The sequence below is a fragment of the Battus philenor genome, unplaced genomic scaffold, assembly GCF_028537555.1.
Source record: "Battus philenor isolate CCGP_79_NKW_IND1 unplaced genomic scaffold, ilBatPhil1.0.hap1 SCAF_10, whole genome shotgun sequence".
NCBI classification, from domain to species: Eukaryota; Metazoa; Arthropoda; class Insecta; order Lepidoptera; family Papilionidae; genus Battus; species Battus philenor.
The window spans coordinates 14,239,401-14,311,489 of record NW_027181662.1 but is presented as its reverse complement, the minus strand read 5'-3'; the positions used below and the strand labels follow the sequence as shown (position 1 = coordinate 14,311,489).

At 34.5% G+C, this 72,089-nt stretch overlaps 3 protein-coding genes across 3 annotated transcripts in view; 2 read left to right on the top strand and 1 right to left on the bottom strand.

The window, feature by feature from the left end:
* Window positions 1-5,592, top strand: part of LOC137925616 (carbonic anhydrase 2-like) — an 18,099-nt gene extending 12,507 nt beyond the window's left edge. Inside the window, exons 7-8 of the mRNA XM_068769088.1 lie at window positions 1,753-1,876; window positions 5,234-5,592. Coding sequence (XP_068625189.1) covers window positions 1,753-1,876; window positions 5,234-5,482 — 373 coding nt within the window. The 3' untranslated portion in view covers window positions 5,483-5,592. The remainder of the gene's footprint in view (window positions 1-1,752; window positions 1,877-5,233) is intronic.
* Window positions 5,593-18,018: 12,426 nt separating this feature from the next.
* On the top strand, window positions 18,019-27,955 carry LOC137927229 (carbonic anhydrase 1-like). The gene is made up of 8 exons (XM_068771012.1): window positions 18,019-18,091; window positions 19,329-19,505; window positions 20,946-21,072; window positions 22,170-22,272; window positions 22,629-22,738; window positions 25,606-25,729; window positions 26,797-26,969; window positions 27,925-27,955. Exons 1-8 carry the CDS (start codon window positions 18,019-18,021, stop codon window positions 27,953-27,955), a joined length of 918 nt encoding a protein of 305 aa, XP_068627113.1.
* A 3,856-nt stretch (window positions 27,956-31,811) lies between these two features.
* Window positions 31,812-43,020, bottom strand: LOC137924734 (FAST kinase domain-containing protein 4-like). Its single transcript, XM_068768155.1, has 11 exons — window positions 42,931-43,020; window positions 42,553-42,721; window positions 40,997-41,184; window positions 39,627-39,851; window positions 38,637-38,809; window positions 37,326-37,551; window positions 36,196-36,346; window positions 35,206-35,436; window positions 34,476-34,542; window positions 32,550-32,655; window positions 31,812-32,143 (listed from the first exon to the last, which is right to left on the bottom strand). Exons 2-11 carry the CDS (start codon window positions 42,719-42,721, stop codon window positions 32,027-32,029), a joined length of 1,653 nt encoding a protein of 550 aa, XP_068624256.1. The 5' UTR covers window positions 42,931-43,020; the 3' UTR covers window positions 31,812-32,026.
* Window positions 43,021-72,089: the final 29,069 nt, after the last annotated feature.

Here is a 72,089-nt window from a genome sequence, read left to right as displayed (position 1 = left end):
CTAAACATTATATATTTATTTTATTTTATTTAAATTTAATTATTGTTCCTTTTGCTCCCATATATATTTTTATATATAACTTGGTTTCAACGGCTGAGTAAACACGTCTTTATATAGACGACTAAATATTATTTTCTTATATGTAAGATTACATTGACGTTTTTGTTAAAAAAAATTATAGGTAGCTTCTGTTTAACAACTACGTGGTTCTCGTATAATTCTTCTATTACGTATTGTATTGGGATACATCGAATATATGGATACATAATCCAGTGTTTCTCAACCTTCGGATCACAGTTTTTAAAGGCTCAATTTAATTGTTAAGTATTATTATACATGTCCGGTTCGGTGATTATAAGCACACTAGACTGTGTTTGCAGTCGCAAGATTCCAACGTGTAATAGTACGTTCTTTAATATTCAATGGAATCAGACGTTACCTTGCGGAAGTCCATCCTAAGTAAGAAAAGGACCAATATATAGCTACTTCCGCTGTGCAGCAGGAGTCGTGCAATAAAGTGCACCGCCCACCAGCCTGCTGATAAATGCGCGTGCGGCAAACAATGCGAATTACACAACTACGAATGTATGGGTTCATAATCCAGTGTTTCTCAACCTTCGGATCACGGTTTTTAAAGGTTCAATTTAATTGTTAAGTATTAATATACATGTCCGATTTGGTGATTATAAACACACTAGATTGTGTTTGCAGTTGCAAGATTCAAACGTGTTATGGTGCGTTTTTAATTTCAGTCATTTGGCTATGTACAATGCAAACATACGACGATGCAGTAATACGACGATCGTCGTCATTCCAACCCATAGATGACTAAAGCATAGATCTCCCCCAGATATATCTATGTGGGGATATACCATAATCGCCGCGCTTGGTGGAATGGCGATCGCAGTCTGGTATTATGGTACGCAGAGAATGTTACTGTCCATCCTAATAATCCTGCACAATTAATGAACAAATTATGAATTATATAAGATTGTATCCCGGGTATCGAACCCACAATCTACAATCACAAGTCTCAATCCTCTACTGTTGGGCTACAACTACTCTATATTACCATAGAAGAGTTATTTTATTTTATTATTAAATATTAAGTTGTATATGTATCAAACAGGACAGCCATCTCCATTACGTACGTAATAAAGATATTCAAGCTTCAAGTCGTTGTCTTTGAACACAAAATTGACAACCTCTGTCATCGTTTATTTTATTATAATACTTTCGACATCTGCGTGGTATCCAGAATTTAGATCAAATTAGAAAAAAAACCTTCATTTTCTTCTAAGTTTGATCTGTTTTTGATAAAGTTACGATGTAATATGTTCCTATTTATTAATTGCTTTTTGAGTTAATAATAATACACAACATATATAATATTACGTCATATATAAGACAATGTCTGACAAGACAGCTAATCACATATATAAATAAGAATCGGTAAAAAAACTTTTAAGTTAAACGGTTTTTAAACGATTTTATTTGATACCCATATTGTGGTGGTTAAGGAGAAATATGTTATGTAATCCGCCATTTTGTATCGTCGGCCATCTTAGATTTATAATGTTATTGATTAAATTATATTGCATTGTCATCTAAATTAAATGTGTGTACCAAATTTCAGATAAATCTGACAACGGGAAGGTGCTTAAATTTCAATTTCTAATTTTGACCCAAATAAATTCCGTGCGGGTCGAACTAAATAAAACCGTTTAAAAAAACAATATTGTTTGCCAACAGTCGTCTTCTGAGTCCGGAACGACAGTCATACTACACATACCACGGCTCGCTGACCACACCCGACTGCCAAGAAGTGGTCACCTGGATTGTCCACGACCGAACAATACCCGTCTCGGACTCGCAGGTAATTATTCATTATTCGATCGAATCGTGAGGAACATATTTTGTTGACTCAATTGCAGTTGCACCAAAAAGAGCAACTGCTATGTTTTTGGCCGACGCATATCAGCAGATCTCCATTTAGAGCTGATGATAGCCTATTTAAATGTTTGCTTGTTTGGCAATTGTTGCAAGAACGCATGAAACAGCAGAATATATTTTGACTTGATATTGTCAAATAAAACACTCTCATTTAGACATATTTCAATCAATTTTAATAATTCTTTTCGTACGATTTTTTCTAACGATAGTTTCAAACAGTGATATGGTAAAGAATAAATTAAAACACATTATGGGTATAGCATTCGGAGGAGGCGCACATTATGGAACAGGGGCGGCTTAACCTATAGTGCAGGGTGTGCAATGCACACGGCAACAGACATGTGCTGCAGGCATAAAAACAAAGAGTGTTATTCTACCGTCATAAGAAAGGCTGTAACTAATACCATACTGTAAGCTATACTTATAAAATAGCTTGTTGGAATATGAAAAAACTTTGTTGTTACGACGGCAAAGTTAATAGTTATAGCCGTGCGGCGGGGTTCAGGCCGTGTGGGTGCCAGGGTTTCATTGCACACGGGCGCTACACGAGCTAGAGCCGCCCCTGCTATGGAACAACAAAGACCCTGAAACTCGCGAAGTCGCGATTTTAGAAATAAAATAATGAAGCGCTTTTGCAACGCGTAGCAATCTGAGTTAATGAAGTAGCAGTGAGAGAGGTACATCGCTGGTGCAACCGATGGCTTTTATTTCTTAAAGGTTCTCTGGCCAGTAAGGCGGCGACACGGCGTGGGCAAGCCTCCCACTAGGTGGACAAATGCACAGTTAAGGTCGCATGTACTCGTTGGATGCGGGCAGCGCAGTACAGGTCATTGTAACGATCTATAAAGGAATTTATGCCTTACATTGAAAAGAAGCAAAAAAAAATCTTGCGTAAATTTCTCGACTAATCCATTAAATAAATTGTGAAAGTAATAAAAAATCTGTCTGTCGTGAGCTCTTCTCAAATTAAGAAAAGGACCAATATTTAGCCACTTCCGCACATGCAGTGGTAGTCGTGCAATGAAATGCACCGCCCGCCAGCCCGCTGATAAATGCGTATGCGGCAAACAATGCGAATCACACAACCGCCACCTCCAAATTACTCAACACGTGTTTCACCCCTTCACGGGGCATCTTCAGGAGTTATGAGCGATATGAACACTCTATGTTTGGCACTAATCGGGTTAACATAGTAACTAAATATTGGTCCTTTTCTTGCTTAGGATGGACTTCCGCGAGGTAACGCCTAATTCCATTAAACTCTTCTCAAATATAACAATGCTACTTTGGAAGCATGTTCCAAAAATGATATTTTACATTATGATTATTTTATTAATTAAAGAAATTAAAGAAACACTCTTAGTATTAAGGTATTTATGTAATACCTTTTAAATATAAAATACCGCCTATGGTACCGACTTTACTTACTCCTTCGCAATACAACCTATTCTTCTCTGGAACGCGCCCCTCTCAATATTAGGATGTTAAGGAATCGTTGCGCATTTAAAACAAAGGTTTTAAAACTGTCGCTTTACAAGCTGACAGAGTATTCACGATAGTTTGATTTTATTATTTATTACATTTATATAATTAGTATATGTAGATATTTAAATATATATATTATGGTATATATATTTATAAATACAGTATATAGTAGCCATTTGTATATTTATAAATGGTATTTTTTGTCTTTATATTATCTTGTTTCACCTATCTTCATTTATCTGTACACCACATATCAGTTAGCTGGTAGAGAATGCGTTCGACATTAAGTTCGCCGTTATAAATAAGTTGTATTAAAAGTGTTAAATAAATAAATAATACGCTAAAGCAGTTACTAATTTACGTCACGTGTTACACATAAATTTTTTGCCACAAATCATATAATAAAAGACTATATTAAAAAATAACTAAACTAATCTATCTGTTGTCTGCTGTATTGTCATTATAAATGAATAAAAAAAATCTTTTCTACTTATTATCCTGATAGAAATATATATATATATATATATATATATATATATATATATATATATTTCTATCAGGATAATATATATATATATATATATATATATATATATATATATATAGGATAATATATATATATATATACATATGTATATATATACTAGCTGATCCCGCAAACGTTGTTTTGCAAAAAAAAATGATATTTTAATTTACAAATAAAAAATAAGGGTTGATCGTAGAGGGGTGAAAATTTATGGTTGTATGTATTCTTGTATGCTGTATCATTAAAAAATAAAAACAAAAAATTCAGAAAATAGATAGTAGCCGATTCTCAGACCTACTGAATACGCATATAAAATTTGGTAAAAATCGGTCAAGCCGTTTCAGAGGAGTTCAAGTTCGAACACCGTGACACGAGAATTTTATATATTAGATAAAACTGTTGCATTTATTAGCATGTTCAGGACATCGTCTGGATTCAGTTCACTTACATAATCAATAACAACGCGCATCGGATAACACTTGTACGACGTCTATAAAAATAGTTTTGAATGCAATAGTCTAGACTTCTTGCTTTTAATAGCCACAGATAATTAACGCATTATTTGTTATTAACTTTTTGAAATATACTCCTGTCTTTTGTTATTAGTTAATTGTTAATGAAACAACGTGTATTTATATATTTATTTAGGGATCTCTAATAAAATATACAGGAGGTACAATGGCCAATATTTTAAAATTCGCACAGCGGTCAGTTATATATATACATATATACATATATATGTGTATACTAGCTGACCCGGCGAACTTCGTACCGCATAACAGTCAATGAATGTCGTGTTACCTTTTATCTGAACTAATTTATAATGATGACCGTAACACAATGATACAAAATTATATTAATATAGATAGACATATAATATTTTACTCAGTACCAATGAAGCTGTAAAAGCCATAGGACTAACACCATTAACATCTTCAGAAACAATAGAATAGACAATAAAAAGTATTTTATTATGAATGATGATGAATACATACAGAATGACATTAAAAATAATAATAAAAGACTTCAAACACATGTCAGACAAAAATGTTTTATGAAACATAAAGGTATTATTTATAAAAAGTTTAAAAACTCAATTAATTTTTATGCTGATTTATTTATTTTATTATCTACATTGTTCATTATTCCTTTACGGATACCAAAATATCCTATTTGGTGAATAATAAAATTAAGTTTATCCATTCTATATAAGCTTAATGAATATGTACTTAAAATAAAGACCTATAATAGTCATATTTCCATCTGTAGTACAAGATGTTCCGGCAAGTCAACGTGGGCGGTGTGGACACCTACAGAAGTCTGCAGCCAACCAACCGCGTGGTGTACAGGAGTGCCGCTTCCTCTCTTACCGCGTCCTCTCCTGTGGGAATCCTGGCCGCACTCCTCGCCCTCACGTCCACACTGAAGACCGGCATGAGCTCCGGAATCTGTTTCATATCCAACTTGAAGCGGAAATTCTTTACTGAAGCCTCCAAGGTATGTCCAGCTGCGAAGTAGAAAGGTTTTTTTTAAAGACAAAGTTACCTTTTATGTGAGTTTTATGTTTAGAGCATCAGACAATATGACCTACTTTATTTTGATGAAATGTCACCTTAAATATAATATATCGTGATATAATTCTGTACCTGAATCGAATGGATTGTCCGTCATAAATTTTGACTTTCTATGACTATGTCTAAGAAAGTCATTTAAAAAGAACGGACGAGTCTTTTGACAGTTTCAAAAATGAAAACCTAACCTTTTGGTCAAGTGGCGTAAATCACAACGATCATTTGCTATTTTATTTACATTAATCCGTTATTAGTAACTCTTTTGTTAGAAATTGTATATTTCAGGGATTAGCAACACGCGGCCCGCAATCTGCATGCGGCATTTTAAACTTATATTTGCGGCCCGCTTAGCATTTTCAAAATTAAATTTATTTTATGGATTTTTTTCCATCAATATATTAATATAATATTTATTGTTATGTTGTACAAACTAAAACAAAACAATTTGCTAGTGACAAGTTACATATACACCTTGTTCGAACATGCAATACGAACGCGACAAGATTTTTGCTTATTATAAACAAATCTTAGTAGATTATTAATAATTGTAACATTACGTGCGGCTCGCCAAAAAAATTTCAAATTTAAATTGGAACGTTGTTTAAAAAGGTTGCTTAACCCTGATATATGGTGTCATTATATGCTCCCAGGTATTATTTTTAATTTTTCTAGATATAAATTTAAGAATTTCGTAATACAAAAACTTGTTAATAATCCTATTTTATGATTATAGAAGTTGGAAATGAATTGTTCTAACTACTATATTAAGAATATTGTAAAAGTGACCACCATAAATTACAAATTTATTGTGGGCTCTTTTAAGACCAGAACGTGTTAGAAAAACACTTAGCTTCTATAGCTATCTATATGCTATAATAGAAGAGTTCAATTTGAATCTAATGTTTCAAATTGGACTCTTATATCAATATTCGAAAAGTCTTTGCAATTGAACAGAAAGTGGAATAAACTGCAGAGAGGTAGAGGTTGAGTAAAAGAGGGCATATGCGCCGCTACCGCGTTGACGGCGAAAGAAGCAGCCGTTACTCCCTTCCCCCCGTCTGGCCGCACGCAGGCGCGGTACAGCTGTTTCGGTAGATCTGTAACTTATATAAATAGCATATATTTAGATTTCTTTTATTTACTGGCCATTTCTTTTATTTATTTAATATTCTTTATTGCACACGTTAGAAAACATATAAATAGTTTAATAATAATAAACAAAAAAGTACAATGGGCGGTCATATCACACAAGGCAATTTCTTTCAGACCACCATAGTATGGAAACAGTACATGTGTAAATAAAGTGTGTTAACGTGTATAAAACATATATATAAGTATAATACATAGCATGTATACTTATAATATATAAGGTATAATACATATTATAAATATAATAAAATAATAAATCAAAATATCAAACTGATTTGGATTGCACATGCCTCAGAAAGAATAAAGAAACAGAGAAAGAAAAAGATATGAATTAAAGGATAAATAATCATAGGTCTAGTAAATAGTTCTTAACCATTTTAGTTAACACGTCTTATATTCAGCGGTAAATCATTCCACAATCGAATGGACGAACGTAAAAGATTTGGCCGTAGACAAAAAATGCGCCGGCATTTTTAATTTCAGATTCTGTGATAATCTTTTTTGTCGTTATGTAATATTAATATATTTAAAATTTTCACATTAAAAACTCTTTGGTCTTTTATTTGACGGTATAAATATTTTTGTTTTCAAAACGTCAAATTAATAATAGAATAAAGCAACAGTCGTAGGATTTCAATCGCGCCCTGAATATTTCGTTATCTATGTCCATGTTCTTTTTATTAGTTGACGAGATAATATTTGTGCTAGCCGTTAAAAAACATTTGACATAAATAAACTGGAAGGAAACCAGTTTTATCTTGGAATATTTTGCGTTTGCGAAATGCGTGCTTTTTAAACAATTTACTTTAGTGAACCGAGTCGTTTGGACAGCAAACACATCGCAACTGTCAGATAGTATATGCGTAATGCCATCTCTTTTAAATGTATAGACTTAGACGATAAATAATTTTTGTGACGTTTTCCGACTCAGCTATATACAGGATGATTGGTTTTAGATGTAAAATTGCAGTAGAAAACTGTCTGCGGGTAGTAATAAATAATTAATTTTAAGTAGTCCGAAGAAAGCCTTTTATAAACGGTTTTATTTAGTTCGACCCGTACGGAATTTATTTGTTTATTTATTTGGGTCAAAATTAAAAATTGAAATTAAAGCACCTATTTAATTTATATGACAATACAATATAATAAAATCAATAACATTATAAATCTAAGATGGCCGCCGATACAAAATGGCGGATTACATATTTTTCCTTAACCCCCTCAATATGGGTATCAAATGAAAGGGCTGCACTAGTAAAACACGATGATTATGTCAAAATTTAAAATTCAAGATGGACGCCGTTCCAATATGGCGGACTAGGTACATATTTTTCCACAACCACCACAATATGGGTATCAAAAAACCGTTTAACTTAAAAGTTTTTAAATGTATTTATTAAACATTACGATATTAATTATTTTTGAAACAAAGCAAGGCAGCAACACCAATAACTAATCATCCTATATAATCTACTGATCTTATTATTGAAAGCTTATTTTGTAAAATCATTCGCGGTGAAATACATAATTTTTTATTTAACACAAGTCATATGTAATTTATATATTTAAATAGTAACCATAAAAATAATCCGTCGTATTTTGTTGAGGGTTCTAACACAACAGTGCGTTTGAACTGCGACATTGTTGCAAAACTAATAATAATACAAATAAAGAGATTAAAATAAAATGTCACTACATTTAAATATATCAAACATATAATTATAAATATCTGCGATATTGATAATATCTAACTATTAATAATTTCGTTCAATAATACCAGCGTATGATTTACATCATTGCTGATATTAAACCGATTCGTACCAGTTATCAATATCTATTGGCTTTATTTTATTGCAAAGATAATATTATTTTATGGATATCATATTAACGCTGATTAAATAAGCGAAGAATGTTCATACATCGAGATCTCATGCGCGGAAGCATTGATAAAATAATAAATTTAAATTTTTACGTTTCAAAATGGCTGCGAATACAGATTAAAAAACAGTACACGAAGCGTCGTACTTAAATATAGTTTGACGAAGTACATATTCGAAAAAAATCATAATTTATATATATATTTTTTGTTATTATTATTATTACAAATTGTTTTAATATATACTTTTATTAATGATAAAAAGAAATCGGTTATTCGGATGTGTAGATCGGATACACTACTGCCTGAGTGGCATTTTAAGCCGCAAGACAGACGTAAAGAGAGCTCAGTATAAAACCTTTTCTTTAAGACTCCTTGGAGAAGCTTGGCTCCGACGGCTACTATTGCTTCACCGATTTGGAAGGCCATAGAGTCCTTATCTCATTTATGTGGACGCTGTACAAAGTGAGTAGGTTAAAGACCCCCTCTAGAGGGGCTGTTAGTCATCGATAATACACATTTAGTCAAGACCGAAACATAGCTTGGTCAGTTACCTGACTAACATTACTTCTACTTTGAGAAGCATTAGCGCTTGGAGAAGTGGCAGAAGAAATTCTATCAATGATTCCATCTAGAATGATCGAAGGTTGACGACCCCTGTTATAGATTAGCCATCAGCCGTTCGACACCGACTGTCAACCACCCTAGTGTCCATGTGCGATGTAATACCACACTCGCCGGCAAATCAACCCTCTCCCTAGGCCGATATCAATTCAGCTATAATTGATATCTCTTCGGAAACCGAACCGATATCAATTATGTAAGAAAATGACCAATATTTAGCCACTTCCGCACATGCAGTGGTAGTCGTGCAACAAAGTGCACTGCCCGCCAGCCCGCTGATAAATGCGTATGCGACAAACAATGCTAATTATACAACTGCCACCGTTAAATCACTTAACGCGTGTTGGGGCACCTTCAGGAGTTATGTTACACCGATTAGTACCAAACACAGAGAAAGCAATATCAATTAGTTGCGGACTTTGTATCCCTTTGAGCCCGAAGAGGCTGTAAAAGCTAAAAAGACATACCATACATACCTGCAAACAGATGTAACTATTGGCCTTATTCTTATTGGACACGTTGCTTTCTTTACTTTTATGCATCCGAATATCCTTTCCCTGGTTGAAAAAAAGAGGCTATAATTACGTATAACGATTAAATTATTATGTTATTTCTCTTTAATTATAATAAGCTCTGTGAATGTAAGAATAATTTTAAAATTCATTACGATTAAAAATTTTATATTAATTAAGTCGTATTTTAGCGCGCTAGACTGTACAAATGTTGTGTTGTTTTTTTAATTAACATTAAATATTGTTTTTAATTGTAATAAAAAAAATATTTATATTTAAATGAATGAATAGGTTGTATGTTATTTAAATTATTCGATTGTAAGATTAAAAAAAAACTTTTTTTGTTTTTGTTGACTGCACATGTTTGACAGTTGTATTTATTTAATCTGTGGTTTGTATGGAATAAGAAAAATTGTTTTAAATATTTTAATAGCAATTTTACCTTGTATTTTAAGAATCTTGCTTTTAGCATCAGCTAAATAAAAAAATTGCCGAATTGGTCGTGCATTTATTTGATTATTTATTTACAAACGTTTACCAGAAGATGTACTAATACGGTACAATTATGCGATATAATAATTAAAGATTTAGAAAATCAGGTTAACATTTTATAATTAAACACATAATTCAGAGCAAATGTATTATCTCTCATCGACCATTCATCAATGCATAATATATAGTTTTAAATAGGAAATCTACATTATGTATATAAGCATATACATACTGAAATAACTGTGATCGGAATAAGTGTATCTATTTACGTAAATTAATGATAACGTATATGTTAATATGGACATGCCTCATGAATTTTTTTTAATATTTCAATATTTAATTTTCCTATATGCGTTGTCGAAATTAAATATATTTATACTTTAATTACTGAATCTCTTGTTAACATTTCAAGAATATAAACCGAAAATATTTTGGAAAAAAGCATGTCCTTGTTATGTTACGTTACAAATAAGATCATTTTTTTATTTATAAATTGGTTTATGGCTGTGATGTGTGATTGAAACCAGTGTTATTAAGAATAATTTTCTCTATTATTTTATATTATTAATTGTAACATCTCATGGTTGTTTAATATGTGTTCGCTATTATTAAATAATATTATAAATATGCATTTTGTTTAATTTACCTTTGACACTATTTTTCTCTTTCATAACAATGTAGCATTGTTATGAAAGAGAAACATAGCATTGATATGAAATATAATGTCTTACTATCTTATTTTTCAGACGGGTATTTATACTTTCTATAATATTTCTTTCAATTTATAATTTATTAGTGCCCTCTGTTTCTAAACCTTCACAATTTCTTTAATTTTTTTGACTTTCTTTCTTCACATATGTTCACATTAAATTTATGGTTGATCTTTCATCTTTCACCATACTTTCCGCAATTTTACGTTTTACATTTACATTTTTTTATGGTCGCCGTTATTTGGGACCTTTCATACACCCTATCTTATTATTGGGAATAGGACATTTTAGCCTTTAATAATTTTTTCACGTTTCTTTTTATTGTCATTCTCTTCTTTCTGTCTTCATATTCTTATTTATTCTTAATTTTCTTCTTTGCATCGCCTCTTATCTTCTCCCCGCGCCCCGTGAATATCTGGTCCAAGATCGTGTCAAGTTCGGCGCTATAGAGCGCGCAGTATGCCGTGGCGGTGTCCTGAAAAAATTTCCACTTTGTTGACGCCGTCGTTTCTTCCGACATTTACGTTATCAGACTTCTGGTTAAAAACAAGTAAATGGAATAAGAGAAAAATCTTTAACTTCTAAACTCTATCAATGATGACATACTAGACACCTGATAGATGTATTCTCAGCGTTAAAAAATATTATCAGTCTATTAATGCCAATCACGTATTCACAGCACTGATTACGTAAATGACATCTGGCCTGACTAAACACATGGATACTAAAAGCTCTTTCAACGGAAATAAGGAATTTAAGACCATAGTTAAATTACAGAACAATTCTTCAGACAACACAATCGACACCATCATGTCATCATCAGATAGATGCCCAATGCCTAACATAGACAAAACAAAGATCGCCACGATGTGATGATCTTACCCTGCCCGCATCTACTGACCTCTGTAAGAAAAGGACCAATATTTAGCCACTTCCGCACATGCAGTCGTAGTCGTGCAATAAAGTGCACCGCCCGCCAGCCCGCTGATAAATACGCATGCGGCAAACAATGCGAATCACACAACCGCCACCGCCAAACTACTCAACATGTGTTTCACTCCTCCACGGGGCATCTTCAGGAGTTATGTTACACCGATTAGTGCCAAACTCTGTGTTTATTGCGCGAATTGCACTTTATTGCCTGATTCCATTAAATATATACTGACCTCTATCTACCAATAACTATATCTTCAGTCTACCTAGTGGACTTTATTACTTCTCCTCAAAGTGATTATGCAATATTAGTGCGATAATTTATGTATACATTTCATTATATTTTGTATACACATCTAATATGCAGTTCAAATGCACATGCGTGCTTGACAATGGTCAATTAAGGTTATGATTTATTTAATGTTGTGACAATGATTTCGTTCCTTTGCTTCTAATTTTACCTAGTGAACTGTATTAAGCCTCGTTTTTTAAATTACATATGGTAAAGTTTTTTTAGACAGGACTGACACTGCTGCCCTGATGACATTTATAGTTTCCGCGGGTTTGTTATTATATGGCTTCAGTTTTTGAAGACCTCTGGTTCTCCATTACCTAACCAAAACAGGGACTATTTATGGAATTAATAGTTTTTACTGAATATCATTACTGTCATGCTGCTCTTTCATCATTCTTCATAACTTCCATTCATACCTTTATTTCCATTCACAATATTTTGCATTCCTTTTTTTACCATTCCTTTCGTACATCGCCTCACTTCCATGATCTTCTAATTCTGCAGGCTTGAGGTGGTAAGGCGTAGAGGGCGCCTAGCCTAAAACCTCTTTTAAGGTAGCAAAGCTCAATAGCTCCCGGGGTAGCCTTCATACAGGCCGCTATATACTACTATTTTACAGAACTGAGAGGCCGTTGACCTATTAGATCCCTTGTCCCCTTGAAGTGACTAAGCACCCCAACAAGGGCCCCCGAGAAGGGATCTCGGCTAGTGATATCGCACATCGATAATGTCCACTAAGCATTGCGGCACTTGGCCGCTCGAGAGGTCTGAAATTCGATCTGATTGCTTTTGCTTGACTAATATATAGTAGTGCCTATGAATATTAGTATTAAGTAAATACAATAGTTCTTATACCAATATACGTTTAGTCATAAAGTTAAAAAAATATATCGCATTGCCAGCACTAGTTTGTTTTATATTTATTATGTTATTTTATTATTACACAATCCGAGAGCACATAGTATGTAAGTCCACGCGCTGATATGCGAGTCAATAAATCACTCGGAATTCTTACCTAAATACGTTTTTTAAAAACTACAAACCTCTATCTGTAGATAACAAGACGCTTATTATTAGTTTTATAGCCAAATACGTGAGAATGTCATGACGTAATATGCTTAACAAGATGGCGGCAAAGGAAATTTTTACATACTAGGCCAGTGATTCCCAAAGTGGTCTATATCGACCCCTAGTGGTCAATGACAACCTGCAAGGGGTCTACATTTACATTATTTATAAAAGTACCTATGAAGTAAAAAAATTATTATATATGTTTATAAAATTGTGTAAGTTGTAGGATGTTGGTAATAGCTTTGTGGTCGCAATACATTTTGAACTTGTAAAAACCTGAGATTCGCAGTCTCAGAGCTTCGCTACCTTGCACTGACTTGTTCAATTCGTCACTCTATAAATACGAATGTGGGAAAAATAAATAAATTTACAGGAAATCAATATCAGGTAAGTAGGGGGTCTACCCAACACCGAAAAACATGATAAGGGGTCTACGACACAAAAAAGTTTGGGGGACTCTGTATTAGGCGATTGATTAAGAGAGGGGTTGAATACATTGCTCGCTTACTGTCAATCAATATATGGTTTATTTTATCCAAAAATCAATGGTTTCAAAAATAAATAACTTATCGATAATATAGTGAGAGAAAGCATTTTTAAAATTAGAATTGCTACGTATAAAAACTAATTATTATGCTGCCCCTGTACACTTTGTAATACCAGAAATAATTGACCTGTAATATTCCAAAACAAAAAAATTATTAGTTTAATATATTTAAGAGTAATCATTTACTTTATACGGGTGATTGAAAATAGATGTTAAAACTTTTAGCTGACAAATAAGCTATACATTCTTACCCCTTTAAAACCTTTAAACTTATAATCTATTACCTGTATATATTAATTGAAAACTGGTCTTAAAAAGTCCGTTTATCTAAGTAAAATTAAAACAATAGACTAAGTAAGCTAATATAGTTTTTATTATTAAATCAATCCACTACAATCCTTAAAAAAAACATCTGTCATTTTTGCGTCTTTGCTAGAATGAGGCAGCAACATATGTTCTGTTACACCTTATATATCAGAGATACTCAACCACAAACACGTGGTGTCGCGAACCGCAGATAAATAATAAGAATTTTTTTATTTATTTCTAAGGTTAATTAAAAAAATTAAAAACTTTTATAATCTTCTTGATTGTAAACCTAAATAATTAGAAAACATATTTACTTCTCAACTCTATAATTCACGAAATGTCCCAACAGGCTAAAAATATTAATACTGTGAAAAATAGATTAGCCTATTACAGTGCAATATAAAAATTATATTAATATAACGCATTTCAGAGTACGAGTATAAGCCGGTAGACGCGACGTGGATAGGTCCACTGGATATCCCCATGACATAATTAAGCTAAGAAAATAATATATAGCTACTTCCACTATGCAGCAGTAGTCGTGCAATGAAATGCACCGCCCGCCAGCCGAGATCTCGGTGTTTAGCACTGGTCGGTGTAACATCTCCGGATGCCCCGTGGAGGGATGAAACACTGTAGAGTGAATTAACGGTGGTAGTTGTGTTTCGCATTGTTTGCCGCGCGCATTTATGCAGCGAACTGGCGGGCGGTGCACTTCATTGCACGACTACTGCTGCATATCAGAAGTAGCTATATATTAGTCCCTTTCTTAGTTACGATGGACTTCCGCGAGGTAATGCCTGAATCTATTAGAGACATAATTAATGTCGCTGGATGCAAAGATCTTTGAGAGAGATATAAGCCGTACATTGGGGGTGCATCGGCTGAAAAAATAGAAGAATATTTAGGAGTACAAATTGTTTTAATGCGATAATAATAAACAACAATTATTAATAAAACGTAACTGATATAGAACAGCGGAATGAAAAGTAGAGCAGTAGTTTGAAGGTTGTTATATAAAGAAATTATTATATCGTATGACCTGAAACCAAGTCACGGCTCCTTCACGCTAAACTGAGTTATTGATTAATCTGTCGTTAATCTTTGTTTAGTATAATTCAGGTCTCTGGAAGTTGATTAACAAAACGAACAGAAAATTAAATTTCTAACTCCTCGTTGCAAAACTTAAATTAATGTCCTGTTTTTGACTTATAACTGTCAATTTTTTTTTTCCAAAAAGTAACTTTTTTCTGAAAAATTTACTTAGACCAACTAATATGTTATATTGCAAATCATTTTATAGCTAATTTTAGTTAATGTTGCATTTGAGTTGTGGTGCTAGAGGAAGATGCTGTAAATTTCAAGGTCTGCATTCCACACCAAGGAGTCCAATCTAGGAGATCTAAAATTAAAACCAGGGCATCTGCCATCTGTCTATGCCGAGTACTGGAAGGTTGTCAGAACACATAGTAATAATATTCACGATGATTATATTAAACACACATATATATAGGAGTGTTTGTTTGTAATATTGAAATAACCGCTTTTTACATATGTATATGGTACATATACCAAAATCACTTTTTTATTTTTAAACAAACAGACAACTCTCTATCTATTTGTTCCGGCTAATCTCTGAAATGGCTGGACCGTTTTTGACGGCACTTATACTGGGGCAAGTAGCTAATGTCTGCGATCGCCAACCTGCCTGCTAAACGTTGCGTATATTGTATATCCACCCATATATCTTTGGTGGAGATCTATGTCTTGCATTCTGTGAGTTGAAACTATCGCTTCAGCAGTGGCCACGGAGACCTGACATCTTTATGTTCTTGCCCTCAAGAGGAAACCACGACTTTGGCCGTTACTTATTACCGCCCGGGAAAAGCGAAGCATACCTGCGTATATTAAAATATTATACTATTATTTAATATGTTCCAATTAATTAGATAAAAAATAACAACAATAATTATTGTGTTTGACTGTGTTGAATGCTTTCTTATTGTTACTAAACAGTAAATTTAATATTTTTTGACGGACTAATAAATACGATAACATACCGAGAATAAAATACACATCGCCCCTCCTTTCCGATCTGAATGTAATTGTAAACTGTTTACGTTCGACAGCAAAATGTTTATTATTTAATTGCATCTCTTGTTTTATAAACAGTCTGTTTGTCGCATGTCCGTTACTCGTATTTTTCAGTCGATCCTTTACTCTGACAGTTGTCTCTCTATTCCTGGATATGCTAAAGTATTTTGTGCATCTTCTCTTGTGTTTCAGTAAGTATTTATAAATATTATTCAACTACCTGGCCTGAAAGACCTTGTATTAGAAAAAATATCTAAGAGCACAAAGTCTTTAGGCTAATAAGTAAGACTGCCACAGTCCGATAGAAAAATAAATAAATAAATGTACCTTAGTTAAACGTAGCATTTATTTTGTGAATATAATGCAAAAATATATGTGGCTTGGACAACTAAAGAGGACCAGTTTTGATACCCAGAGGGCGACTGAAAACTAGATGGATGTGGTCAAAAAATACATGCGGTTCTGCAATGTTTCCGAAAATGAAACGTCAGATATAGCGAAGTGGAAACGGAAAACGAAGAAGGTAGACCCCACCATCAGATGGAAATAATCAAGGAGAGAGAGAAAGAGAGTATATAAAAATTAAACCCTATTTCCCTTAATCTAGTCGTGACTAAATACCGACTTCATCGATTTCATTCTAGCAAAAAATATTATATTTCTATAGTAGAAACAACAAGTTTATAGACAATAAGTTATTAATATATAAAATGTTACTGAAGCCAGTATGGACGTGATTCAGCTCCGGGACGTGGACAGCAACTCAAATATATCTATTATCCAATGCATGGAGAATACTTAGTAAAATATCTAATGTCTCGTGGTATATAACTAACTCTGGAAACCAAAAGGACCTAAAGATGGCTACAGTCAAAGAAGAGATCATAAAAATTCCTGTCAATGATGGATTGCTAGTCATCCAGACCACCTATCTACCAAAATTCATGCATTGGCAAATTATGCCAAACGTCTGAAGAGACATCATATCCTGAAGTTGCATGAACGAATGTAGCTATCTGAAAAGATAGTGTCTTCGCTGAAAACCATCCCTATCCTGACATATTTCACACAAAACCTCTGCCTATGGTCACAAGACTGACCGTAAATAATCGCAGAAAAAAATATTTCCATAGACATGTTTTTAGTTAATAAAAAAAAAATATTTTTCGCCAAAACACAGTGGTAAAAAGTACAGTAGTAGTAAAGTATTAAAATTATAGACACAGAACTTGAATAGCCCTTTATGTGACTACAAGGCCTTTATAGCCTGGAAATAGACCTTGTATATGTTATGTATAATAATAACATTTTATCAATTTCAGGTATAAAAAAATCCTCCTCGCATAATGTACTTCGGTGGACTTATGAAGGTATTTATTGTAACGTTTAACTATATTTAATTAAACAGTAAAATTATTAAAATAAATTTTATTACTATACATATTCTTTTGTGCATAACAAGGGCATGGTATTATTAATATTATTACTGTCACTACTATATGAAAATAGATCATAAAAAGTTTCTTGTTTCTACTTGAATAATTTCTGAAAAAACTATATATATATATATATATATATATATATATATATATATATATATATATAAATACTCATTTCAATAACGTCTCTTAACGTGAAATAAAATTCTTAATTATATGCAAGTTGTAAATGTATGGGAAAGGCTTACATCCCGCTGTGTAAGTCCTGAATGGAAAGATGATAATTTATCATCATCAATCCAGCCGATACGTGTACTTACACAGGCCTCCATCAAAATTCCAGCGACTTCCCGCAATCTTGAATATGTCGTTTGTTCATCTAGATAGATATCTACTGTCTCATGGTCGCCAATTGAAAACATTTCGACCTCAATGGTCAGCGGCTACACGAACGATATACCCCGCCCACTAACACTGCAGACGGGAAATTTATCGAAGTACATCAGTATCCTCAGTTCTGCGGATATCATCTCTTGATAATAATTATCTATGAATAAAACAGGAAATAACAAATAAATGAAAAAATCGCCGTCGTAATGAAATGCAGTTTTATTTGGACCGGTTTGTGACTGCTGTGTTGTTGGAGTGGCAGAGTGCAGAGGGCGCCAAGCCTTAGTCTTCATTTAAAGTAGCGAAAATCAAAGGCACCAGGGGTAAACTCGGCACGGGAAATAATTTGGAAGAGAAAAAATCGAGAAATAAAAATGTACCTAGCCACCTAAGGATAAAAAAGATGAGGAAAGGAAGGCGATGAATGCAAGAAGGAATGAAAGAACAAAAAAAATATTGCAAGAATATCTTGTGAACGATAAAAGGAAAGAATAAAAGAAATTGAGAAGAATGAAAGGGAGTGTAATATAAAGATAAACCCTGAAAAAAAATAATTTGTAAATAAAGTCCCTGTCCCAAACAAAATAGGGGTACGAAAGGCTCCCAATAGCGGGGTCACATAAAAAAAAACTCGGTTTGGGCATACATACTACTATTTTACCACAGCGAGGCCGCCTAACTCTTAGATTGCTTCGATGAATGCTTCATCGAGTGACTAGACTCACGAGATGACCACGAATAGGACTATAGTATATACCTACTCAGCATTCCGTTACAAGTGCACACGTGAAGGCCGGACCTGGGCTCGATAGGTTGCTATTACCTGGCTACTATCACTATTGCCGATAGACGCGACGTGAGTATACCCCTCCCCTCCCCCCCTAGGTAAACCGACGAAATAAGTCGCAGGAAGTCGCTGATTGCGGGTGGCGTAAAACCGGTCATCGTGACGATCAATGGTGGAGGCCTATGCCTTGTAGCAGGCGTACATCGACTGAAAAAGAAAAATATATATGACTCGGTGTTTTGCACTAATCGGTGTAACATAACTCCTGAAGATACCTCGTGGAGGGGTGAAAAACGTGTCGAGTGAATTAACGGTGGCGGTTGTGTAGTTCGCATTGTTTGCCGCATACGCATTTAGGAGCGGGCTGGCAGGCGGTGCACTTTGTTGCACGACTACCACTGCATGTGCGGAAGTGGCTAAATATTGGTCCTTTTCTACTTAGGATGGACTTCCGCAAGGTAACGCCTGATTCCATTAAATAATAATCCATTAAATATATACTTATAACATAGATGGTGTTAATTTAGCTTAGAACAATACAACTTAAACTTTACTTTATGTGTAGAGGAAAACAAATGGCCAGGGTTCAAATGCAACGGAGGAGGTACGCGCCAGTCACCAATCAACATCGTACGCTCGGAGGTTGTCAAGGACTTCGAGAGGAAGTTCATCAAGCACGGCGACCTCGTGTTCACCGGCTACCAGAAGGTCCTGTTGACGGCAGCAAATAATGATTATACAAGTATTCCTTTCATTTACTCACTTATATTATTATAATAATATTTCTTAAATTAAAGTTACCTGCCAGTATAAGTCACGTCAAAAGCGGACTAGCTATTTCGGAGATTAGCCAGAACAAACACATAGGCAGAGAGGCAAAGATCTATCGTATATACATGTGCATGTAGTAGAAAGCATTTTTTTAATATTACAAGAACAGACACTCTTATATTATTTATACGTATAGATTAATTTATTTATCTTGTTGTGTCAGTTATTGATCACCTATGTCAGTCAGTGGATTGACAAGGCAATGGGTAGATTACATCACCCGCAGAATCGATGGCTGGTACCTCAAGGTTCTGGGGTTCAGATCACGGATCAGCAAGGGCAGCGTAGAACCTCCAATCACAAAAAGAGACGACCTTATTAAGATCGTCGAAAGGCAGACGCAGGCTGTTGGAAACATATGGGGAAAACCTTTATTCAGTAGTAGATGTTCTTCCTTTTAAATGATGATGACATGTATACGAAATGATTTTTACAGGAGCGAAATATTAAAGAAACTAAATCAAAAGTTACTAGGCATTATTAAAATAAAAGTACGAGGGTTTCAACCGCTTCTTGACTTGATTATATCTCTAAATCGCCCCAAAATCTACATTTAATCAATCTTATATCTATATCACCAAAAAATCTGCACTTAATCAATGTGGTGATCGGACCTGTATATCAGTAGATGAATTTCAGAAGATCCAAATTTACCACAACATATTATATCAACTCTCAATTTATTAAGCAAAGAGGATTTCAAACGCGTATTGATCACGGAAATACACATTTCAGGTTTTATTTTTGTGACTACTTTCATAAAGTTCCTTAATTTTGAAATTTTTCTTTTTTTCATTTGACTCCACTCCCCCAAAGATCGCAACGATGATAACCGGTCCAGGGTTGTCCACATCCAGCGACTTCCTGCGACTACCGACTCATGGTCTCTGCTCGAGAACCTTTCAGTACCAATGGTCATCCACACGAGCCATTTGCCCCATCCACTGCCACTTCTAATGAGCATTCTTCGACCTACCTCGGTGAACTTGGATCTCCTACGGATCTTCTTATTTCCAACTCGATCTCTCAGCGAAACTCCGAGCATAGTCCTCTCCGTTACTCTTCAGGTGATCAAGGTCACCGCCTTCTTATGAAGCCGGTCGTAAGTGACCACGTCTCGGATCCGTAAGTCATCACTGGCAACACCCGTTGGTCAAAGACTTTCGTCATCAAACATTGTGGCATTTCGGACGACAGGTTTCGTAGCATCCTGAACGCTGCCCATCCGTATTGGATTCGGCGAGTGATATCTTTCTCGAAGTTGATCGTTGAAATACTTAATACTTAAGTTTAGTTAGCGTGTAAAAATCTTTTTTAAATAACTACGATAATAAAAGTGAATGATTTTCAGTAATGTTCAGCACGGAAGGAGAAGCAGCAGGTCATCCTCGAATGAGAGGCGGCCCCCTGCGCCAGGATTATCGTCTGGAGCAGATGCACCTCCACTGGCTCTCCGAACACGCAATCGACGGTGCCAAGTGTGTAACATTTTTCATATTCTTATGGACCAGTTTCTAAACCTCGTGTAGTCTTAATAAGCCTTTTGATGTCCACTTCTGGACATGGGTTTTCCCATAGATTCCCAAAAGAACCAGTCATCATGCCAATTTACATCTAAACAATTATCACCATCATTTCGCTTTATTTCTTTACGGTAAAGGTGATCACCTCGATGGAAGTTTTAACTCATTTATCACAGTTAATTTTTCCCGAAAGTAAAGCATTTAGGAACTATGATCTGGTGGAGTCTTGTTTTTATTAGCCCAGTAATTGTTATAAAGCGATACCGAAACCGCTGTACCACTTCTGGGAAAAGCACGGCGGAAAAGGGGCCAGGGAAAAAGAGCATACGCGCCATTGCCATGAGTATTGAAGTCGAACTGACGGAATGGAGTAGTCGATACTATCCATCTCGCCGTATCTCCTTGGGGGCAGTACAGCAGTTCTGGTTGCACTATAACTACGATGTTTTTAAACATAAGTACGACAATGGTGTGCCCTGAATTGTTCAACCTTTTATGTGCCATGCACCACCTTAATCCAGTATGCTTTTTTAAATAAATAACTAAATAAGACCTTCGCTTAGACTGACACTTTTTGCACAGTTATTGTTTCAAGGTTGCCCAAAAAGACCTAGAATCGACTTGACTGCTATTTACTAGTTGTCGGTCGTCGACGCGAGCGCTTTTGTACGACTACTTGCACCAAATTGTACATGAGGCAAGTGAATACAAACAGAAGTACATCAAACACATATATGAAGTATTTAATGGAATCAGGCGTTACCTCGCGGAAGTCCATCCTAAGTAAGAAAAGGACCAATACTTAGCCACTTCCGAACATGCAGTGATGCAGTTTGACTCTGTGTTTGGCACTAATCGGTGTAACATAACTCCTGAAGATGCCCCGTGGAGGGGTGAAACACGTGTTGAGTGATTTGGCGGTGGCGGTTGTGTGATTCGCATTGTTTGCCGCATACGCATTTATCAGCGGGCTGGCGGGCGGTGCATTATATTGCACGACTACCACTGCATATGATATGATATATATATGAAGACTTCACACGTATTCACAGGTTCCCTGTTGAGATCCACTTAGTCCACGTGCGATCAGATTTAAACGTGAGGGCTGCGCTGAAGAAGAAAGATGGTCTTGCTATACTCGCATTATTTTGTAAGGTAATTAGTAAATGGATATGCATTTAATAATATCAACACAGAGTCAAATGCCTTTCAAAAGTAAAGTAACCTTCAGAAGAAGAGAGCTTCGATATACTGCGCCAGTTCTGCGAACGAATTACCAGGGTTCCAATATCAGATATTTCTTATTTTAGCCAAAATATATACTATTTCCCTTCCCAAAATTTCTTTCAACAATGATCAAAATCCATTATGGTGTATATTCTCGCCATAAGGATTTAAAATAACATTTTATGACATTGTAATTTTTTTGGGAATTGAATTTACCATATTCCTACTAGATCCCCGAAAGCCTTATTGCACCAAGTATGAACTGCAAGAGTAATCGTTTCCAGATCACAGAACATGAAGATCAGATAGAGACAGCCTTTGACGAGCTGACTTCCACGGTCTCCAGGCTAGAGTCAGTCGGCAGCAGGGTCAGTGGGATAGTCCTAAACCTCACGTGAGTATTTCAAACAATCCTAACTAAAATGGTAGAGTAAAATTTATGACAATAGATAAAAATATTTTTTCGAAGACCTATATGTGCATATAAATAGTTATATACTATGATCTCTACTCCCGAACTTTATAGATCGGTCATCTTTTCCGAGCACTATATGCCTGCCATTTCAAATTGCCAAATCATTAATATAATAGCAGTTACTCATAACAATTTATTTATTTATTTTATTTAATATTCTTTATTGTACACGCTAAGATACATTTAATAAGTTTTACAATATCATACAAAAAAAAAGTACAATGGGTGTTCTTATCACACAAGGCAATCTCTTCCAGACAACCATAGTATGGAAAACGTAAAAGTACTAATAATGGGTAGTTTACGTGTACAAAGAATACATATTTACAAACAAACAAACATAGACATACATACGTATATAACATATATACTTATAATACATAAGGTTTAATACATATTATAAATGAAAACATCTAACTGACTTCGATCAGTATTGGTTCGATCGCATTTGCCTCAGAAAGAAACAGAAGAAGAAAAAGAAATGAATAACGATATAGATAATTATAGATCTAGTAAAAGGTTCGTAACCATTTTCTTGAAAATAGGTAGTGAGTTAGCACGTCTTATATTCAGCGGTAAATCATTCCACAATCGAACGGCCTTCGTGGTGAAAGATTTGGCCATGAACGAGGAAGAATGGGCCGGTATTTTTAATTCCAGATTCTCTGATGATCTCAAAGACAATGTTACCATGGTCAAATTACTACGTTTCCGTTTCTAGGTATCGTAGCAATGATGTTACTGATATAATGAGACAGATCGGTATTCCACAAGCCAAAGATAACACAGTTTTTTTTTTACAATATATATCACTTCGTTCATCGAATGCCCATCTCGTCTGAAAGTTTTATGCTATAAATATGGCTGACACAAGGTTTCTTAAAATAACATCTGATAAGTATGTTAATCGGATTGCTACAGCGACGTATTTTCAGTAAACACGATGTACGGATAATCCCTAAGCACTTCGGCTTACCTTTACTTACAAGTAACTTAAGTTTAACCTTTATTCATTTGTTTATTTATTTTTTTCCACATAGACTCATTTACAATGTCGACTTCTTTACATCATAAATAATGCCAGATGTGTCCAATTACGTAGAAACTGAATTAAAAGTAAAAAGAAAAAGAAGACATTAAATACACCAAATACTACGTTTTCTTTTCACGGTCTATCAAATGTAAGGATAAGAAAGAGACAAACGTCTTAATGAGATACATCCGTAGTAATCGAAGACTTTAAAAATTAGCTTGCAAGTGGAGTTTAAACAACGCCGGCGCGCCTTTGTCAAATTTAAAGCAATGAAATAATTCGTTATTAGTGCCATCACCAAAACATGACTATTTCCGTAACTGATTAAAACTTTTTGAAATATAAAGAGATAATCAAAAATCAAAGAATACGATTTAGATAACAATCGGGGAGATATTTCAATGATTGTTATTAAATTATATATTTTTAATGACGTATTATACTTTTTATTATCATTATTGATGTATTTAGTCAGGGACATCTCTAGCTCGTGTAGAAGAACTCAGATTGCTTCGCGGCATAAAAGCGCTTCATTTTATCTCCAAAACTCCAACGCAGCGCTTTTACGCTGCCAGTTTCAGTGTCTTTGTTGCTCCATAACAGGGGCGGTTCTAGCTCGTGTAGCGCCCGTGTGCAATAAAACCCTGACGCCCCCTAGGCATGACTCCCCCTCACCCCCGCGGCTTTAACTATTAACTTTGCCGTCTTAACAAGAAAGTTTTTTCATATTCCAATAAGCTATTTCATAAGTAGGTATAGCTTACAGTATGGTGTTAGTTACGGCCTTTCTTCTTATGACGGCAGAATAACACTCATTGTTTTTATGCCTGTAGCACATGTCTGTTGCGATACTAAGCGGGGAACCGCGATAGATTCCAAGAAGATGCTCTTAGCTGTCTCTTGGAGCGCCGCGGCGCCTTCTGAGACGGCGGCGCCCGTGTTCATTGAACGCCTTGCACTAAAGGTTAAGCCGCCCTTGCATTTTGTCTGAAATGGCTGTAGGCGGGGCTCATAGCTCGTGCAACCGAAAGGTTCTCAAGGTGCGACCACGATCAGTTGGAAAGAAGTAATCATTGCGATTTTTGGGAAGGCCTATGTTACAAAGATCATCTATTCGTTTATATGATGATAATGTTTTATATAATATTATATTTTATGCATTGTATTATTTATAGTAATCCATGTTGTTTCATGTACACCTATCCCACGATTTACACGGTACTTATTTTACACGTTTTCGCATTTACACGGTTTTCCAAATAAGTTTTATTTTTGTTTTAATAACCGATATTATCACCATCTGCAATAATGTAAATATTTCTGCTTCAAACATCGAATCGGCACAAATAACTTTGAGTGATGAAAGTGAATTCGAACCTTCGATTCCGAAAAAAAGAATGAGAGTAATTTCTGACAGTGATAAAGGATAATAAAACACCTTTGGTTATATTTTTTATTCTTCTGTTCAATGTATTGTATTTAAATTAAAAAAAAAAAACAGTGTTTTCGTGATATATTAAATATTTTAACTTGTTAATGCATTTTATTTTTATTTCTGTGTACACCAAAAAATCACAATTGTTAAATAGCAAAATTATGCATTTTCTGAAAGTTTTTCGATTTACACGGTTTTGACTTGAAAATTTTAAATTTTCAATTTACACGTTTTTCTCAGGAATGTATATACCGTGTAAATCGGGGGATATGTGTATTGTATTTTAAATAAATAATCAAATCACTTTTAATTGTTCAGCAAACTGTTCGACCCGAAGACGAGTTTGTACTACACATATGCCGGTTCACTGACCTCTCCTATGTGCAATGAAGTCGTCACTTGGATCATATTCCCTGACCACATCTACTTAACTGGAGCACAGGTATATACTAAAATAATTAATAGATTCTTGGCAATTAACCATGTAGAGAAAATTTCTGTAATATTATTATATTTATTTTGTTTATTAAAATACAACAGTCTGTTTACAGCTGGCAGTACATACCTGTTGAACATGATACTCTGTGTTTGGCACTAATCGGTGTAACATAACTCCTGAAGATGCCCCGTGGAGGGGTGAAACACGTGTTGAGTAATTTGGCGGTGGCGGTTTTGTGATTCGCATTGTTTGCCGCATACGCATTTATCAGCGGGCTGGCGGGCGGTGCATTTTATTACATGATTACCACTGCATGTGCGGAAGTGGCTAAATATTGGTCCTTTTCTTACTATATTAAGAAGTTCATTATGTGCCAAACATAAGATTATTACTAGTAATTTTTTGTCCTCATTTTTGAAGACGTCTCGTTCACCCTTATCTCAGAAGGGACAGGGTCTTTTTTATTTTTTTATGATTTTTTCACTCTCTCCCTCTCTCTCTATTATTCTTCACAGTGTCACACATTCCTCTGGATTCCTTTTTTCTCCTTCGTTTCTAAAACATCACAGCGAGTTTTCTATATATCAAAGCAGAATTTATATTTCACCTTTGGTTATTCACCTCCATATGGTTAATCTATTTACATTCTTTTTTATTTTAATGTATAATTTTCTAATTATATATTATACTGATATTGACATTTTAAGAATTTCCGGTCTCAGTCCATCCTTACTACTCTGTTTTATTTCTTTCGATTACAAACAGTATGAATTTCTTTCTGCAGAATTTCAGAAACGAAAGTCGACCTCCTTCTCCTTTTTCCTCGCCTCTTTTCTCTCTCTTACCTTGATCTCTAATTGCGTTTTCATCCTTCGAATGCGGAACATCCGATGTGACCAGGTGCAGCATTGAAAGGTCCACGTCTTGGTCATAGAAGCACGAGAGACCTCCTTTAGTTTAAACCTGTATAAATTCTCTAGAACCCCCTATTGCCCGGGAAAGGTAATTTAGGCTAATAATAAAACCGGCTTATCTCTATACATGTCTGTTACTAATGATCATATTTACAGTACAACCTGCTGGAGAAGATGCGGGAGGGCCGCTACAACTACCGGAGCCTCCAGAAAATAGGCCCCCGCGTGGTGTACCAACCGCCGGCTGACTTCCTCATGGAGCCGCAGATAGTCACTTCTTTGAAGCAAGCACTTTCTGCCATCGTAGAGTATGTCTCCAACCTTACTAGGTATTCTCAATAATTACACTTTTCTTTTGACATACACATTTACTATTAATGATTTCAATTGAAAAATAATGTAAATAAAATTATACTATATATTGAGATAGATTCCAAATTTGATGTTGGTCCGTGGGCAAAACTATGTAAGGAGGTCCTGCCCTTAAAATCTTTTTGGAACACGTAAAAAAAATAATGTAAATGTAGGTATGTAAACATTAATTATCAATAAGCGATGTAGTATTTTTGAAGATACATACATCGTAATTGTCAAAGCATAGTGACATTTGGCGCCATTTGTAAACATTAAGGCGCGTTCACGTTTATAAAAAAAAACATTTTTTTTTAATGTGACCACGTTATTAAAATACTTTATAATAATAAAAATCTTAAAAAATCTAAAGGAATACAGTTTAAATTCCCACCTCAATATCCGCAGTCATGTTTAATAAACTCGAGGTGAGTAGCGTTTGTACAAAAATATTTAGGAATAGATGGAGGTTCTATATCCTAACTTAAATTAAAGTCTGTGTTGTGATGTTAGCCGTAAGACTCGCGAATGGCATGTTAGCAATCTGGCCATAACTTAGGTTCAAATTTAGAATATCTTTATTCAAGCAGGCATTTTCATGCACTTAAATCATCGATAATTTAAACATTATAAGTAGTGCGCTGCCAACTTGGAATGATGAGAATAGCCGGCCAGATAAAAATTAACAATTACCCATGTATGCATTATAATAACAACCATATAAATGCCCCCAACAGCCATGTTCCATTTTGATCAACTAAAAACTTTTGAATGCTATAATAACATTTATTTAATAATATACTTATAATTTTAGATCTATAAACGAAAAAGTAAGGTCAAAGATATCATTTGGGACTTTATTATGTATGAGTACACTTAGACCCACGAAGGATTTATTTACTTTTATTATTAATGTTCAATATTTTGTTACAGTTTCATGATGAACGGCCTGATGACACCGTAGTATATGGTTACAAGCGGATTCGGAGGCATTGAGAAAAGCTAGTGAATTATATATTAAATGCAAACCTGTAAATATTATAGATTTAAAAATTATAGATAGAATTTAGATTATTATAGATAGAAAAAAAGGTTTTGATTAGCGATGAACAACGGGCAAACTAGAATAATAAAATTTTTTTTTGCAGACCGCACATAATGTAAAACAAATAAATCATTTACAAAACTTTATCATTAATAAACATTGGAATAAGTAAATATATAAATTTAAATGCAAAATAAAATTAAACAAATAAACGGAAAAACAAATATACCTGAAACTTTTAAAGAGAAATTTGGCACCGTGTTAGAGCACAAGCGTATATATAATATCAACGCAGCTTCCTATTCGTATTATTAATTGTTTTTGTTTAGCCAATACTGCCATTTTATTTTTATTTTTTTATTATAATTAAATTTATAACAATATATTGATGAGATAAAATCGATAAAATATATTCAATTTTATAAATTTTTCGGCTTCATAGAGCGTTATCTCTGTCGCACGAAATACGACTGACAAAACGTCACTTAGGTAGTGTAGGACCGAGATAGTGCTCTACGAAGCCGAAATTAGCCGATTGTCACTTTCCAAAGGTCGATGTGCAATATTTATCGCCGGGTACTGTTGGTTATGTTACGTATTTTTATAAAATTTAGCGGACTATAAGTAAATTTTTATATTCGTAGGGTGAGTAATTAAAACCATTTCTTATATTTATTCATTTTAATAATATTTCAATAGCTTTGTACATGTTTCCTTAATGATTCACGTAACAACAAAAACAATACAACATGAACCGTAATTGTAAGAGAAGAAGGTCTTAATTACAACGGTAACAATTGAATTAACGTCTAACAAAAAACGAAATTAGCACAGTAAACATAAATGAACTCTATGCACATAAGAATTGAGTTGTTATTTGAAGTAAGCGAATTTTAAAATAATACTATGTGTGCAAAAGTGCTGGTAATGTCTTAAAACATGTGACGGTAGGACAGAGAATATAAGCATACGTCAATATAAACGACGCACATGAGATGTTTTGGACAAACGTCCTAAAATATCTCGTGTGCGTCTTGTCGATCACATTCGTCTTACCGGTTACATATCTCAGGCGGTGTGCACTACTTATATCACTACACTTCAACCACATAAATAAATGTATTCGAATTAAGCCAAACCCCTTGACCGACTATATCATGAAAAATTAGAAAGCCGTGTTCACAATGACCAGTTGAAGTGAACGTTATAAGTAAGACGAAAGTTTTTGTCTGTTTTAATTGTGACTAACTCAGCTATTGGTCAAGGCGCGTGTTAAAACTGAGTGGCAATGATTAGTCACTATTTTCTACCGCAAAATGTACGCAATATTAATATAATAACTATATATTTAACGCAAAACAATAAGTTCATTTGAATCGTTAAAGGGATCTTTTCAAAGCAATAAAACATATTGCATAGATAATAACTAAAAAGGCTTAGAAAAGCTACTTTTTGTTGTAATTATAACAAAATTGTTTTATTACTTGAAAATAAAATGTCGTTTCCGGGTGACAAATTTTTGAGTGTGTGTCGCCTTAAATAACACTGTGATAAAAAATTAAAGTGAATTTGTTAATAAAATAAAATGTAAATTCTTTATTATTTCAGTTTCATCATCATATTTCATCACCTTGAAAGTAATCCCCTTCCGATAGCAAGCACGTTTGCCATAGATATTTCCAGCCCTCGAAATAGTCGAAATAATCTTTTTCTGGTACAGCCTTCAAGACCTTCGATTTAGTTTTTATCTCTCGTTTACTGAATAGTCAAAAGTCGCACAGGTCCAAATCAGCCAAACACTGTGGTTGCGGAACGATATCAGTCGAGTTTTTGGCGCTTTTTTTTAAATTAAGCTATTTTGGCACCTATATGAGACTCGACGCATTTTACACAAACATTTTACAAACAGACGCTTAGCAAATGTTATAGACAGTCCTACCAATCTATAAAAAAAATTACCTGCCTTCCTAATGTCCGGGAGATTTAAATGACAATTTCATATTACTTTTTGATCGCAGTAGTATATTCTAGATACCTAGAAACTTATACCAACTTATCTTTATGTATTACACCAACAAATTTCATAGACAAAGGTCATTGTGTCCTAAATCTGGAACAAAAATTCTTGGTGCACTTACAATTTGCGTTGGAATTCAGTAAATTATCATTATTTGTTAGCTAAGAACGAAGCATAAACAATTCACTAGTTCCTAAACATCTCACTGGTCACTGTGAAATTTACTTTCATATAGGCCAACGGACAATAATGATTGGGACATATTCGATTAGAGGTATAGTTATACTAACTGAATTTCTTATGAATACTTAATAATCTTCCACAGTCGTAAATCCAGGATAAACTAGAAATTAGGACGATATTAAAATAAAAGACAATATTTTATAAAATAATTTAAATTTTTATCACAAGTGACTTCTATAAATTATTCCTGGAAAAAAATTGTCTATTACAAATTACGTTTCCTTCTTGTTACAAATAAATGAACGACAAAACGAAATAATTAAATGATTGAGAGAAGATAGAATAAAAAAGACAAAACTGAACTGATTTTGTAAAAATCCAAGAAATATAGAACCTAGATTCTATGACTACCCATCAGTATCATAGACCTAATACTGGAATTATAAATACAGGGCGTTCGAAATTCAAAATCGTAAATCTAAAAGGCCATGTCACGTAACCTTTTCTTTCCTGACCTGATTGCAAGAAGATTGCGCGTCATATATCCACGAATCAATAGTTTAGCGAAAAACTTGTCAAGGTCTCACTCCACTAGATTTTTTGTTACTTGGGGGTAGCACCGGGTACCGGTAGAGGGGAGTTCCAGAGCCATGTTTACACTAATAAACCGACGACAATTGCCACACTCAAAAACACTCTTGAAGATATGTTCACCTTAGTGATGCTATTTAAAAATACTTCTCTAAACTTAAGCTTCGTATTCTTCTAAGATTTTTTAAAATCTTATTTTAATATCCCACCCTGTATTATAATGGTGTCAGTATGTACAATACCCGGCGATAAATATTGCACATAGACCTTTGGAAAGAGACAATCGGGTAATTTCGGCTTCGTAGAGCGTTATCTCTGTCGCACGAAATACAACGACTGACAAAACGTCACATAGGTAGTGTGGGACAGAGATAGTGCTCTACGAAGCCGAAATTAGCTGATTGTCTCTTTCCATAGGCCGATATGCAATATTTATCGCCGGGTACTCTAATAACTTTTTCTTTAATTTAAGAAAATTGTACATTAATTTATTGTTATGGGGGAGAGGTCGTACCTATCCACTACGTTTAAGTCATGTTATTCATGATGATTTCAGTTATATTAAATAAACATTATATGGTTTATACTTTTAACCTACCATATTTTCTATCTCAATCAACGAACAAAAAGTAAGTCATATAGTAAAACCGGTGAATGTATCGCTCATTTGCTGTCAGTTAAAATATGGTTCGCCCTATGTAAAAATGAATCGTTTCAGAAATAATAAATAACCTTTTGATAATATAGTTACAACATTTTCAAAATTAAGATTGCTACATATTAATACAGAATTTTTTATTATTTACTATCTGTCCATGCAGACTTTTTACTTCCAGAAGGCATTCAATTAGAAAAAATAATTTAAGAAAAGATAGTACAGAGCAATCACCTTGTACAGGGTGATTGGTAATTGGTGTAAAAACTGAACTTAAAAGCTTTTACATCTTTAATCAATCAACCTGTATAGTTATACAGGTTGATTGATTAAAGATGTAAGATAAGTTATAATTCAACTATACATGAATGAACAATCTAAGAAGGAAACACAATATATACCATCTCGTTCTAATCAAAACGACATTGCTACCAATCGTACCAGGTTAAATACAAAGTCATTGTAAAATGAACTTAATGAGCGTAACAATAGCGAACAAATTCATCTACATTTGTACAGAATATTCACAGAGCTGGCCGGCCAACTATAAGGGTTTGGTGCCGATGACCTCCTTAATCCGTTTCTCGATGTACTGGACCCGCGTCACCAGGTTGTCTCTGGGGTTGAACTCGGTGTACGGGATATGGAGCACTTTGAAACCCTAGAAAAAATTTTGAATAAGCCTTTTTATACTTGAAGACTTTTACTAGAACTTGGTTACAATAACCAGCTCAGCGGTTATATTCTTACCACTTACCACTGGTAATCAACCTTTTATATTTTCATTGCGTCCGCAAAATTTTTAATAATCGGACAATCATTTCATAGATTTTTACTACTTGTTTCTGAACTGAATTAAACAACTATAATTTATTCATGTTCAGAGTACACATCAAAATCCACCTTCCTAGCTACATAACATATCCAATCAAATCGTTTCTTTTTAGAAAGACTAATTCACAGTGACCAGTAAGAGATCTTGTCCTTTGTATATTATTAATTCTGCTTGAAGATACAAAAGAAAATATTAAAACATTGACCTCACTTCTCCTTCACCTCCCACTCACCTTCATCTCCAGTAGCCTGGTATACAGCTGGTTGACACCCAAAGGTACGACCGTCTTCCGCGTCATATCGTGGTAGTCCAGCCCGAGAACTGCTATCCTGTGAACGCTGTGGAAACATGTCATTAGATTCTGAACACAGGGTGATGTGAAATCCTGTCTCCAAAGTAACGTCGACCAACCGCGCACTGTGGAGTTGGATACGATTCTGGCCCAGTCCACGGGACATGGGGGATACGCTAATTGTCCAAAAGTTTAATCTCAAGGAGAGTCGCTTGTGTAACTATGACCCAGTGGTGGACCAGATCGTGGTGCACGCAATTACAGGCTGATCCGTGTTAGCAAAGGAAATATGGGAGTCCGAAGTGGAGCTGGAGGTAAGTATAGAAAGTGGTACCAACGCCTCCATAATGAACAGTAAAGAAAGCTAAATAAAGAAAACAATTATTATTGATATGAGGATAAAAATAATAAAATTGTGAATGAAATTGTAATACTAAAAAAAAGCGACAAAAGAAGAGGCTATGTGTGTAAAGATTATGATTAAAATAAAAGAGCATAGAAGAGAATTAAAACAATGAAAGATATAGTAAAAGAACTTATGAAGGATGACAGAAGAAAATGCTAATAAAAAATTTAACTGAAAAATTATTTGAAATTTAAGTCCCTGTCATAGATTTAAGATAGGGGGAACGAGAGGCTGTAAAGGGAAATTACCGTGCAGTTACAGCGGTTTATAGACCCTACCATGAATCCTTGGATCTTTAGTAAGTGTATTTGAGGTCCTCATTATTTTAGCTGAGAATTTGGGTTCATCTTCACCTGAGTAAGCGGAGTGTGCTCAATTAAATCAATCTACAATATTTTAACATCTCAGGTTCAAGTTCTACGCTTAGTCGCTGATATAGTCGCCCATAATAACTGACGACATAATTATGGTCGCAAGAAGTTATGTGAATAGCTCCAGACCATTCATCGTAATGACCTTTGGGGGGGGGGGGGCATTTGTTTTGGAAGGGGGTCGTCTATCTGCTTACATAAATGCCATATAGTCTGCCCAGTAGTGGATGTTCTATATATAGATTCATGAACGACAGTAAGAAAAGGACCAATATATAGCTAATTCCGCACATGCAGTCGTAGTCGTGCAATAAAGTGCACCGCCCGCCAGCCCGCTGATAAATGCGCATGCGGCAAACGATTTGAATTACACAACTACCACCGCTAAATCACTCAACACGTGTTTCACCCCTCCACGGGGCATCTTCAGGATCAATGTTTCACCGATTAGTGCCAAACACAGAGAGAACGACACACAGCCACGTCATTTGGTTAAGGAGTTCTTTTCGAATGATTTTTTTCAACTGGTCATCGTGGACACAGGTTTATAATTTACTACAAGTAAATATTTCCATAACATACATATAAAACGAACATAATCATCGCCGTTCTTGTAGGTGGTTAAATATCAAACGAAGAATAAAACCATCGTAAAAAAATAGTTATATATACACACTAACCCTTTTGAACATTGAAATGAGACTAATAAAATTGTAAAGCCGTGTTCACATTAACCATTAGCTGAGTGCTAACGATTGATCATTCTCTCAACGCTAAATCACTACTGTACTGGTATCGATGCTTTATTTTTGTTTTCTTGTAGGAACTACAATATGTCAACGTTAGTGTTGCATAAAACAGGGGAATCCCACACTGTAAATCACTATATTTACGTTGAGCGAAAGAGAGTGTTCTAGTCTTCTCGCTTTGTGATTGGCCGACGGTTTTTATTGGTTGAATGTTGTTTTCATAGTTTTAAGAATCGGTATAAATATGGGCTAAGTTTGATCAATTTACCAATTTCCACTAAAGCCTTCGTTATCTCTAAGGACTATGGACCCTAGGAAGAATACCACAATGTCTACTAACCTTTTGTTATTTTCCGCCTTTTGCAATGGTACCGGATGACATTTAGAGTCGACGGCAAATTCGGCGTCTAAAATCAAACAAAATAAAAATATAACATATATCAAGCAGTGACAAAACATATAAAAAGTGACTGTGTACAAGACTACTAATAAATATTTTTTAATCATCCTTTGTAATGGCAAAGTTAATACCTTCAAGCATTCTCTACCAGTCAACCTAAGGTGATGTAAAGATAAAAATTAATTGTTCAAACGAACATATTAGTATTTATAAAAATACTATACGTACATATAAATGTCCGTATGTTGGAGTTTCGGATAGCGTCGACAGGTGGCGCTAGTTGTACGTAAATGCTTAAAAGGGGCTCCGCGCGGTAGAAACTACATTAATAAAGAAGACTCGACAACAACACGACGTATATATTATATGTATATTTAGAATATATTTATATACGTTATATACATGATACAGTACCCGACGATAAATATTGCACATCGACATTTGGAAAGAGACAATCGGCTAATTTCAGCTTCGTAAAGGATTATCTCTATCCCACACTACCTATGTGACATTTTGTCGGTCGTTGTACTTCATGCGACAGAGATAACGCTTTTTGAAGCCGAAATTATCCGATTGTCTCTTTCCAAAGGTCGATGTGCAATATTTACCACTGGGGACTGTAGTCAAGTATTTCGCTAATAGTATAGTATTAAAAAAATAAATAACTAACCATACAGGAATCCCATTCCAGAATAGCACTCCTTCTTCATAAAAGCCTCCGCTGATACCAGACTCTTGAAAGTGTCCATTATGCTTTGCACGTAGAAGGCCTTCTCCTTAGTGTAGACGATGGGCACGCCCACAGCCACATCCTCGAGTAAGCGCTGGCTATGATCTGGGTACTGGAAGCCGACATATGCGTCGATGGCCATCAGCTTCCTCCGTGCAGGAATTGGAATCTCTGAAGGTCGAAGTCAAGGTCAAAATAGCTTTACTGTACTAGATCATTACAATAATTTATATTTGTCGGTTTAAAATTAAGTTTGGTAGTTCGTAAAGCGCCATCTATTGAGAATAATTAACAACAAACTCAAAGTGATTTGTGATTTTATTTATTTTCCTTATTTCAACCGTAGAATGTCAAATAATAAATATAAACTACCCTTCTTAGTTAATATATACTTTTAAAAATTACTTAAATATTCTACAAAATACAAATTATTTTGTATAGCAAAGAAAACTTGCGTAAATAGCTTATAGGCACATTGGTATATGCAGATAATATAATCTGGAATCCTTCCAAAATTTATTTTACGTGTTCGTCATATAGTCTTACTTAAAGTGGTCAATGTGAACACAACTTTCTGATTTATTATGATCAAGTTGGTGACATAGAAAGACTTTCACAAAAAAAACTGAATTCAGATTGAATTTTAGGCAATTCCTAGATTAGATACAGTTTCGAACTTCCATAGGTTTATTTTTAAAAATGAAGTATGTCATACATGATCTCAATTTGATTCTAATTTCAAATATGGGTGCACATGGACATGTACTTGTGTGTATGTGTGTTTAAGTGTATGAGGACCTGTGCTTAGGTTTGTCTGTGTGTGTATATGTATGTACGCATGTGTGCCTGCATATGTGTACTTAGTCGTATGTATAGGCATGTGTGTGCGTATATATTACCTGTCTAAGCATAGATCAAAAAATTACTCACCACCAGCAGCTAACAATTTATCAATGAACTCTGGCCGAAGTGTGGATATCAAATGTTCTTTCTTCGCTTGGTTCAAAGTCAGGAGTGAGAAAACGAGATCCAACCAGGACGACGGTTTCACCAGGTCTTCTTCTTTTAACGATAATGCAGCCTGTATAAAAAATATTTACAACAATAATATTATGCACAAAATAATAAGTCCTCATTTTAAAATATCAAATTTAATTCTACATAAATTAAATTTCTATATAAAAGCCCTAAGAGTACCAAATGCAGCCTGATCTGAGAGAATCCACCAGAGAATCCACGAAATATGTTAAATTTATTTTCCTATGACTTTCAAAGATGTTCAAAACACAGTAGTTGGAGCAATTTAATCTGACAAATACGAAGAGTATTTGATAATTTGTACATGGATGCTAAAAACATGTTTAAACTAAAAGTATATAGACAATAAATAAAAATATCCTGAACCAATATCTCCCAATATGGGGCCCACGCCTCACAAAAGGGGCAATTTTATTTTTAAGCAGGATAATTTTTAAAATAAACCCGACATATATTTAAACCTTGCACTCGGATCCAATTAAATGGAATAATTAAGGTCAAATTTAACATTAAAAGCAAATTCTTAAATAATTATGATTTTATAAAGGCTAAGGAGGGGTATTGCATAAACAAGGTTGGAAAACATTGCTTTAAACAGATTTTACACCTGTTCTTTATTTAAACAATCTTTTTATGTAATCTGGACCGATTATTAAAATGTAACCAAAATAAAAATTATATTTCAAAAATTTATTTTGCTACTAAATTTATTAGGCATATACTAAACCAGCTCATTATTGAATAAAAAATGGCTTGATGCATTTTTCTAAAAAATATCTAGACTTTGTTAATGAACCAATTCATCATTACAGCTAAAGGTGTATGACTACTGGATATAGGCTTTCCCCATAAATATCCTGTAGCACGACAACATGCTGGAAGCAGTCTATATCCAACTTTGTCTTATGACGTCTTACGCTGTGTTGACATTTCTGTAGCCTTCATCTCTCTCCAAGACCTTCGGACACCAGCGACCATATGTTCTAAGCGCTATAAATCAATTAAACAATATAAATTCACACCTGGAACAGCTCCTCACATTGTGGCGGCACAAAATCAACTGTGCCGAAGGTTATGATAGCTGAAGCTATATCGCTTGCCCTACACACAGCCTTACGGCTCTGGATCCAGTCCGCTATGGCTATGAGAACTGCTTCATGACGATATCGCAGCAGGCCAAGTGACACCACTATCGAGTTCACCACTGCAGGTTTGTCTTTATTTGATTGTAAACTATTTATGACGTCACTGGAATTATAAAACAATTTTCATAGTAGAAGACACATAACTTACTTAATGATCGATATGTAATGTCTTTTGTGAGAAACTGTGCGGTTTTACAATACGCTCCCATGTGATATCTCTGAATTTTCAAGAATTGTTCTCCTGATTCTTCTCTTACCTTTTAAATAATCGTAAAAGGAAATAGAGATAAACTTTAAATGTACCATACGCAATGTCAGAAGAAAATTGGCTCAATGAATGTACCAGTACCCGCCAATGAATATTGCACACCTTTAAAAAGAGACCATCGGTTAATTTATATGTGACGTTTTGTCAGTCGTTGTATTTCGTGCGACAAAGATAACGCTCTACGAAGACGAAATTAGCCGATTGTATTTTTCCAAATGTCGATGTGCAATATTTATCATGCAATATAAATTGGTATATAAATTTAAAACTGCAGTAATAGGTCAGCGGTAGAGGACTAAGACATGTGATCATAGGTCACATGTTCAATTACCGAGATAGCATCTAATATGATTCTCTCTTTGCAGTTATTAACAACAAGTTTCCAGAGGGTGGGCAGCAGCATCTTCTGCATACTATACTTGCTGTGACGGTTTTGCTACATCCTTCCATAGATATCTTTGGGGTAGGCATATGCCTTCCAATGGGTGTCTATATGACGAAGAGTTAGAAGAAAATGTTTATTAAACAAAAATTTGCAAAGTAATCTTTCTACAGATAAAGATATCTCTACTGACAGTGGTAGGGTTTGCAAAATCATAATAAAGATTTTTTTTAAATCCGAGTATTTTATTATAAAAAATTCTTCATAAATATACTAATATATTATTGTCTTAAATTGTATATTTTATCGATTTTGAAATATCTATAGTTGAACCACAATAGATCATTCGAGAACACTTTTTATAACCTTTTCAAATGGCTTTACCGATTTCGAAGGGACTTATACTAGCAGATAGATGACGTAATAACGGAGTAACTTGGACACTTATTTAAGAAAAATTCTTAAAAACTAAAAAAACTTTTTTTTTAATTCTACATGGATGAAGTAGCAGGCAAAGCTAGTTTAATATATATCTTACTTGCAAATCTTGTCCATGAGAGGTGGGTCAGGGAAATTTAGTGCTGCCATTGCGAACAGCAAATCTGCAGACTTTTTCAAGTCCAATGACTCATTATGATTTGTTATATTGTGAGAGACAGCTCTTAGGAGTGGTGTGCTGCGACGACCTTTCTGGTGCAGTGCTTTCATTACCTAGAATATTAATATTAAAATTTCATATAAAATAGTATTCATTATTATCATCATATCAGCCGTAGGATCAGCGCTGAACATAGTCTTAGATCCTCATATCTTCAGAACCTCATAGATTTTAGTATAATCAGTACATTTAAGTGACATTAATTTATGTTTTCGTACTGGAATGCACTGACTAATAACTTCTACCATTACATAACTCCACAGTTGGCAGGGATAGATAGTAAATGATAATTAAGTTTAATACGCAGTAATTCTTGTCAGGTCTTGTCTGGTCTTGTATGGTCTTGCCTAGTCTTGTCTGGTTTTGTCTGGTACGAGGGTAGCACACTGCAGTGCTGCCCATCACGGATTACCGAGGTGCCTCCCCAAGGTCGCCGGCAACATCAAGGGTCTGCTGGAATTTTTCGAGGAGTTGGGTTGGCTTGAGTAAGTCCAACTCCGACACAAAATGAGTGCAGTGCCACTTGGTTAAGGAAACCAGCCCACAAAGACAAGACACCAGTTAAGATCCCTGTCCGTGCTTGGTCTTGGGATTTCTCGTGGTTATGGAAACCACCATATACAATACAAAACAAGACTGTATCATCATTATTTATTACATATTAATTTTGAAACTTGGTTTTTGGATAGAGTGTACTGTGCATTAATTCACTGCAAATGGACTATATGTTGAGACATTTAAAGATTTTACACCTATTTCCAATCATGCTTTTTATAAATAATTCGGTTTATCCAGGCATGCAAAATGATTTATGGCTCCACATTTATAAACTAAACCTTCTAAGATCATTATCTCATTAACAATACTTACCTTAATCATTTGTGGTAATGACAAATTAGTTATTAGTCTGGCTGCTTCATCATCTCCAGTGATTTCTAGCACTGTATTCAAATCTTCTGTGACCGTTATAGATGACATGTCTTTGGAAGAAGAACGGGCCAGAATTCTACACAGCTTCAAAAAACGAGGGTCCCTTTCAAAGTCAGATATTTTAACTTTTTTTTTACCCGACCAATCTGAGAGAATTGACACCATCTGGAAATTTTTTTAACTATGAAATAAATTTAAACCTACTTATGTGCAGTGGACAGGTACAGAAAATTTCTCAAAAAGAAAACAAAATTAAACCTTGACTAAAAATCTTGTAATCTTAATAAGAATTGTATTAATGTTTGTTGCTCCTAAATATTAAAATAATTATCTTTAAAAGCAGTTTTATTTTCAATCACCTCATAATTAATGACCAGTATAAGAAGCAACTTTTGTTTTACAAAACCATACCTTTTATGAACCCCCTCTTATCGATAAAAATGGTTTTATCAATTCATGAAAATAAAGTATGCAAAAGACATTGAGAAGGACAAAAGATGAACATGAATATAAGATAATTAAGTGAAAAAATTATCAAGGAAAATATTGTCCCTGTCCACCAACAACCAGAGGAGCATGAGATGTCACAAAAAAACAGAGGCTATAAAAAAGGTTGCAAAATCTTCCCACAAGACAAGACAGGACACCAAGATATAAACATTTCAGTCAAGCTGTAAGATTCTTTCATGAAAACAAGGGTATTACATCTTTGTTACAATATAAAAAATAATTCAAATTGTTTCTTTTATATTAATTCTTATTGACTACACACTTTTAAGACATAGAACTTGTCAGATAGCTCTTTACTGTTTATAATTGGGGTTTTAAAGACAAATTACATTATTAATTGTTTTGTACTGCTAATTTCTGACAACCCATTTACTTTTCAGGTACCACATTTGTGCAATGAGTTGCCAGCTTCATGAGAAACATAAAATCTTATTATTTTCAAAAGGCTGGTAAAGCTTGACAAGTTGTCACTGTTATATATGTATGTTATATTACATAATTATATTTTTATAATAAGCATATTATGAATATTCTATACAGCAATATTTATGTACATAGTATATCCATCTCCTTGTATATATAATATTTTTATTTATTAGTAACCAAAGCCATTCAATGGTTGTCTGGAAGAAAACACTATTTATGATAAAACCACTATTTGTTCTTCTTTTCTTTTGTCTTTTTCTGATTTAATTTTTCTTCCTGTATCTTAATGTACAGTAAAAAGTTAAATGAATATGTCTAACCGATCTCACACCCTTCAATGCAATGGACCTAACACCTACAAAGTAAATATTTACCTTTAATGCATGTCGTCTAGATACCACAGGGTTTTCAGCTACTACCAGTAAACTGTTCACATCATCTGCTTTAGCGATTTCATTATCTAATATCTGATTACGGTTAAGCTTCACAGATTTTGGACTTGGCTTGCTACTGACTTCATTATCCAAGGAGTTGAGTGAAGCAAATACTGATGCCACTAATCCTGAAAAATATAATGCAGTTATCATACTAACTTAACATTAACTATTTGCTCATATTCATGCAGGAGTGGTAAAGAGATGCCAGTATCGCTTTGAACTAAGGAGTAGTTCTTGCTTCACTAGCCTACACCACCCTTTAGTCACAACAAAATACACCAACATAGTATAGGCCCTTTTCGAACATCATTGATGTTACTAGTGTACAATCTACCAGAGTAAAGTTTTTAACGCACAGATTTCAATTTTTAATACACTTTATTGACTCTGACAATTGTTATTCTAATATTAATAGGAATAAATATATTCATTTTCAACACTTGTGTACTTTTTACGAAAAGAATGCTAGAAGAGCCCAGTTTGATAGGAAGTAGAATCAATTAGATACCCATACATTAGCATTCTTCATCTTTAATCTTGTCTTTTGTCATCACTTTTACATCTTTAATACAGTAGTAAAGCAATTCATTCCTGAGCTTCGTCATCACTTAAAAATCCTTGACACTGTATAAGTTTTCTTGCAATTTTTTGTTCAATTAAACTCTTAAATTTATTACAAAATATGCAGTTGCTTATAAGAAAAACTTGCAATCCATATTGTTTATGTGCATGTTTACATATCATATACATTATGTTATTATGTAACCTGTTTAAATTATAGCTTGTGGAAGCCTATGTTATACAGGAAGCCTATTATCTCAAAGATTATGAAGATGGTAAGAAAATTTACTAGCCCTTTGCAGACAACAATATTTACAGCCGGATTGGGCGGCAAATTAACACGATTTTCACGAATGTGTAGGGCATGTTATAGGCACAATAAAATTTCGAAAGTTAGTTAACAGTTGAGGACCCTTCTCAAGTACCAGTAAGACATTCCTGTTGCTTGGAGCTAAAGTAATGTAACATTAACACTGTTGTTGCCGATCGCACACCATCCGACCTGCAGCCCAAATAGCTGTGGCGCTGCAGAAATGCCTTCTGACCACAAATGAATAATTAAAATGAAGAGAAGAATATTTCTATTGCATATTTGTGATGCTCAGTGCATCACCTTAATAGATTTTATATGAATATCAAACATAAAATAATGACACATAAAAAATCTTAAATTATTAGCAGCAGTAATACAGCAAGGTCAGACAGTGTTAATTCACTGTGTTACTATTGTAGCCTATATTGGTACATAGTTTCTCTACTCAATTAGTGAAGATGCAAGCCTGCCGATTTGCTATTTCTACTGTGTTGACGATGGAAACTGTGTTTTAAAAGTAGTGGGCTTTGCCTTAGTACTTCACACCTACAGGTGTAGAGGTGGTTTGAAATAATCAAGGGCCTTTTCTACAGAACATTTGCAATTGTATGAAGCTTACCCCCATTTTCTTTGCCTTCTGGTCCTCCGTTGTTAGGATTTTTGTCAGAAATGCTCTTCGGGGATTCAAATTTTTCTGTTTTTATCACAGTAGCACTGGGACTTGAGTATTTTCTTATCATTGCTCTGGTTCCTAACCTCCAAATTACTAACCCATTGAACTTCAACATCTGAAAGAAAAATTAAATTATGATTAAATATGAATAAACACATTTTAGTTTCTTTTATTTTCACCGCAATCCTTTAAAAATAAAACATAGGAAATCGTTAAAAAATATTTTGATTGTTTTATTCTTACATCACAACCAAATTATAAATATAATAGAAAGATGAATTAATCGATGCCTCTAAAATTTGTGTAATCTATATGAGGTGTTACCTTAACAGTTATTGACTTAAATAGTTAATATTTATTACAAAACAGCATTTAGAAAATACATAAAATGTATATATCTCTGACAGAATTCTGTCATGTGTTGCAAGTATATTTTTTATAGAATAAATCACAATTCACGCATACAACGATTGTAAGAAAAAAAATTGTGCTTTATCCATTGTAATTATTTTTTGATCTAGCATTTAATAAAAAAAATTTCACTTAGTTTATTCACATCATCAGGTATATATTATATTCCACAAAGAATATAACAAAAATAACTACGTAAAAGAAAGTATGATAATACGGCGGATATTATTAACAGCCCGATAAGAGTCTAAATAACATTGGCCTTGTTTACTTACAATTTACTTATAAATCTCTCGTAAGTATCATTTTTATAATATAATTGTTGTTTAATGCGGTTTCTGGTATAAATAATAAATTTGTATATAATAAAAACGTTCATATTAAAATTAACATTGTAATTAAATAACCAGAAAACCTAGAAACAACAAGAAGTACAAATTCTGGTGTATTTGTATTAAATTAAGAATATCTAAATATCATTGTTATTAGTATATAAAAATTATCGTGAATCCTTAGTATTAGTTAAAAATAATTTTTGTCAACTCTCGCGTCCCATTTGTTTTGGATGCTGTATATTTATTTGATATCTGTGGTTTCAATGATGTTGCAAGCGGCTGCGGGTGGGAGATTTGTTGTGGTATTTTAAAATTATCTTGTATTTATTTGTATATGAGAAATTGCAAAATTAAAATAAAGGACTTAAAAATGGTAAGCTCCAATTTACAAAGTAATGTTTATAAAGTTTTATTTAATTACGTTTTGTATAGTATTAACGGAAAGTTAGTTTGATATTACAGACATTAATCGCCTCGTATAATCATCTGTTAAAATTATTATTAATGATACGATTACCATCTTCTTAATTATCCTTAATCGATGTTCAATTTTATAAAATAGTTGGAATTTGAAAATTGCAAAATAAATATGCTAGAATGTTTCTACCTGCGGTTACGATAAATTTCTTGTTGTTATGTCAAAATGTTATCAATTTAATTGGTTTTGTTAATTAAATCGTATCTTAAGCTACATTGTGTTGTGCTTCCAATTCTATGTAGATACTTTCTATAATAATTGCATTCATTTTACACATTTAAAATTTCTTCAAGTTCTTTTCAATTCCGAAAATGAAAATGTACGAATACATAAATCCATGCCAGTTATCACAATTGTGATAATATATTTAAGTAGAAGTTTGTACACCCTAAAATCTCAAAATATATACAATTTTTTTTTGTGTAATTTAATTTTTTATGTATTTATATTGAGCTCATAGAAGCAATAAACGCTCAAAGATTAATTATGTTTATAACAATCATTGTTTATCTTCATTTAAAATATATTTAATTAAAGTAGTAATGATAATACATATTCTTAAAAAAATATTAAGTGTTTTTTGAACATTGGAGGCTCATAGCAAAATGTTACTTTTTCAATTTAAAAACTATGCAAATTATAGGGAGTCAATGAATTCAAACAGTAAATAATTAATTTTGGTTTTAGTTAAAATTAAGCATTTATCTCAATTTATCTATATTTAATAATATTATTCTTAAAACTATACTATATAACCTTGAAACTAACAATATGTAAAGTTGTATTATGATTTGGCTTTTGTGTAAATTATTAGGGGGACTGAAAAGTAATGTCGTTTCTGTGCATATCAATATTTGATTGTCATTTGGTAGCTCATTACAACCTTGGAAGATGTATACTAGAAGGCAAAAGGTTGTTGATAACAAAGGTGAATATATTGTTGTTTACAAATAAAAACTTGCTAAAAATGTAGTTGTGTGAATTCAACTTAAGAAAGTGACATTACTTTCCCGTCCTCCTAAAAAATAATTAATACTTTTTGTTGGACTCTTACGTAATATTTTTGTTTTCTCCACAATAAAGCAACAAGATGTTGTAATTATTTAGAACTGATGACAAATGAGGGTCATATTTTTATCATAAAATTTTTATAGATACATAGAAAATATGTAGGTGGAGTAAGGAATTTTTATTACCTTTGTATATAGACAACTGTGTTTATTTATTAATATTCACAATTTCATTAGAATGTGTGGCATAGTGCTAAGTTTGTATAGCTCCAACCACTGTACTAACTTACCTTAGGTATACCTCTCGAAACCTCTGAAACCTCTGAAAATAACATTATTTATTACACTAGATTAAGAGGTGGCCTATCTCAAAGTTGCTTACACATATGCTGATGATCACTGAATTTGTTTTCACTTGATTAGGTTTTACCATTTTGAAGAAGGCATGATATTGTTCTAGCTAATATATGTTGAGTAACTGTTGTCAAGCAGCGGAAACAATTCTTATTTAGCTGCACATAATTGGGACTTCAACTCGGTCTCATGTATTATAAATATTATCCAAGTTTAAATGTGTTATTTATATTTATTTTTTTAAAAGGCAACAGTGAAATAAGGAATACAATTGTGGATTGCTATTCATTAAGTTTAATTAAACATGCACTATGATTTTCATTTGTGGTGACCCAGAAAAATGAACCTAAGCATGATGGCTGCTTTTATATATGTATATTTTTAATTATTAAGATGTATATTCGACAGACATTAGAGTTTGTGCCTTTGTTTTTAGAATTAGGTTTAATATTTCTGAAACATTTTTTATAGCTCACGTTTTTGTATGTTAGAGTGATTAAGTCTTTTAAAATATTGAATATATACAACTAAAATCGTAAACTATTTAAAAACAGTTTGAAATCAACTTATAATTATGGTTACATTAATTAAATCATTGGTATCTTATTTATTTTAATAATGCCCTAACAATGTAGTTTTTAAAAATATGGTTTATGCGACTTCTTCCTCATACCTATGCTGTTATATATTTGTACTATTAATAGTTGTTAAATCTAATTGAATAAATAATTTTGCTTCATACTTTTTGTAAAATTTTAGTTGCTAATGTATAATTATGTAGGGTCTGTACCGAGCTATCTTAAAAGTGAATGTAATTTTTGCAGGCGGGGGCAGATGGCGTTGGTGCGTCTCTCTGAGCGCGCCGCGCGTTGCGCCCCCTCCCGACACGTGACGTAAGTAAAGTTACCTTCTTGACACACAACTGGGAAACAAATTCAGATAAGTGCGGTGCTACCCCCCAATAGTTTAGGCTGTAGGTAGCATTTTGGATGCATTTGTTAATAAACTATTTATTAATAATAAGTTTACAACCCACACCTATTCTAATGTTGATATTTAAGGATTTGATATTTGCGTTTTTAATTTTTAATATGAGACAAATCATAAGGATAAGCTTAGTGAAGTAAATACACAGTAACACACACACACACACAAATATATAATGTGTGTATAAAAACCTTGTCTTATGTGTTAAGATTAGCAACAGACAAGCTTGTTATACATTTGTCTAGACTCCATTATATTAGAATTTCTTTGTAACACCACACCACACAATTATCGTACAATAAATTTTAAAAGTTCACTAAAAATTTGCTATAAAATGTTATTGCAGTGTAAATGATTTATAATAAAGTTGCCTGTTTATCTGTGTTCTATAGACTGCACTTTGGAGAGTGTGCGTCGAAATTACAACAAATAATTTCAAATTCAATATATCTTTAAATTCTAGTCGGCATTAATATGCTTTTTTGAATCGTTGAATTGTACAAAGATACCACCGTCTCGGAAGGCTGATCTGTTGTGAAAAGCTGACCAGAAATTCAATAGTTGCTCTTTTAAATTAAATTGAACTTTTTTATTTTTGTGTACATTATAATATCAACCATGTGAATGATTAAAAACAAACCAAGTTCCACGCATTGCGATCAACTAAAAACTATTAAAGTATCATTAAGATTTATTTAATAATGTGCTTTTAGACAGAAATACAATTTTTGTGATATATAATTATTCATATTTTTTTGGACATTTATCACGTATACAGAATGGTTTCAAAGAAAACAAAACGTCGGTAAATCAGTACCGCGTCTATGAGGCTTAAGGACTAGCGCCATCTAGTAGGGTTTTAGGGAAAATATGATAATCAGTTCTATATATTTATCATATACTTTTATGTGATTGTTAATATGAAAACAATATAATCTTTATTTATACCTTGAATTCCAAACGCGATGCCTACAGAGCGCCAGAGATTTTTTTATAGGTGCAGATTTTAAGGCAAATGGGGGGTGTTATAAAACATCTTCATAAAATAATTTACAGTACCCGGCGATGATTATTGCACATCGACTTTTGGAAAGAGACAATCGGCTAATTTCGGCTTGGTAGAGCACTATCTCTGTCCCACACTACTTATGTGACGTTTTGTCAGTTGTGCGACAGAGATAACGCTCTACCAAGCCGAAATTAACCGATTGTACCTTTCCGAAGGTCGATGTGCAATATTTATCGCCGGGTATTGTACCCAGTTCTTTAAAAATATATATTGTTGTTGAAATTTTGAAAATTATTTTTGTTAAAGATAATACGGTGTCCATAAAAGGTTGGGAACCCGTGGTTTATACTTAATAGAATTCTCTATTTCAGGATTAAGTGTTTCGCAGCTCATCCTGGCGTGCCGATGGATTGCCAAACGACTTATATCGAAAGGTAAGTGTTGAATAAATTTTTACATACGTAATATTGAAAAATAAAACAAAATTGTTTATTAGACTAAACCATGACCTTCGTTGAAATAGTTTATAAGATCTTTACAAAGAGCATATTCTACGTCAATGCAGATATTAACCCCCCTAGATCACCCCCTCCAACACGGAGTCGACGCCTCTGGGCTTATCGTAAATTATGTCTGTTTATGAGAGATCGATATGGAATGCATTTAATTTTTTTGGGTTTATCGAAGTAAAGCGACACGTAAAAAGGAGTGTTTATAAATTGTTTGCCATGGGATTTTGTCACTTATCCTCTTCAGGGAGGGAATGGGGTTTTATCGACTTGCGAATTCTTCGTAGCTATATTTAAAAATGTAATCTAGACTTGAATTAAGATTTGTATTTTAATTTTAGGTCATTCAAGTGTACTTAAAAGTAATTATACTGTATTCCAATATTTTTAATATAAAAATTTGTTATATTCTTCAAAATTGTGGTTCATATACACAAATTTTTTTTTAATTGATTTACTGTGGTCAGTAGCAGTGTTAGATAAATCAGATAAATACACCTTTAGATGAAACATTTGTCGGAAGATATGCTGAAAGGATCTAACTACCGTTTTCTGATATTAAGGCTGTTTTCAGCTATGAAGGCTATTTTAGTTTATTTAACCCTTAATAGCCTGATTTGCGAAAGTGATTTTTTTTTAATATTACTGTGTTTGCTTGAGGGTCTAGATGAAGGGGAAAATAGATTTTTTTTTAATTTCGTTGGAAAGAATATTATACAACAGTAAAATTCGTACAGCCAACCTATAAAAAAAACTAATAGTAATGTGAACATTCGGTTTAAAAGATTGGTATCAAAATTGAAACTAGGCTATTAAGGGTTAAATTTTAATAGCTATTCCTGTAGGCCGATAAGGTATCTATATCAATACATAAAATTGTATGTTTGTAATATTAAAATAAGAGCATATTACTATATGTAAATAAATGCATGTACGGTAGATATAAAAAAATAATATTTTTAAAATTTTTTGTCTGTCTTTATTTGTTCCGACTAATCTCTGAAATGGCTAAACCGATTTTGACGGGATTTACACTGGCAAGTAGCTGATGTAATAAGGAGTAACTAAGGCTCTTTAATTTAAGAAAAATTCTTAAACTGAATTTTTTTTGTTAAATTTCACGGGCACGTAGTCGAGTTGTTAAGAATAGAATTAATATCTAAAAAATTACCGTTTTTACAATTTTTTTTTATTAATTCTAATTTGTATCGCTAGTGGTTTTTTTTATAATATTTATTTTTCGCTTAAACTAAACGCAGACAGTTGGGAGAGGGTTGGCGCTATTTGATACGGATCTTTCTTCTCCCAGCTGCGAGACACGACAGCGTTTTATAATTTTTTACAATTTTTCTTACACAATTTTCTCTTATGGATAAATACAGCTAAAATTTATAAATATTAACAATACAATTTGGAATACTTAATTATATATTAGTTGCTACATTATTTTATTTCATGTCGCTGCCCAAGCGCTACAGACCTTCTTTTTTACAATTATGTAGCAAAATAAATAAAACTTGGAGCACAACCAACGTGCGGAGAATTGAAACTGTCGAGATGTCGGCGAATGAAAAACTGGTCTAGACTTGTATAACGCACGCTTATTTACGTTCAACTTCAATTTACAGATTAAACACCATAGATTAAAAAAAGTCTAATGTCAAAACCAGAGTTCCCCAAACTTTTTTGTGTCGTAGACCCCTTTCCATGTTTTTCCGTGTTGGGTAAACCCCCTACTTACCTGATATTGATATCCTGTAAATTTCTAACTGTAGTGAAGTTTAGTGTTAAAAACTTAAAGTTAATTACTAACACATGTTAATTTATACATTTGTGTGATTTACTATCTGTTTATATTTTTTAAAATGTTTTCTCAGCACTTTCCTTTTCAAGATTCAGGAAAGGAATAAACGTATTTGTCCCACATTCGTATTTATAGAGTGACGAATTGAACAAGTCAGTGCAAGGTAGCGAAGCTCTGAGACTGTGACTCTCAGATTTTTACAAGTTCAAAATGTATTGCGACCACAAAGCGAATACCAACATCCTACAACTTACACAATTTTATAAACATATATAATGTTTTTTTTTATTTCATAGCTACTATTATAAATAATGTAAATGTTTTGATATTATAAGATAGTATAATGTAAGTAAATAGGTACTATCAGTGTATGTGTTGAGATCCACTATCGTGGACCCTCATTTTCATTTCATGGACCCCCAAATTTTTTTTCGCTGACATAGACCCCTAGAGGTCGATATAGACCACTTTGGGAATCAGTAGTTTAAACTGTGAACTTGTTAAAAAAAATATAACGGTTAACGTTCATAGCTAAGATATGAAACCTATATTATAATTTAAAATACCTCCAACAATATCGTGCGGGACGATCAGTTGTATTCATGAACTCATTTTCCTAGGAGCAGCAAAAGTACCCAGGGCTAACAGCATTGGCATCATCAGAAACAATACAACAGACAGATGATAAGCTTGTTGTTGAGTTTCCGGATAGGTGTACGATCCTTCCCGGTCTTTCACCGGAGCACATTGTACATATATTCCATCACTATTCCATCATGAAATTGGGCCATCTTTGCCTATCGAACTATGCATCCTGAAAAACCTCTCAAATCTTTGTTTATTTCGAATTACCGCCAACCCAACTAAGATATTTCAGTTTTTGTTAACGATTTTCAAGATTTATTGATCTCAGATCGTGGAGAATGGAGATATTAATACAGTGATGAGTGGACTATATTTAAAACAATATATATCAGTGAGGTTTTGTTTTCTCTCCTTTACCGTCTACATTTTTACGTGTTGAAGTATCTTTGGAAACTTCAGACTACTGCAGAGACATAACTAGGTATTCCTCTGTGATTTTCTACTCTATCTTTCGTCATTCTATTTGTGAGTGATTGAACCAAAGTAACGACACCGTGTTTTTTATTGTACGGATCTAATATACTGAAGGATATTTCATTGACAGATATATTTTTTAATACTCATTCCCGCTGCTTTGTTTGGGGTAAGGACGTTATAATGCAGGTGTAAATATTTTTCCATTTTAATTTTCCTTGTTCCAAGTAATGGTCAGTCAGGTCAGGTACAGCTTCTCTGCAGGAACTCACAGGAACTCTGCAAGAATGCAGGGATTTTGTCGTTGTCCATAAAGGAGGCGACACTTTCCTCTTCCACTTTCTTGTCCATCAGATATTTGGTTGAAAGATATGTAGCGTTCACGTTTCGTATCGCTGGTCACTACGACCATAATACCTTCATTCTAAATTATTCATCAGTGATGTGGTCGCTGCTATTGTGTTAGGGTCGTGTAAATTGTAAATAATCTTTACATATATGAATTATCCTTCTCGATTAATTTTGGCTTTATCTTCCTCATCAATTTCCAGGTGTAGTAAATCAATTTCATCAGCTAAACGCGTATATTTCAAAGAAGGAAGATCATATACGTGCTCAGGTGATGACTCGACTCCGTCCGCTAATCGCGTAAATGTTCTGCTCTGGACCTTGGTTGACCAAACGCGAGAATTGCAAAACAAAACGTGACTGAGATCAAAACAAAATAAAATATTAATACGTAATTAATTGACATATATATGTCTTGCTATTTAGTACATAACGTCATTCCAAATTAATTTAATTTTTTAACAATTAAAAATCTAAAAACTTCCTTCGAGAAGGTCGATATAATAAGAAATAAATTTACTTATAATTGCATATAGATTATATACTTACCCATTTACAATACATTATCAAGTCTGTTTATTTTAGTTTTCATCGATCCAAAAAAAAAAAAAAACTTTTATTTTAATTAATAGGTAATAAATAACTAGAACTAAATTAATATGTATCTTTTAAGAGAGCATCCTTTATATAGATTATTACATCAATGAGGTTTTGCTTCATGGTTACGTTCCAAAAAAACACGACGCAAATTAAGACGCCGCAAAGTAAATTAATATTTTCTATAGCAATCCATGTAAAGATCAAAGATAGGTTCCAGGGTTACGAAAATACAATTTTTTAAAAAGAAAATTGAACAAAGTAAACATTTAAAAAAAAACAAAAATAATATAACTGCCAATAAATAAATTGAAAAAATATATACCTTTTAGCAACAAAAAACAGGTTAAAATTTATATAAATTTATTATTCTCTTTTAAAAAAAGCACAACGCACTACGTAATTGAAACTGAACTCCAAAATTAGCAAAACAAAGTGAAAATAAAATTGTATTAAAATTGCGTTGATTTTTAGTTAGAAAGGGAATCCCCATGTTTTGATGGCATGGCGCAATTAGAAACAAAAGTGTTGCCATCTTTTGGAAAAAAGATAATTTCAAAAAAAAAATTAAAGACTCGGACCCAAAACAACGCAACCTCGAAAATCTAACGACGCAAAGTGAAAATTAGTACTAATTAAGCAGCGACGCAACTTCAAAAAGAAAACGCAAATCGAAACGATGCAAAGCCAGGTATTAGTGTACTTGGGTTTTTTCGTTTCGTCTTTCGGTTCAAAAAATTATTGAAGCGTCGTCTGCAAGTATCCCTAGGTTGTCTCTTCAATATAGACACTGTAACTGAGGTGACATTCTGTCGATGAAAATATTTTCATATGTTTAAGTTAGGATTGTTTGTTCTTTACTTCTATAGTATCATAATTATAGTACCCGGCGATAAATATTGCACATCGACCTTTTGTAAGAGACAATCGGCTAATTCGGCTTTGTAGAGTGTAATTTCTGTCGCACGAAATACAAGGACTGACGAAACGTCACATAGATAGTGTGTGACAGAGATAGTGCTCTACGAAGCCGAAATTAGCCGATGGTCTCTTTCCAAAGGTCGATGTGTAATATTTATCGCCGGGTATTGTAAATCACAAGTTACTAATTTAGTATTACCAATATTGGCTGCATTTTAAACTCGGCTCCAAATTTATCTTTTATTATTATTATATCAAAATGTATTTCCTTATTTACTAATCTTACATAATAAATAACTTAGTACAATAAAAGTTTTGTTAAGTTAACTTAAGTGTCGATGGGTGACCGTATAAGTCATAGATGAATGTGTATTTATCTACCGTATTCCTACGGTCGGTGTTAGCGGTTTCCGGGGCAACGTGGATCGATATGTTATGTGGTCCACGTGATGCATGCCGCACGTGGCCGATACATGCGTGTGCATAGTACCTAGAAAGATTTATAAACGTAATGAAGGTAGGAAACGTAAAACATTTCGACAGTTTAGTGTCAAGTTATAAATAAACAAAGTTAATATTATATCTTAATGCAGCATCTAGTATATATTAACGTACAAACCTTTTATTGATATCTATCAAGCAATCAACAAGATAACTGTTGGAAAGAGATTTAAAATCTATACTAAGAAGGTATAAACCAAAATTTTTTGAACAGAATACTAGTAATGTATTTGGAATTTTAGTAGAAAGATAATCGACAAAAATGTAATTGTATTAAATACGTCTTTCACAATTTTTTCACGGATTACCTTAATATTGCTGTTTTTGTATTTTTTTTATTTTTCTTTTATTCTACATTTTCTTACGTCTTTTACATTATCTTGTATTCATACCTTTTACTTCGGGATGATCCGCCGCAAGTATGTCCTAGCCTTGCAGTGGCATGCGAACTAAATCTCGCGTGTATATGACGGGTGGGAAACTGCAGCTCTAGTCTAAGGATTTGATGCAGTATGCGAGTGCCGTAGAAACTACTATGTATGTGAAAGCGTTCTCGTAATTTTAACGAAAGGCTTTGATAAAACCGTGGGGTTTTAGCCGGAACGAGTACGGCCTTTCGTTGTTCGTTTCGTTGATTTCCCCACGAAAAAATAAATAAATAGGCCAGCAAAGGTAATATTATCGGCTCAGACGAATAAATATTTAATACAATACTATGCGTTCTCGTTGGCAATGTTCGAATAGAAGCTACAAGAAAAGTAAATTTTTATTTAAATCAAAACCAAGCCATTCTTAATTCCACGGAAGAGGTTGACAATTCCTCCGAGGAGGTTGTTAGAGTATCTCATTTCAATAAAACTACACGTTTGTCTAGTAGGTCCTTAAAGCGTCATCTATTGTCCTGTCTAGTTCTATTGACGCGGGGTCAATGTTCCAGACGTGTTGGTATTCTTTATTACATGCAAAAGGAGTAAAGGCGAAATAAACTATATGCTTTATTAAGTCTAATCTAATCTACCCTTGATTTTTCAGGTATATGTTAAATTGCAATATTAAAGTGTATATCTTGTACCAAAAAGTATGAGTCAACGTTATGTAGACATAAACTTAGTGTGCAAATATTTATTATCTATGCCTTAGATATATTGATGCCAATATAAGCTACCGTGATTTTGAACCGGTGCTTTGGCGGAGTCACGTGAAGCGGTGATGCGGTGAGGGCATTGTTTGCAATCATTTTCCGTTCATTATTATTCGTCGCTGACTGTATCCTACGTCCGCGCGTGATTTGAATACCAACTCCATACTAGAGTGCGAACTTAGACGATGTCTCTAATTGGCGCCCGCTGGGACTCTAATTGATCTTACTTTTGACAAAAAAAAATCTTTTGTTATTTAAATATGTAGTTACAGGGTGTTTGATGAGGGTGAATAAATTTGATTTCAAAGTCGTCGCTGCTGACTCGGAGGGCTTATATCATCGGTAATTAGTGCAAGGAACTGAAGGGTTCGTGAAGTTAAGAAAATTTACTGAATCAGTCGCATTACAGTTGTACGATGCCAATCGCACAAGGGTAGCTGACTGTACACGTGTGAGTGTAGTGATTTTTAGAGAGTGTGGCTTCGAATGGCAGTGAGAACTATTTGGCAATCGAAGGCAGGACGCAGGAAGGAATTGAAGGGGGAGGGGGGCAAATGTCATTATAGGGGACTTCAATTTGATTCTAGTTTCTATCAAATTTGGTTCTTGTTGTGTTTTTCTTTATATATACACAGGTGATCACTATGGTTTAAAATGCAAAATTTTATTAATAAATGAATCTTCATCATCATTATCGCTTCAACCGTAAGATCTCCACAGCTGGACATAGGCTTTCCCCACGGATTTCTAATTGGTTGAAAGCGGCCTGTTTACAGCATCGTTTGACGAGATTAATCGCCTGTCCAACTAGTGAAATATGTAAAATAAATTTTAATACAATTCTCTAACTACCCACGTCTTAGCACAGTAATATCTCTGAATATGTAGCAAACATAACGCTGCATACTATTTTATTTTTAGTTATTCTGAATATAAAGGGGCCTGAGCCGAAGCTCCTCCGAGAGCCCTTGTGCTTTGCTACTTTAAAAGAAATCCTAGTCTAGGCGCACTCTGAGCCCAGCCACCTCATACTCGCGGAATCTGCAAATGCCATTTAAAATCTAACTAAGATATTGTACAGCTTGTTATTTAAATCGAACTTCTTTCATTTATTTGCGAAAACAAGAACTATGCGTGCGTTCAAATAAACATCGAAACTGTGCGTTTTGATTGTACGATTAATGTCTTTTTCCTCTAAGTGATTCTAAGAAACTGATATAAGATCTTATCTGTAACGCTAACTGCAATGCACATTTAAAATTACCAGCTCCTAATGATCAGACATTACCGCCGGCATTACTCAACGGGACAAACAAATCCGTTGTTGGAACTAATAACACGGCTAAAGCGTCCGCTGTTCCATAATGACGTTTATTATGAAAGCACCATTGTTCAAATTAGCATGCATGATGTCAGGCAAATTGTTATGCGGCGATTTCGTAGCACACAGCGAGTTACAGTCTCCATTGGCTGACAAAGCTAATGAAACGCCCGAGTAGCGCTAGGTGTAAGACAACGCCATCTATCGACCGTGAAGTTATTAAATTTTCCCTGCGACCGCGCCTCGTACATAACAAAGAGAAGCATTCAAATACACGCCTTAATACTTATTCACAAAGTTCAATTTTGCGTTCACAAACTATATATAAGTCCTTTCTCTTTTATACAATCAATATACGAGTAATAGTATTTGCAAAGTATAAACGACTTTATAGCAAAGTGTAAAGGTTGGAATTTGTTTAGCCGATAATTTTGATACGCAGCCTCCCCTAGGGCTGTGTTCGATCCTTCCAGTCGCCTCGCCGGCGTGGCCCGGACAAGTCCCCGGAAGGGAAAGTTGCCAAAAAAAATAAGCCAAAAGTAAATCCACTCTTTCCTTCAGTTTTGAAGGAGGGACAGTGGAACGCGCTCCAAGGTTACCATTTCGCGTTTTTAACTGCATCAGTTATAAGCGTAGAGAAGTTCGAGTTAATAACAAGCCAAGGAAGTGTCAAGTGGAAAGTGAATTGTTTTGTAACGTTTTCGTAAAATTTTGTACGTAGTCTTAGTTTGTCCGGCAAGTGGATCGATATAATTATAGAAGTCCAAGGTACGGTTTTGTGTTGGTTATGATCGTGTGGCTTGTAGCTAGGCCCGCTTCTGTGTGGAGGAGTGGGGGCTTATTGTGCGGTCTTTTCGGCTACGAATTTGTATCGGCATTATGTAAGAAATATTTACTTTTCCCTAATCCACTGAACTGAACAAAAACAATAGATTGTTTATGAATACTGAGAGAGTTATAAATAGCTTTCATGGATTTCATAGGCGTATTAGAGTCAATCCTTATGATGTAAATATATACATATATATATATGTATATGTATATATGTATATATATACTTAGATAGTGTTGCTTTGTGAACAGAGAAGTGTTTCCTTCACAATATCTTCGTAAAAATATAAAATTGGACTATAATTCGGCGTTGAATTTTCTATCCTATTGTCATATTTCAATTTGTCATACGCCATCACTACATTCTCTATGTATATGAGCTGCTCAGAAGCCAATGCGGTTTAGTCCAAAACGCAAAAATTGAGAAAATTAATGTTTTTCAGTACATTAGTTTTTAAAATTCTAGGTCGTATAATTTAATTAGAAAAGTGTATAAAGTCTTTTTTCGAGGTGTAAACAATGCAAAAAAAGATATGTACAGGTGTGTAAATAACGTAAGTAATTGAAATAATGACGGCATCTTAAAAATTTTAGAACTTAAACCTTTGGCAACTGTAAAAAATAAGAAATATATGTAAAAAATATTGATAAAAGGTGGACTTATTCACAATGGTTTCTGAAATTTTTATATAATATATTCGGAAGCTATTAAAAAAAGGCTGTCTAACCTAAAAAAAGTATCCACCTAGTAAATCCTTTAATAACCAACAGTATTATTAATATATAAAAATTTCCAAAAATCAGAAATTATCAAAAATGAAAACCGCATTGGCTTCCGAAAGGCTCATATCATTATAAACACATATATAATTCTAATGGGTAGCACAAATACCATTCCAAAACAATTTTATACAAACGCTTAAAAAAACAAGAGATATTGCAAATTTCTGAGTTCAGAGAATAAGTGACTTTCCCAGTGGTAGAGTTGGTGTCCCGGACAATATCTATATCCTCTCTACGGAAGTAGTATCAATTCTCAATTTTAATATTTTTAATTCTGGTCTTCATTTTTAGGAATTATATATAAAAAAAATACCCAATATCAATACCAATCATAAATTTATCAATCTGTCGACCCCGAAAACCTTTATTTTTTAAATTTCGAAGCCAAAAATATTAAAGTTGAGGCTTTGATTGTAGAGGCAGTGAATCTATACTACTAACGCTTTTAGGATATCCCTTAAATGTCCTGATATAACTTAATTCCTCCTTCAGCGTAACAACCGTCTCGTCTGTCTTCATCGTGCGTATGTTGAGTTACCTGGGCCAGTTGTCGGGGTGGGTTGCCCTCGCTGCTCCGCCAGGTATGGCAAGGCTGTCATGGACTAGTAGCCTATTCTCTTTCTCTATCATAAAGGAGCCGCTTCTCACTACGCTTGGCATAAGGTTGGCGAGCGAAGTTTCCACTAATCAGTTTGGAAGATGCTGCCGCCCATTGTTCGTGAATATTTAATGGAATCAGTCGTTACCTTGCGGAAGTCCATCCTAAGTAAGAAAAGGACCAATATTTAGCCACTTCCGCACAAGCAGACACAGAGTATCTGACAGTCGACTCTGTGTTTGGCACTAATCGGTGTAACATAACTTCTGAAGATGCCCCGTTGAGGGGTGAAACACGTGTTGAGTGATTTGGCGGTGGCAGTTGTGTGATTCGCATTGTTTGCCGCATACGCATTTATCAGCAGGCTGGCGGGCGGTGCATTTCATTGCACGACTACCACTGCATTTGCGGAAGTGGCTAGATATTGGTCCTTTTCTTACGTTCGTGAATATGTTTCCCATAGCCATCACTTACGGCAACTACTGAAAAAGAAGGTTTTTTGGACTTTTCCAAGCGTTAACCCTTCGTTTACCGTAACATGGCGCCTGTCAGTATCGGGAACTAATTTTTTAAAATGATTAATGATATATTATGATCCTGTGGTCTGCAATACATCCAAAGCAAGCGATTTTAAACTGTATTTTTAAGGTGATTCGGTATAATGTAGCCTCCTTTATTTCGGGCAGATTTGACCCGTACGCACCCGTGGAGTTCAGACAGATATGTTCATATGGCAATAGACTGATTAATGCTCACGAATATATATATATATATATATATATATATATATATATATATATATATATATATAGACACTAGAAATATTTTTACATACTCTTACGAAAGTTACACCATATTTAATTCGAAATATATCGATTCGTATTATTAACTTTATTGCCTCTACATAAGCACTTTTATGTCAATTGTTTTCACAACTATTAGGAGAACCGGAAAGAAATGTAGATTTCATAAGTTAAATTCACACGAGAACATTTTAACAAGTTTTTATTTCTAATCGACAATATATTCACCTTCGTTATCAACAACTTTTTGCCATCTAGTATACAAATATTTAATGCCACAGCGGTAACAAATCAATCGTTTTTTCAGTAAAATATGTCGAAAGAAACGACATTACTTTCCGGTCTCTCTAATATATTGATGGTGCTGTAATATATAACTAAAGTTAACAATGGCACGATTTATTTTTTCTTTCTTCATGCTGTCAATGATGTTTTTATACATACGACTCTTCCAAAGATATCTATATTGGATATAACATAATCGTCACGCTTGGCAGGCGGGTTGGTGATCGCAGTGTGTTATTATGGTACGTAGAGAACACCCCCCATTCTCTACATGCACAAAGTGTGAATTATTTAAGATTGTATTTTGGGAATTGAACTCGACATCGCAATTTTGTATTCTACCTCTGGGCTACCACCACTCAGCTAGTAGGTATACATATACTATATATATATATATATATATATATATAAATTATATCTAACCACCACTAGTTGGACCGACGGTATAGTTGAGGTCACAGAAAGCAACTGGATGCGGGTAGAGCAGGGTATCATAGCGGTCTTATGGAGGGAGGTTTATGCCTTGCGTTATGAAGGCTGAAAAGAATAATTGTTATATGGAACGTGTACAACTAAGTTAAATATTATTTAATTAATTCATATGATTAATAAATTTTAACAGCTCTATCAAGTTACATTGTGCTTATCAAGTTGGATGCTTCCGTATGCCGATGTTTCTGTGAGCGCATCGCTCTACGAGTGTTATCGATCGGTAGAGATAGGCGCGCGGTGCACGGTCGAAGACTGAATGACAACCGAATTATAAACCACAGTCAACAAATCTATTTTAGTACAAGTTATTTTTTTAATTCATACTACAGACTCTGTGAGGTAGTGTTTTTTAGTCTGCGTTTAAAATCTATGTGGCCTATAAGAATCAAAGATTATTACCGTGTATTTTACCTTGTAACTTTCGACATAAATTATACCTAACTGGTTCCAGTGCCAAATATTGATACGGAAACTTTATTGTAATAGGTTATTTATTATGTATGATTAGTAAATAAGGAAATACATTTTGATATAATAATAATAAAAGATAAATTTAGAGTTGAGTTTAGAATGCAGCCAATATTGGTAATAATAAATTAGTAACTTGTGATTTACAGTACTCCGCGATAAATATTGCACATCGACCTTTGGAAAGAGACTATCGGCTAATTTCGATTCCGTAGAGCGTTATCTCTGTCGCACGAAATACAAACTGTCTGGTATCTATTAGGAGCTGTTGAAACAAGTATCATTTGCTTCTTTTGATAATTATTTTTATTCTATAAACACCATTATACCTATTGTTAAAATGAGATTTTATCAATAGGTATAATGGTGTTTATTATATTCAGTTGTAATTTTCCTAAATAATTAAATATGTAAACGTAATAAGAACATGTTTTTTTATAAAAAATTTAATAAAAATAGTTATCAAAAGAAGCAAATGATACTTGTTGTAACAGCTCCTAATAGATATCGGACTGTTTGTATTTCGTGCGACAGAGATAGCGCTCTGCGAAGCCGAAATTAGCCGATTGTCTCTTTCCAAAAGTCGATGTGCGATATTTATTGCCGGGTACTGTAATCTAATAGGTAGGTTCATAACATGCTTTTAATAAGCATTTAACTATCAAAAGAATTCGTAGTGTCAAGACTACCTGTCGCAGTTTCAATGCAGATTAATTCAACATAAATTAATGTTTTAGTAATAAGCAATGATTACTTATTAAAATTAGTTTTCTGCATTAAGAGACTTAACATGTAATCAAAAAGTAAGTTGAATTTTTTTATAAAATGTAAATTCTATAAATATATTCCAAATCAATTACACTACGTTCAAAGTAACCTCTGTCCGATAAAAGGTTCTTTTGTCAGCGCCTTTTCCAGTCTTCGAAAAAGTCGAATTAGTCCTTTTTTCGATATAGCCTTCAAGACTTTCGATTCGGATTTTATCTCTTCAATCGTATTAAAACGGCATCCCCGTTTTGGCTGAATAGCCAGAAGTTGAACGGAGCCAAATTAGGCGAATAATGTACTTGCGGAACGAAGTCAGTCGAGTTTTTGACAAAAAAAGTCGCGAAGAACCAATGCAGTATGACATCAACAAATCGAGACTTGACGCGAATTACAAAATAAAACATTCGACAAAGACACGTGTAAATCGGAGATTATTAAACCTTTTGATAGATAATTAGACCTTATGATCTTATAGGCAGTCCTATTAATATAGGGAAAAAAATTACCTGCCTTCCTAACTTCCTGCCTGGGAGTTTTGAATGACAATTTTACTTTACTTTTTGATCACAGTAGTATCTTCATTGTAATGCTTAATGCTAGATGATATTTTTTCTTTGATTATATCAGTGGGACCAGAAAGTAATGACTACATCTTTAACAAGGTTTTATTTCTGATCAACAATATATTCACCTTCGTTATCAACAAACTTTTGCCGTCTAGTATACAAATTTTCAATGCCGGAGCGGTGAAAATCAATCGGTTTTTCTGTATAATATGTCGACAGAAACGACATTACTTCGTCTCCCTAATATTTCGAGATGTTTTTTTTTTGTTTTTAGTTTGCTCCGTGACTTGTCTAGAAAAAAAGTGGCATTTTTGCTTTATCGTTCGCAAGTTTTAAAATAATATATAAAATAAAAATAATATATAAAATTTCCATGTCACAATGTTAGTTACAGTACTGCTCCGAAACGGCTTGACCGATTTTTACCAAATTTTATATGCGTATTCAGTAGGTCTCAGAATCGGCTACTATCTATTTTCCATACCCCTAAGTGATAAGGGTTGTTCACCCAAAAAAAAAAATTTTTTTTGACCAAATTTATTGTTTTTTTTATGATACAGCATACAAAAATACATACAACCCTAAATTTTCACCACCCTACGGTCAACCCTTATTTTTTATTTGTAAATCAAAAACATACATTTTTTTTTGCAAAACAACGTTTGCGGGATCAGCTAGTTTCTCTATAAAATTGCGAGAACCACAGACTGCATGTTACTGTAAATGTGGCCGAAACCACTCTCACAGTCTAGTTCATAGATTCTCGAGTCCACTGTTCGTGTGCACCTCACCCTTAATATCTATTAGTGTGAAAGAGAAAGACGAGAACCACGTATACCTTTTCACCTCTGCAGACCATCGATCCGGTATCGCAGTGGTTGAATAGTTCTTTATAAATGTTTGTTCCTATAAATTTTGGATTGGTCGACCATATAACGAATGGATAGACAGTTTTCAAGCGGATCGTGATATATGTACTATTATCTTTACATATATTAATTTACATATAAAGATATATAAACATTTCTTTAGACGAGAAATGTGACGGAACCAATAGCTTCCTTCACAATGAAAAGTTTATTTAACTTTCTACTCTGTCTATATCTTTATCTTTGTACTCTACTGTTTATTTAAATATGGCATTATAAGTATTGTCTAATTTCGTATATAAAAGACATATTTAAGCGTTCCGCGCCACGGTAATTATTGGAGATTTTCCATTCAGGCCGCGTGGGGCGTATACGACCCAGGCTTAAAAATTAGAAAAGTCGTTTTAGGCGTATGCTTTACACTTTTTCAATACTGCAAAGCTATAATTAGCGGGAAAATTTTATAAATTTTAATATGCATTACGTATGCGCATATGTGATGTGAAGTTATCTATATTCGAGCCTTCAATTCATTTGTTTAAGGATCCTTTGTTTTTCAATTAGAACTGCAAATGACCTGAACGAAAAGTGCAGCGGGATTGGTGTATGCCCTACATGGCATGGAATGTGTTAAACACTATAGAAGGATTTAAAAAAAAGATATATCGACGCCTTAAAACTAAAATGTAGTGACTGACACTTTTTTAAAATAATAATAAATGTCATTACATAGCTTAAGTCTGAGGTCTTCAATGCATTAAGGTTGAAGTTATTGTGGATTCTACGCATGCAGAAAAATTCTTAAAGTACCGCTAATATGGAATACGTTACATAGTTCTGTGGAATAGTGAATTTAAAAAAAAAAGAAAAACGATAAATAGAAATCATATGGGTATCCATTTCACTTCCATGTTTAAATTTTAATCGCTTTAAATTAAATATAGCTAGCTGTCACTTTGCCCGCATTCGCAATATAGGAAAGTATGATAAAGGCGTCTAAACCGTTATTCTGTTGATTTTTTACAACATTCAACAATTCCGTTGTTAACAGTAATTGTGTATATTCAGTGTATAAGTTAGTTTTCCTCGCCTAGCGACGTTGCAAATTAAAATTGCAAATATCATTATTCATTTTGATAGTATCTTACTATATTATTGCACTTTTTTTATTTTACTCTTACTACACTCGCGTTCATCCAAATCGACTCACCTTTACAAAATAGACAAATGATGCATTAATTTTTTTAAGAATTAAAATTTACGTAGATTAATATATATATATATATATATATATATAATAGGCTTTCAAAATATATATATATATATATATATTGAAAGCCTATTATAAAATGATTCCTAATTTTAAAAATCTGCGCAATACTTTTATATTTAATCTAATTAAAATAACAAAGTAAAATAAATTGAATTAGTGACAAAAATATATTTCATATACCTTTTTAAAATTTTGGAACTAAAAACACACTTTTTGTACATTTTGGGTGAGTCGATTCGGCTGCACACGAATGTATATTATATATGGGAAGCTTCCTGAAATAAAAACAATTTATTTATTATTATTTATATTATTATCATTATGTTATTTTATATTCTTTATACCATTACTTTTGAGCTTTACGTTTACCCTTTAAGGCTTTTATATCACTCTGTATAATATACTGCCCACCACGAACGCCGCGTTTATACGTGCCCATCATTTTTATGGCCACTCGCAGTTATTGATGGACCACTCTCTTTGTTTTATAATCCTAGTTTACCTGCGTCTAAGTTGCCATGTATTAACACGTTGAGTGCCGCGTCAGTCACCGGTGACTGACAGTATAGAAATGAAGGTAAAAATTGAACATTTTACAGAAAACTTTAATGAATTTTATTGAAACCAGATAAACATAAAAATGATTGTCTCTAACAAGTGACACAAAATGTTATAACCTGTTCGGTCAAATTTCGTGCTGTTTTTCTGGCTACTTTCTTTAACCCTTTCGCTGAGAACAGCGCCTTTTGGCGCTCGACTTTAGACGCTTTCTCTCAGCGAACAGCGCCTTCTGGCGCTCGACTATAGGCACTTTTTGTCAGCGAACAGCGCCTTCAGGCGCTCGACTATAGGCACTTTTTGTCAGCGAACAGCGCCTTCAGATGCTCGACTATAGGCACTTTTTGTCAGCGAACAGCGCCTTCAGGCGCTCGACTATAGGCACTTTTTGTCAGCGAACAGCGCCTTCAGATGCTCGACTATAGGCACTTTTTGTCAGCGAACAGCGCCTTCAGGCGCTCGACTATAGGCACTTTTTGTCAGCGAACAGCGCCTTCAGATGCTCGACTATAGGCACTTTTTGTCAGCGAACAGCGCCTTCAGGCGCTCGACTATAGGCACTTTTTGTCAGCGAACAGCGCCTTCAGGCGCTCGACTATAGGCACTTTTTGTCAGCGAACAGCGCCTTCAGGCGCTCGACTATAGGCACTTTTTGTCAGCGAACAGCGCCTTCAGGCGCTCGACTATAGGCACTTTTTGTCAGCGAACAGCGCCTTCAGGCGCTCGACTATAGGCACTTTTTGTCAGCGAACAGCGCCTTCAGGCGCTCGACTATAGGCACTTTTTGTCAGCGAACAGCGCCTTCAGATGCTCGACTATAGGCACTTTTTGTCAGCGAACAGCGCCTTCAGGCGCTCGACTATAGGCACTTTTTGTCAGCGAACAGCGCCTTCAGATGCTCGACTATAGGCACTTTTTGTCAGCGAACAGCGCCTTCAGGCGCTCGACTATAGGCACTTTTTGTCAGCGAACAGCGCCTTCAGATGCTCGACTATAGGCACTTTTTGTCAGCGAACAGCGCCTTCAGGCGCTCGACTATAGGCACTTTTTGTCAGCGAACAGCGCCTTCAGGCGCTCGACTATAGGCACTTTTTGTCAGCGAACAGCGCCTTCAGATGCTCGACTATAGGCACTTTTTGTCAGCGAACAGCGCCTTCAGGCGCTCGACTATAGGCACTTTTTGTCAGCGAACAGCGCCTTCAGATGCTCGACTATAGGCACTTTTTGTCAGCGAACAGCGCCTTCAGGCGCTCGACTATAGGCACTTTTTGTCAGCGAACAGCGCCTTCAGGCGCTCGACTATAGGCACTTTTTGTCAGCGAACAGCGCCTTCAGGCGCTCGACTATAGGCACTTTTTGTCAGCGAACAGCGCCTTCAGGCGCTCGACTATAGGCACTTTTTGTCAGCGAACAGCGCCTTCAGATGCTCGACTATAGGCACTTTTTGTCAGCGAACAGCGCCTTCAGGCGCTCGACTATAGGCACTTTTTGTCAGCGAACAGCGCCTTCAGATGCTCGACTATAGGCACTTTTTGTCAGCGAACAGCGCCTTCAGATGCTCGACTATAGGCACTTTTTGTCAGCGAACAGCGCCTTCAGGCGCTCGACTATAGGCACTTTTTGTCAGCGAACAGCGCCTTCAGATGCTCGACTATAGGCACTTTTTGTCAGCGAACAGCGCCTTCAGGCGCTCGACTATAGGCACTTTTTGTCAGCGAACAGCGCCTTCAGATGCTCGACTATAGGCACTTTTTGTCAGCGAACAGCGCCTTCAGGCGCTCGACTATAGGCACTTTTTGTCAGCGAACAGCGCCTTCAGATGCTCGACTATAGGCACTTTTTGTCAGCGAACAGCGCCTTCAGGCGCTCGACTATAGGCACTTTTTGTCAGCGAACAGCGCCTTCAGGCGCTCGACTATAGGCACTTTTTGTCAGCGAACAGCGCCTTCAGATGCTCGACTATAGGCACTTTTTGTCAGCGAACAGCGCCTTCAGGCGCTCGACTATAGGCACTTTTTGTCAGCGAACAGCGCCTTCAGGCGCTCGACTATAGGCACTTTTTGTCAGCGAACAGCGCCTTCAGGCGCTCGACTATAGGCACTTTTTGTCAGCGAACAGCGCCTTCAGATGCTCGACTATAGGCACTTTTTGTCAGCGAACAGCGCCTTCAGATGCTCGACTATAGGCACTTTTTGTCAGCGAACAGCGCCTTCAGGCGCTCGACTATAGGCACTTTTTGTCAGCGAACAGCGCCTTCAGATGCTCGACTATAGGCACTTTTTGTCAGCGAACAGCGCCTTCAGGCGCTCGACTATAGGCACTTTTTGTCAGCGAACAGCGCCTTCAGATGCTCGACTATAGGCACTTTTTGTCAGCGAACAGCGCCTTCTGGCGCTTGGCTTTAGACGCTTTCGCTGAGCAAACCGCGCCTTCTGGCGCCGTACATTTGTTTTACATTATCGTGTTAATAATTGCATGATCATTGTCATTAATTTGTTTGTTTTCAACGCGACAGCTGCAAACGCTTCCTGTACGGATATCTTGTCTCATTATACGTGTCATTCGTACAGATTATCTACCATCGCTGCCGACTGCTGCTGAGATAATAATTCAATTTTAGGCGCTTCGCAGCGAAAGGGTTAAGGAAGATAGCGCACATAAAAGGAAAAATTTTAACTAGAGCTCTGGGTGTCCAAAGTTGGTATACAGATGTTTTCTCTTACGTTAGATTATTTTTCTCTTCGTATTTGAAGTTTTCTTTACATAATGTTGTATATAGTAAATTTTAAATACAGTGTCGCCTATAAAATAACACAGCAGAACCAAGTATGCGGCAACAAATATGCAATGTATAAGGCTACATAAATAAGTAAATCTTTACGAACAAAAGACCTAAGATTCAAAACGAAATCATTTAATGTAAATTTTTTAAAGGTTTTCGCTTCCTGTAACGCGGGGAAAAGGTGAGCCGGAAATGTCACGAATTAGACCTCCGACTTAATGCACGGAACTTTGGTGGCAGGGCTGTCACAAAATTAAAATATTTGTTTATATCCGTAATTTTATTTTATAGTAAATAAACTGGTTAGCATCAGCCCTTCAATAATTAATAACGTAATATACATTGCATTTCATGTATTGCTATGTTAGTACATAGTTTTTAAGTAATCTTTCTAAACCATTGTAGCAATGGATGCGAAATTGAACAGCGGAGAATGAGACTTGCGATCATAGGTCGCGAGTTTGTTTCCCGGGATACAATGTTCACACTTTACATTAATTATACAGGATTGCCACTGTCCACAAGTAAGTTTCCAAAGGATGAGCAGCAGCATTCTCTGCGTATCATAATATTACTACAATCACCAATCCGTCTGCCATGCGTGAAGATTATGGTATATCTCATAGTTTCACAGACTTATTAAGACTAGGGGCCACTTGGGCAAATCATGAACTGATGGCGGGCCGGCAGCCAGAAGTATAAGATAATAATTAGAATTCAATATTTTTCGAATGTACGAGAGTATTATTTTTGCTGTCAGCGGGCCACCAGTATTCGACCGGCAGACCGCGGTCTATGCATCCATGGTATATCTCGTAGTCCAATAATGTTTTGCAGAATTTTATTAAACAATCTGCTTCTGTTTATTACAAATGAATTAGAGACTTTTTGCAGTCGAAACTGGTACAACGGTGTCACGCTATGAACTATGGATAAACGTAAAAATTTTTTGTCATAAATATTTTGAGAGGATATTCCTCATTTAAAGCTTATTGTAAATCTATGACGGCGTATGTCCTATGGCTGAAGGGTGATATGCAATGTAAAAGAATGCAACCCTGCCGAAGGGACTAACCCTCAACCACGAGCGATTCAGTTAATTACCAGACCGCACCCTCGCGCGGCACGTTGACCCAGGGGGCCCCGCGTTGTGTTACGCGACGTGACATGTCATGCATTTAAAAATATACGCGCATGTGATCTGCACAAAAAAATTTAAATAATTGAACAATAAAACAACTATTTATTCTTTCGAATACCCAGCATTTTGATTAGCACCTTCGAACAATCAAGACATTAATATAATAGATATTTAAGCTATTTATAATAAGTAAACTTGATCGACTTCTGTCCCGCGTTCAGAAGACAGAGAACATAGTTGGAGATTAAAATAGGAGAGAGAATTGAGACAGAAAACATTGTATTCTTGTTGGCGAATAAACGTCGCCTTTCGTTCCTATAATTCAGCAAAGAGGTTGTACAGGTGGTAATAACGAAAAATGAAGAAAGACAAGAATTAAATTGTACTGTGACATGAAAGTATACCTGCTGTGATATTATGGTAGCAAAGAAGAAACAAGAATGGTGATGTATAGAAGATTACTAGTAAGCTAGAGAAATGTGAGATATTGTGAAGAAAAATAGAGGAATGTATGACTGAATTGTGACGGAAAAACGAGAATAAAATAAATATATATAGAAGTGAAAAGATTATTCAAGTTTAGAAAACCTTGCTCCGCCCAAGATACAGTGTGGACGAGATGTGATGACGAGATGAAATGTTTAATATAGCTATATTGTTATATCAAAAATCTAACTGAAATTTGTTATTGAATTTTAACCCTTTCCACTCCAATGTCGAGTGTCACTCGACACTGATTTTGTTCCACGAGCTCCACTGTCGAGTGATACTCGACATGGTGTAATACTTCTTTTTGTGGAAAATTTTAAAACTACTACTACTACTACTCCGCTAGCTCAGTGACCCAAAGTGGGTCTTGGCCTCCGAAGCGAGAGACTTCCACTTTCCTCTATCTTGCGCCATCGTCAGCCATTGGCTGACATTCAATTCGCGCAAGTCTGCCTCAACGCGATCGATCCAGCGATACCTGGGTCTACCCACTGGTCTTCGACCCCTCGGTTTTTCCAGGTACGCTACCTTCACGCTCCGATCCGATCCCATTCGCTCCAAGTGACCAAGCCAGCGGATTCGTTGAGCTTTATATTCGCCAATGATATTTGGCTGTGCTACTATAGTCTGAATTTCGGCATTCTTTCGGAGCCTCCAAGATCCGTCTTGATTTCTCGCTGGTCCCAAGATCTTCCGCATGATTTTGCGTTCCGTCACTAGTCACGTAAAAACACAACTGTTACGAAATTTTAAAACAGGAAAGATTTTTGTTACTAAAATGTTTGAATCACGAATGAATGAAACATATTCTAGAATCGCAAGATACTATAATTCAATTAAATTTTATCAATTCTACATAACAGCCTTGCAGTGGAAAGGAATAATGGTAATAAAATTTGAGAATGAATTGCTATATCTACTGTGTTAAGATTAGGGCGCATTGGAAGTCATACGAGGTGGTAGACACAACGTGGGTCAAGATCTCGGGGATTTACTTAACACGGGCAGTGTAAGACCGGCCATGGGTAACATGGTAATGTAAAAATATATTTAGTCGTTGAGCGAGTTGTAGCAAGTGTTTTCAGTTGTCATCTGTTTCCGGACGAACGGACAGTCGCCTACCGTCGCTTGCATTCAGACCGTAGCCGCGGCGCAGCCTCGATGCTCGTTCTGAATAATGAAAACTGTTCCAGGACAGCCTTTCTTATCGTTTATTACCTTAATTGATATACGTTCAACTATAGCGTTATTATTTTTGTAATTTCTTTCACAACCAAAATATAAACGGTTTTTTAATATGTTAGATTGCATTATGTATAATATTATCCTTAATTTCGCTAACAACTAAGTTATTGCTTTAATGTTATATGGATTTTGAATGTTTTGATAAATTTGATTAGATAATAATATAGATACAGTATTGTTTTAACAATGTGCAGCGAAGTATAGGCGGTCCCTTCTGTACGAAGGTATCACGTCAGCTATCGATGATATAATGGATCAGGTTAACGAGACTATCAGACATTGGAAACCGCTGGATGCAGGTGGTTTCCTTCAGGTCTTATATATCTGATTATTTTTTAGGACACCCACTATTGGGAGCGTCACGCACTTCCCATGTCCTGGGTACATAAGGATAACATTTATAATGATAATTTTTTGACTTAACTTTCTTATTTCCACACTCTTCTATTACCTTCCATCTTAATGTCGTTAATTTATTTTTCTTTTATTCGTCATCATTTCTTGAATTCCATTTGATTCTGTTTTACTTTCATACCTCGATTTACGTTGCCTTTCCTTAACTTATAACTACAGGTAGTACATTTTGTTTATTTAGTTCATTTTTATTTTTTTGCTTTATTGTAGGAGAATTTATAAATTTTAAATTGTGTATATTTACTTAGGACTATGTCCAGTAGTGGATTTCTAATAGATGAAATTATAATGATGAATGGAGAGCAATGACACCCGCAAACTATTCTTATCCAAATCAAGCCAGAGAAATGTTTCTGTCTAATGCGTGGAACATTTTTAACAAAGAAGCGGACGTGCGTTGTCTAAAAAAACGGTAAAAAATCCAGAAAGCTTGTGTAATTATGGAGCACAAATTGATTTCTGTTATTTTACGTTAATAAAAGAAATTAAAAATGAGGTCTCGCGTGCTGGTCGAAGATGGGTTGTGTGCTTGTGTCAACTAAAACACCCACGAATTTTTCCATCATCGCTTACACAATCGGATCCCTACTCAGTTCCTTCTCTGGATATGCAAATCAGTGATGGATTTGTATTTCGAAGCTAGTCTTAAGGAAAAGCGTCTTGCAACCTAACACGCTTTTCTATTCCGGGTTTTCAATTCAGCCAACGGACTCTTTCGAATCCGTCACCCAAAGGAAACCAAGAGAAACTGCAGCTACAGCACTACTTGCAGCTGAAAGTTTAATAAAAAACCTAAATGAACTAAAGAAAAATGGACTATATCTTACTGCGAATTTTGGAAATTTTCAAAATGTCAAAATAGTAGAAAAATTGTGTTAAACCCAACCGTTATCGTGAGTGCTGTGCATTAGCTATTGCATTCGTTTAATCGACCAGCCTAGCTGCACGATGCGTGAATGCAAATCGTTCAGATTGCAAACGCGGTGACCAGGAATTTTGTCATAATTTTGGGATAAATAAATAAAATACCAATCTATTAAATCTCGTTAAGAGAAACATATTTTAAAATTTTTGCTATACTATCGGTTGTTGTTTAGCTAAAGTTGTCTAGGTAATGTGGAACCTTGTGATATCTCTTAGACACCAATTACTTTATTTTTTGTGCTTTGTTAAAGGTTAAAAAAAATTCCCTAATCTGTTACAGTTTATTGTAAAAAAAGATAAAATTCGTTTATTCAACATTGTAACATTTAACAGAACTTTTATTGACTGTCAACTTATTATTTACGTCTATTTTTATTTTTGACTCAACTCTGCATCGCAGTGTTAGAGACCAAGGTTCGAAAAATAAACAGAAAAAAAACTTCACAACCACTCGTTTTTGAGTATAGTTTAATACAGATTTATACATGTATGTGCATATAAAAATAGCCGGATTTTCAAAATTATTGTATAGAAACAGATTTTTTTAATATTAATAATATAAATATATAAATGACCACAAATAGTCGTGGATCTTTTGTAGCCATGAGGATGATCATCTGTTTTTTAGGAGCATCTGCATAGCATTCATTAAAAATTATGGTCCAAGATAAGATAAAATTCGTTTATTCGACATTATAACTATTATTATTTATATTAACTTATTTTTCATTAGTTTTTTATCTATTTCATTTTCAATTATACTCTGTTTCGCAAAGTGGATGTGTAAAAGAAGCATATAATAACTCCACGACAATACACCTTTTAATAATATCTAATATAGATTCATACATATACACTTTATTATATATAGCCTAAATGAAATCAAAATAATCAAGCGACATCATTGCTATAGGATTCTTGTCATTTTAATATTCCTTTATTAAATAATAAGCCTTTTCCTTCTGTATAATTTTAATATGTTTTGAATTTTAAAAAGAGAAAAAGAGAGAATAGAAGAGAATTTCATCATCTTTACACAGATACCAGAATAAAAAATATATCTTTTGTTTTCTATTATGTACTATAAGTAGCTCCTTTTGTTCACCCATATCGATCACAAGTAGTTTAAAAGTTGATAGAACGTTCTGCACTAAACTAAATACGTGGTGTACGTAGTGGCAACGGTACGGCTTGTTACGCGCTTTCTTACGTGATGTTTTACGGCATGCTCTAGTAATGCCAGGATGATGGGCCGAGCTATCGGGGTGTGAAACAGGCCGCTGCAAGTCACTTGTCAGCAACTATTATTTGCATGTTAGGTGAACAATATAAGAACTTGTTCATTTGTTAACAACGGTGCAGTAAATAAGATTATTTCTTAACAATCAGAAAAATTAAAAAAAAAAACC

Excerpts from the sequence above, each read along its gene's own strand:
- LOC137927229 (XM_068771012.1), top strand. The coding sequence starts at position 18,019 with ATGGTCAGCGGCTACACGAACGATATACCCCGCCCACTAACACTGCAG. Across the intron at positions 19,506-20,945 it reads AGCAAATAATGATTATACAA|TAATGTTCAGCACGGAAGGA; the intron begins GTATTCCTTTCA and ends AATGATTTTCAG. Across the intron at positions 21,073-22,169 it reads CACGCAATCGACGGTGCCAA|GTTCCCTGTTGAGATCCACT; the intron begins GTGTGTAACATT and ends ACGTATTCACAG.
- LOC137924734 (XM_068768155.1), bottom strand. The coding sequence starts at position 42,721 with ATGTTGAAGTTCAATGGGTTAGTAATTTGGAGGTTAGGAACCAGAGCA. Across the intron at positions 39,852-40,996 it reads CTAGACGACATGCATTAAAG|ATGGTGTCAATTCTCTCAGA; the intron begins GTAAATATTTAC and ends AAAAATTTCCAG. Across the intron at positions 37,552-38,636 it reads CTCATGGACAAGATTTGCAA|TGACGTCATAAATAGTTTAC; the intron begins GTAAGATATATA and ends TTATAATTCCAG.